We start from the raw sequence: 63,955 nt of genomic DNA, 5'->3' as shown, positions 1-63,955 counted from the left end.
ACCGAATTCTAAATTTTGATTAGACGACGTCATTTTTATACAGAAATGGAACAAACTTTCATAACCAAGTGTGTAAGAGGTCACCCTTGCCAACCCAAAGAGGCTGCTGATGTTATTAACACAAAGCATTTTACGAATTATCACCCGAGAGGAAATGATTGATGAAACTCGCGCCTGGCTTACGGACAATAACGTTAATTCCTAAACTGTGACGCCGCTGTGTAAATCTTCCGTGGCAATAGAATCTACAGAAGATAATTATGTTATAATTGTATAACGTATTTCTAATTAGGTGTGTATACATTGTTTGTAGGCATATAAGTTGAAACATATGAGATTAATGAGAAACGTTTGGCTTGAAAGCGGATGATTTAATAGTTAGTTTGTTCTTTGATAGTAATCATTTGCTATAATTTGTACCAACTTTCATATGGATAATTCTCGAAATAAGGCAAGTATTTATAACAGCTTTACATAGCGAGATTTAAATGAATGTCATGTTTGCGTCAGCAACCTTGTGCATTAACCGGTTGGCTCATGAAATTAGGTTGGGGTGGCCGTGTACAAGTTTAAAGCGAATTACCGGAGCACGAGTGCATTCGTACAAAGATTTAATTTAATATACTTACTTACTTTCTAATTTGTTTGGACTACAGTATGAATTATCTTTTAATTGTAGCAATTGTGTAGCCACTTTGGGATGTTTAATTGTATTACCTACATAGAGTTATTGTCTAAATCTGTAGCCATATGATAATTTTAGGTTTCAACTAATTTTGGATGTATGAATAAACTCTTAATTGCTAACAAATTATTTTTTTGTACGACTAGCGGATAAAAGATATTGAACAAAACAATACAAAAGAGTTGGGTGAGATGGCAAGGAGAATTGAAGAATTTTCTTCGTATAAAGCTACCTTTATTTCATAATTCGAATTATAAGCAGTTATCCTCTGAACAAAGCACCCTCTTCCTCATTCGGTAATATAAAAATAATCGACCCAAATAAGTTCAAGAACTGCCATTATTTTCGTTCCAAATTTCTTTATCAATAGGCGAATACCGTGAAATACGTGACTAACACGGTCCAGAAAATTACATTGAACAAAATGGCCACCGCAATAGAGACTTAATTGAGCACAAACAGAAATAACGAACGCAACGTTTACGTCGCACCACGAATTCTGATGAAGTTACTATTCAGGACGAGTCCATTTCGCAAGTACTACGTAAGGATCGGCCATAACTAAGATAACAGTCGTCACGTGCAACGTTTGGACGTCTCGTGTGACAAATTTACATTCTGGAGGCGAATCCGCGAATATAGTTGGTAGCGCAGGTGCTAGGCCTCGTACGGACAAACATGAAATATAGATTGCTGAGAACGCGACGTGCATGATATATCACGGATCTTTGAAACAATATATTTGTAGACTCACGTTAATCTTCTTAAAATATGCTTTGATTTTAAACTTTTGAAGGAAAGTATTGATATCTGAAATCTATAACAAACATTTTAAGGTTTGGATTGGTCCTTAAAAAATCATAATGTGATCATTATTTTCTCTATTCGTTCATTGAGTCTACGTAGATATTTTTAGGAAAAATCACTTGTTTATACAATAAATAAAATTATTTCATAGGAAAATGAATAATAGCCGTCTTCGAGGCACCAAAAAATTACCCCTATTTACTAATGAATATTATCGTCAATTAAAAGTTTTTCTTTATGTATCATAAAATACCATTAAAACTTTTCGTTTTAACACATCATTAAGTAGCACCATTGAAAGTTTAAGGTACTTTTAAAAGTTAAATATAAAAGTAGACAAAGGTAAGTGAGGATGAAGTGTTTGTTAAGAAATTAAACGTGAAGGTAATTTGCACAAGTAAAGCGGCCCATTAAAGTTTCACTGCGGAATAAGAGGTTTTTAAACACTTATAAATGCAGCTTTAGATGCTCTCCGCTTTATTTTAATTTTGGATTATTTAAATTTCCTCTACATTTCCGCAACTGCACTGCGAGATTATTAGATTATTATGAAAAACATAGATAAAAGAAAGATTTAATAAGCTCTGCGTGGTAACAACATGAAATCTCTCATTAATTAATTAAAGCTACGTAAATGAGCTTTCTGGCTCTTTTTACAGTTTGTATTTTTTATACTCTGAACCTTATGAAATCGACATAAGTATTTTCTTGTTAGGTAACTACTACTTTAAGCTTATTTTCTAGATGGCAAGTCATTATTAATTATTTTTATATAAAATAAAATTATATAGTCCAGATATATATATTGTATTGAACTTTTAAACGGAAAACTTGATAAAATTCTGTATACATACCTTTATGTTCGTACATAGGTATTAATTGCTGTAGAATATCCAATCCAATCCAATCCAATAATATTATAGTTCTGGTCTGGATATTTTATTGTATGTTTTTCAATAGTCTTGTAGAAATTAAATTTAAATACACCCCAACAGATTTAAACCTTTCACATTAAATTAAGGCATCTATTACATAGTTAAAGGTAATGCTCGTATTAAACCAATTTGTGTACCAAAATCTTACCTTTCTGTTACCCCATATCCGTAACGTAGATGTCGTCGAAGTAATAAGCATTAAAACGCCAGCTTACTTTAACGAATTAGTCAAATATTACCATAATTACCTATATCTCCAACAAACATGCATTATTCTTGTATAAACATAGTCTATATAATATAAGTACGTTTATTTTATCCAGATTGATAGTTGTGAAATGCAATTCTTAGAGAGTATACAATATAAGTGTAGTTGGTACCGCATTTTTTATTCATGCTCACAGAATCATTAAGTTCAATACATGCTGAGAAACTAAAAGCATTTGAAGAATATAAAAGGAAAAACTAGCCTAGCAATTCGAGATCGTTAATGTACATACTAAATGTTAGTAGGAAACCGCTTTCTTATCAGCTTTACCGCAAAGCCCGTAAGTGGATCAAAGCGAGTTTCACCGATACGTAGCTGAAACGCTGGATCTCTTGAAATTCTGGATAAAACCACAATTATGGCCAATTATATCCTAATTGACTCTAGTATTTTGTATAAAACTTGCATTTTTACTTCTCAACGATCACTTGAGAGCGTACAGATCATGGAGAGTGTAGCTATAAATGGAAATAAATTGTATTTGAAAGGATCTAAAAATAAAAACACTTCATCGAAAAGTTTAATGTAACAATATAATTTATATACAAATAGCATTATGATATGGCAAGTAGAACTATTAATAATAGCACATGAAATCTATGACTATATCCACGGCTCCGTTTGAGCGCCTCCAGTTCACTCACGTCAGGCGTTTCTTCGAAATCTACTTCATTGTACTGCATCTCTTCAAATTTCCCCGAGAGAGCTGTAAATATTAATTGTGATCTGTTATCTCACGTATATTGAATTTGATTGCAAATTAGAATTAACTGCACGGTCGAATTAATGAACCGAACGGACTGCGACAATCTGATTTAGGTGTGTCAATAAAACTACACGTTGGCCATGTCCTCCCACGCACACAGCTGCCTTTGAGATATTGACAGTTATAACTGAGTTATCCATATTTAGTTAGGAATTATAAATAAATGTTAATAAAATATAAAATTATATAAAGTTTAATTACGCCTACATTATTGGAATAAATTCTAAAAATATCGTGTAGCTATTTCATACTTGACAATTTCGGGTTATATAATATATATATATAATATATATATTTCATAACAAGACAAGTAATTGAATAAAATTAAATATTTCATTTTATAGCTCTGAATAATTTGAGCAATTTTAAAGAATACAATCATAAAGATTTACATTTTTTAGAGAAATTTGGTAAAATCTAAATTGTCGACGATATAAATTCCTTTATAATAATTACTAAACTTTTATTCAATTGTATCCATAATTTACTGAACTCAAAATCAATTTATGAAGGGGGTTCTGTATGTTATTAATTGTTGACACGCAATAGATACGAGTATTATAATCGACCCGCATTTAAATGAGGGTAATATTTACAACTTTCAACAATATTCCTCCGTATTATTGAGAACAATTAATATTTTGAGATGAAAAGTAAAAAAAAAATATCCAATTTTTTAACAAACTTGAATGTTCTGAATAATATAACCTTCTAGGTAAAAGGGAGAAGTTATGCTTCTTGTTAAAAAAAAAGTTTAAGATAAATAATAAATGACACGATTTTATATTTTTATTAAAGAAAATACGTTTTGGCTGATAAACCGTGAAGCCAATGCTACCCACTAGGGGCTAGATATCCCTATCTACAAGGAACAAGCAGTGAAATATTACGTAGCGAGATATGTAAACGAAGTGTTTCATGGATAAATGAACATGGTAACTAGGGCTTTACAGGAATACTATTCAAGCAAATGCCTGTCTGTTACTGCTTGAAGAATCCATTCATTTGCGAGTTTGCAATTCAATGGCATCGCGTTACACGAATTGTCCATTAGATTGATTTAATATTTCATTCAAACTGAATTTATACATTCGATTCTTAATGAAAGTTTAGTTTTGAATGGCTAATGATTTTAAGGAACAACTTTTGATATTTATTTTAGCATCTTTCTCGCGTATTACAGGGTTTTTTAGGTATTGATTTAGATATAAAGAGAGAGCTAAGAGAACTAGTCTCGCTCTGAACTTGAAATTATATATAAAAAGTTGAAAAGAACCTAAAAAATTACAAAGTTTCAGGTTTCTAATTTATCATAATTTTCGTTGTAGTCTAGCTATTTTCATTGTGAGCTGAATGGTGATACATTATTCATATTTTAATTAATCTAAAGGTCACCTTTTGTACAATATTTAATATAATTGTAACATTTAATTTGTATAGTTTATCATAGATTAACAGTTTGAATGTCAAAATGGATAAAGGAATACTTACAGTAAAGTTTTATAGTTCCATCAGTGTCTCCTAAGGAGTTTTTTGATATACAGCTGTACGTCCCAAAAGTACTTCTGCCAACTTTCTTTATTTTTAATTTCATATCCACTTCGTAGCCTCTCTCGACGGCCGTAATCTCAAATCTTTTGTCAGCTAGAATTCGAATAATTCGATTACCAAAACACGATTATTTTTATCAAAAGAAAGTTAGCTAAGATCGCTTTTAGATTTGTATTATTCTAAAATAATTCAAGCAATATTATTTGTGTTCAGTGATTTACTTTTAATGGATGAGAATTTTTTTAAGCATTTTCATATTATCTAATATAAATAATAATATCTTATACAATCCAAAACTGTCTTAATAATATACTTGACATAATAATAATTATTAATACCACATTAATACTAAATAGTTTTCGTTGGAGAGTTTAGCACTAAATAGATTGCCCTATTTTCTTGTTGTCAACACTTTACAATGAAACTTACTCTGTGATATTATTTGATCGTTTATCGTCCAATAGTTTATCGACCTCGGGAAGGCTTCGGAATGACAGTCTAAATACACAGTATCGCCTTCCTTGGCTCCCACTAATTGGTTTTGTATTGTCATTATTGGAGGAACTGCAACAAATCATAACAAGTGATCAGTGCTCAGTTAAAAGCTCTAAGAACGTTTAAAATGTTCGTAAGTAATTGGGAATTTTCGCAGAACTAAAACAGTAACTGAATTTCTTGTCTATTGTATTATTATACGATCGGAGTAACAAAGGCTTCGCAACAAAGGTGGTTAATTCGTGACTCGCTTAATTTTCACTCAAGTTTTCCACTTGTTAATCAATTCAATTTTTGATTTTTATTATCTCACTAATTATCTTTGTAAATTTGAGTCTAGTGGATTCCCAATTATATTGAAATACAGACTTGTTTTCTGGACTGTTGAGGTCACTGTAAAAAACTTATAACTGTAGTTAAATAATGTAATAAGAAGCTGTAGTCATAGTCAATCAATTAATTTAGAAAAAAATAATTATTTCAGCATAGGCTTTATTTTTAAATAGATCTTCTATTGTATAAAAAATAATAAAATCTGGAGAACTAGTCACTAATATTTCACTTTCTAACAACTTTAATATGACACAAACAAAGTTGACATCAACAATGTATATCAAATTTATTCACAAAGATTTTAAAAATACACGTTCAAAATGATTTAAAACACCATAGCAGTTTAAAAATCGTCGAACAATTTATCACTATAAGTTATCGCTAAATGTTGAACTATCGCGTGGTGTACTCACAGTGCACGACAAGCATGACCCGTTTGCTCACGGAGGGCGGGACTCCATTGCTGGCTATGCAGAGATACGCCCCCATATGCAGCCGCGACACTTTGACTAGGTGCAGCACCGCGCCGTTCACCGAAGTGTCTGCGAAATATAGCCGGCGTTAGCCGTTTGTGTGGACTGTTTTACAGCTTTATTCGTTCCTCTATTTGCTCTTTTGTTGCCGATTGTCATAGCGTTCTTTAGTACTTCTTTATCGAGGATAATCTTTTAAAAATATAAGCTTGAATTTCTTTTTCGCCTTCATGGTTTGTTTGTTTTGATATAACATAGTGAGTAGATTATGATGGGAATTTATATTTTTTAAATTATGTAAACATCAGTTTGTTGAATTGATTTTAGGAGACGATATTACGCAATATTGCGGTTAAATTTATAATTAAAGCATTTTAATATAACCTTCAAGGAAAGCTCACTAATTTTGAAGGCTTTGCCGACCTCAATATTATACTGACATCATTCAGACAACGGCAACCTTTATAGCTACAGTTATCTAGAGGCAGGATCTAAGATATGAAATTAGAAAGCAAAAGTCATGAATTTCTTTCACTCGGGGTGTTCAGGAGTTTCATAATGACGTGCGTACCTGCGGTAAACGTAGAACTTAAATAAATCTCAAACTTCGTCTTTATCGCGCAAATTATTTTTATCAGGAATCGCAGTTTTTATTTGTGGTAATAAACTGTAGTATTGTGAGGGCTTGACCTACTCTTGAGCACTTACATTTTGGTAAACGTAGTTAGTAAGTTACAGTATTAATAGACAGATTTCTCTTTTTTCATTGAACAACGATGGGGTATTTTATGGATCGTTATCAGTCAACCTCATCTAGACAAAATATTAACCTCGTAACAAATAAAGCAGTCTTTACAAATTATTTACATTTGCCGAAAAGGAGAATAATATTTATGAAAAATTCAACAACGTCGTGAATGATTTTGCTGGTTCCATTAAATGTTTGATAGAAATTTTCAGCGGATAAAGACAACGTTTCTTTAATTGAAATGTTCCTCACTTTGTGCGTCGCTGAAGTTTGCTGTGGGGAGCAAATCTCCGGCCTCCTTCCGCCACACTACCGTGGGTGTGGGGACGCCATGGGCTGCACATCTTAGCGTTACGTTGGCACCTTCTCTTGCCACCTGGTCACTGCTCGTGGGATAGTCTAGGATGTCTGGTGGAACTGAAAATATAGCATTTTATAATCATCGATGTTTACGAAGTTTACAACACATGTAATGATTTGTGGTCTTTTTAAAAAAGACGATTTTAGTTTTGATAGACACCAGATGATACTCATTAATGGCATATTTTTTTATAATTTTTAGTCGATGCTGAGGAAATCCTAAGGGAGTCGTACTTTATTATAATGACAACATAACGTAATCTAATTTAACAAGTCTTAAAACATTGACATCAGGAGTATTACGGAAAAGCTCTGGAAAATATTTGTTTTGTGTAAGCTCATGTCAAAGAATACAATTAAATATAAAAAAATGTATTCTATCTATACAAGAAAAATGTTTTAATTTCGCCGAAGATGTCTTTTGTTTTTATTTAGATTGGTGTTAAATGATGAAGATTGCTAATATTTCCTGATATGTCATAGATTAGCGCGTAAAAAATATATAATATTAATCTTAGATATTAATAAATATATATAAATTTGCAATTCCAGATAGGTTTGATTATTTCTCGTTTTTGATAATGTTATTTCTTACATGGAATAAAATAAAAGTACGCTGACTGTAGCAAGTTGGGAACGAACACTTGAAATCAATTTTCCGTTTAGTCGGATATGGAAAATCTGTTAGTAGATTTCTTCATTTGCTATGAAAATTGAAATAAGTCTGGCGTTATATCGAGAGCCTGCACTACGGTCTCAAGGGATTAAAAAATAATAATTTTAACGTGTGGAAATGAACTGCGAGTAACGAATGTACACAAAATCGAGTGCGGCTTAACAAAATTTACAGTTGTGTATAAATAGTGCTTTATTAAATCGTACATTGGAGTTTATCATCAAATATTATTTTATATTTTCCGCTTTCGGATTACATAATGTTCAAATTAACGGGGCCTGTTGATGAAGGAGGTTAATTAGTAAAATGTGTAAAAGTTTTAAAAAGCGGTCGATCGTGTTATGTTGTTTATGTTGTTATAAAAAGGGCATAATCGTTTAGAGTTTTTCCTTGAACTCACCAACAACATCTAGATATGCCGTTTGGCTCTTCATAGGGTCTGTGTTGAGCTGACACATGTACCAGCCACGGTCACTCTGTCGTACGTCGTGAATGTGAAGGAACCAGACGCGCCGATCACTGTGGTTGACGGCAATTCGGTGATTCTTGGTGATCACGTGGGTTGCTATTGTCAGGATCGTCTGCGTGTCCACGCGTAGCCACGCCACCTGATATTAACACTTCATTGAATATTTGCGGAAATATTCGGGTGGAACCTGATAAACGGTATGCCATTATGATAAGATGCTCAATGAGCAGTGACACTGGCACGAGTAAAAATATACTCAGAATATACCTTATACATTATATTATAGCGTTTTAATGTTCTCAAATAATAAAAAAATATATAATGTAATAATATAGATACAAGATAATAAAAAATAGATATAAATAACTGTATATATACATTTTTGATATACAAATATAATTCTGTATATTAACATACATCTGTTATGTTAATATCATATTAAAACAGAAGCTTTTCTATTTACCCAAGGTAAACAACATTAGGTAAGAGTTGTTCTATCAAAGACTCGTTTCATAACGTTAATTGTAATATATTGAGAAAACCACTTACCCTGTAGGAACCCAGATCATTGACTACACAGGTAAAGACCGCTTCTCTTCCTAATGATACAGTCAAATTGTTAAGGCTGTCTTCAAAACGAGGTACTTCTGCAACAAAATGTTCTATAAAGAATTTTTTGCTGTCCTTTTTTTCACCATACTTATCAGATTAAATCATAAACATAATGACCATTCTTTCATACAAAATTCCATAGAATTTTGCTCATGTTATTACATTCTATTTTGCTTTGGAGTACAAATTGCGCGAAGTTTTAAAAAGCCAATTTAAAGTTTTGATGCAAATGATTCCAAACGTTCTAGTATTGCAGTGTTGAGAAATATGTAATATAAACCTGGCCTTAACAAACTTACACTGTTGGCAAATTGAATGGTTCGAGTAAACGCGTGCAAACTCATATACGGACTAAATAATATGAAATATTCACATAATGTAACAATTTTTAAACTTTGTACGCACTTAAGTACTAAAGAGCTTTCTTCTAAGTACACTTTATCTTCGTAAAGCTTGTTATAATGTAGAGACTCACTCTGGAGGTGTATATAAGTCGATTAACTATACTTACATAATAACTAAATATCATAAAGTATTTTTTTTTTTTGAACACACTGCTCAGGCATTTGACCGCCATCTCACCTGATGGTAAGTGAAGATGCGGTCTTTCAGGTTAGCATGCCTGATCAGTAAGGTAAAGCCTATTCACTTTGGCCTTGAATAGATCCAAATTGTATCTATCGGGAAACACGGATGGCAGTATTCAAGATTATAAAATTTAAACCTTCTTCCAGGTAAATTATGACATAGTGGAGTAAATAATACACTTTAATTAACATGTTTTTTTTGTTTCTAGCATCGTACATAAAACGATTTCTACTCATTCCGTATAAAAATGTACTACAAGGATCAGGATAATCTATAAATTAGAAGTAGAATCACTTTTTTATAAAAGCATCTACGAGCTGCTTGCCAAAGGTCTCGCTCTCTCTCTCTCTTTGTCTATTAAAGTAAATCGGGCCAAACATGTATTTTAAGAGAGAGTTATAATTTATTATCATTTTAAAGTAAATACAACAAGTCATCGTAGTAATTAAGGTGCGCATATATTGTCTCTATCTATGCTACATACATATTATATGCTATCTCTTAACAACATTTAATTTTTTATCATTAGTTTTTAAGCAGTACGTAAAGTTTTAGGCGGACTTAGCCATTGGTAATTTGGTAACTGTTAGCACAGATAATATAATAATATACTAGCTGTTAGTATACTAAAAAGATAAAACTTTAACGTTCATAAAGATGTACACATAGAATGGAATTAACAAATAACAAAAAGTTGTTGACAAATAAAACAAGGGGCCGATTATAAGCTTAAAACGAAAGAGCAGATTACAGATTTGATTGTGCAAATCTCCAATTAATTTATTTTTTTTGCCTTTTACCCTTTTTTCTCATGAACAATTTCAAAAACGTCGATGATTTATTTAGGATAAGCTTGAGCAAAAAATATTTGTATATTATAGTATTCATTTGTCAAAAGATTCCAATGTTAAAATTTTTAACAATATTTATATTTTTTTATATTTCTTTCTCTATTGCATGAATATCAAGTGAATAATAAACGATATTTTCCAAGTAAACACTCAGTTGATTGGGTCTCAAAATCATAACGCTTCATTATTGGAGCTTACTGCAAATAAGTGTGATTAATAAATTTTATTTACAGTTACAATACACTTAATACGACTGATTAAATTGCTGATTTTATATCCATGCAACACGCGTGCCTAATTGAGCGAGATTGCAATTTGTTGCCTCAATTTATTTTAAAGCAAGCATCGACGTTACCCATGCTCGTGGATTTTATAATTGGTGCTGTATGCTAAGTGCTTTGTGCTATTTGTGTACGAATTGTGAGGGATGAGTGCTCTAATACGACTAACAAGGTAAGAGCAAAGCTTGTATTAACGAAGCCCAAGTTAAGCTTAACTAATAATTAGACCGTTGAAACGCGTCTACAAATATGTTATTCGATAGCGTTCACCCAGCGGCGTGTTATGTTAAAATCTAAATGGTCGGTTTCCATACCTGAGCGTATCATTATGTTGTCTTACAAAATCGATATCATTTTCATGTTGAATGGTAAAATATTATAGTTTTATAAGCGTTCTAAAATAATACAAAATCAATAATGCAAAATCAATAATTGTAAAACCAAGTGTTCATACTAGTTCTCTAAATAAATTTACTTTTAATCGGCTCTAATGTAAACGTATAAAACGAATTTATTTATATCTACTGTACGATTGTAGACATACTAACAAAGAAAATTTTAACAGTTACGTTGTTTATTCAATGAATGCTGTACTGACCTTAATAATTGGTAAACATAAAAGTTTTATAGTAAGTCACATGATTAAACATGAATTAAAAATAAAATGAATTAAAATGTTTCTAAGTTCAGTAAGTGTTCGTAACTGACCTTGAAAAGCTAAACATGACATGCAAAGCTCTCAGAGCTTTAGTTGAAAACTCTTCACAATCTTCAAACATGTCAGGAAATAAGTTTTATTTAATTATGCCACTGAAAATTTTATCTCATAAATGGTATTTAAAAATTTTAATGAACTAGTCGTATGTAGGTCGTTTTTTATAGTAGTATAGAATTCAATTAAATCATTTGAAATATTATCTTATTATTTTTAATAAAAGAATATAATATACTTAATACCTATACTTAATGTCTTTATGAAGATAAACTTGGTAGTTTAGGTCATGATTCCGCTTTCTAGTCAAGTGCTATTTTACATTAACTTCGGTTCTAAAACACGCCAATCTCGTGATGTATACAATATGGATATATGCATATGCAGCTTAAAGTTCTAAAGATAATTGATTCTAGTCAACTACAGTGAATTATTAAACAAATCTAACACTTTCTATATTTAATTAACATAATATTTTAAAATAGAGACGAGATTATCAGTTATGAATATTTTCGATGAAAAGTTCCAATCCATTTAAGTGTAAATAAATATGTAAAGAAGGGGCGTGCATAATATGAAATGGAGATAGAGGAACTGCAGCAAATTTGGAATACCGGTTTGTTTTTTGGGAATAAGTAGAAAATAAAATGGCTTAGCCCAATAAAAAATACATCAAATGGTCAGAAAATTAATAAACTTTAATAATAGAAAGAATAAAACAAATCGAAAACTAAGAACAATATCAAAATATTAATGAAACAAATTAACTCCAAAAGCATCATTTGACTTATGGTGCAGATAATTTGGAATATAGTATTCCAAATTATGATCACCTTTTTTTCTTTGATATTGCTTACACTTTTCCTTCATATCTAAAAAAAATCTTATTTTTACTTATAACAGTTTAACAGTTTTCAGTTCTCTTGATAATCATTTTTATAACAAAATAGCTTACACTAATACAATTATTATGTAATAATCAGTCACAATAATCACAGATCAGTGTTAAATTAGGAACTAAAATTACTATATTTATTAGTCATTAATTCTTGCAGTAATCACATATAATATAAATACCGGATTTCCTTTAGCCAGTATCTTCCAGCAAATTCATCCTTAAAAGCGTTTTGAATATTTTTTATAGCTAATCGATATGCCAACCGACGCAAACGTCCATTCTGGTCAGCCCATAAAATTTATTCTCCATAGTTACTTAATATGTACTCAACCAGCATGTTTTCAATATCTGTACCCAAAACTGGCCTTCGACCAATGGCTTTATTCTTTATAGATTCAATCGAGGAGTCATTATTAAAAAATCGAAAGAGGGTTGACCTGGGAATGTTAAAGTGTTTAGCTGCCTTCAAGTATCTCATTCTCTTTTCTCGAACAGCGATAATCGCCGCGGACACGTTGTCCCACTTCTTTCTCTTGCTGTACTTATGGGATGCAGACATTTCTAAAAAAAAACAAGATTGGATATCTTCTTACAAAAATTTGCACAAAATTTGGAATATTCCAAATTATATTCACTTTCGGTATTCCAAATTAACAACATGACATCCAAACCTAAAATTTCATATCACATTTTTTATTTCAGAAATATTAACTAACAAAATAAAAGTAAAATCATAAACTAAAAAGGTCGCTTAATAGTTTAAATAATAACAATAAAGATTTTACATAATATAATAGTAAATGATTGTCACTGATTGCTTTCTTACCGAAAAAAATTTGAATATTGACGTTTCGCTTCTACGAGGCTGGCAGCCGAAATGTCAAGATGGTGGTCTGTTTTTAGTACTCATTAGATCCGTATGGGATATGACGATAATCTTGAAAGAAGAAAACACAGATGGCGCTTATAATTATTGAGTATCCAAGGTATTCCAATTTACGTGCAGTATTCCAAATTTGCTGCGTTTCCTCTACATTTATACCCTTCTTTAATACGATGGGGTTCTCCATGGGATTGTGGGATGAGTTAAACATGGGTAAGAGCCTCCGGCATACAACTTATCATATGAAACAAGACCAGCAAGGTAAACTAAACATATTTTGAAAAACTTTTTGGAAGATTTTTACTACAACATTTATTGAATTTATTATTATTACCATTAAAATAATCCAAACTATGATGAAAACTTTATTTTCAAGGAGACCACTAGAGAATTAGGAGAGGTATAATTTTATCAATAAAAATAAGAACGGTATTTTTAGTTTATTAATAAAATAGTTTTATAATAAAATTATACTCATCATAAAATAGAATTTGTACTTTTATTGTACGACATTGAATGATATTTGAATTTATGAAAACAGTGAAGTGGAAGGAGATTTTAATTATCTGAGGCTCGAAATAAAAGTAAACAGTGTCTAACAAATGGGTCTACCCAAGCCCAGTTATAAATTTGAAACGATATAGCGGAGAACGGTCGGATGACTGCTTGTTTGCTAATTATTAGTTAAAGAAATGTTTTCGTTTCATTTCAACTTTAAATCAATTGAAAATATCTGTATTAGTTGTATAATGTAGAGTATGGTTCGGTAAATATGGAACAGAGTACGAGTTCGAGCAGTTATGTTTAAACTGCCAAACTCTTTATGAGTCCATCTCACGCAAGATTTCTCGTCCTTCCCAAAATTGTTGTGTTGCTAACACCTCATAATTACCCATTACTACTACTTAATAGTTGTAGAGTTCGTATGAAAACATACTAGCGGTCCGCCCCGGCTTCACCCGTGGTACCTACATATGAAAAATATATGTTGGCCGATTCTCAGACTTACCTAATATACACAGAAAATTTCACGAGAATCGGTCCAGCCGTTTCGGAGGAGTATGGCAACGAAAACTGTGACACGATAATTTTATTTATTCGATATAAATTAAAATACAACAATTATAGAGGATTCTTTTTACCAAATCCCAAGCATGAAAACGTTTATATAAAAACCATAATAAAAATTATTTAGAAATAAAAGTGTTCATTTAAATCTTCAAATACAAATCAGTCTACAGTTCAATTGGTTAAATCTGTATGAAATATCAACATTGAGAAATATTATCATTAGTATTGCAAAAATCGTTACAGGATAATGTCAATATTCCGTGTTAATTAATTTCGTTTGGACGACCTTATTCATGTTTCTTTATTACGAAATAATAATTCGTATTGACTTTGCAAACAAATATATTAACAATTCCTTTGATTTCGATTGTGTTGTACCTGTATGTTAAAATATTTACGTCACTATAAACTGTATGTTTCTGTTTTTAAAAAGGAGGAGGTTATCAATTCGGCCGGTATGTTTTTTTTTATGTATGTACACTGATTACTCCGAGGTTTCTGAACCGATTTACGTGATTCTTTTTTTGTTCGTTGCGAGATGGTGTCGAATTGGTCCCATAAAAATTTTATTCGGATAGACCCAGTACTTAGTTTTTATTTTATGGGCATTTTTGCAAGTGCAAGTTTGAAGTCGGTTGTTTTTAACGCAGTTATCACTTGTTCTTATTATCGTCAAACAATGCACAAATTTATCGCATTTAGTTAAAGAGATTACACTTGATTACATTTTGCAACAGATTTCCAGTTCCTATGTTATGCTGAACACGTACTCTTGAGGCTACACGTCATTCTGAGAATTACACACATTGCACTCAGTTTCTTTTCTATTATTTTTAATAGAGATAAATGGAATGTTTCTATATGAAATTTGTGAAGAGGTTTTATAAAGAACAAATATATTATAAATTTACTTAGATTTCCTTTGATGTTTATTACTGAATCGTGCAGAAATAGTTAAATAGTTTGCATGAATAGATTAAAAAAATAAATAAACATAAATTTATTATTTTTATTATTGATAATTTATATCATTAGACCTCATCTCATATTGATCTGAATAAATATTTTTTTAGGAGGATGTGTGACATCTTCGATATAAATTAATTGTGCTGTAACTTGAACAGTATTATTATCTAAAGCGATATTATAAAAAAGCCGAGCGAAGCCGGCGCAAATGAATAGTCAACGATACAATTATTGTAAATAAAATAAGATTTTGTTTGATCGTGCCGACGAAAAGATTTAATACAATTGAGGATAAGTTTTTTACAAAGTCCGTCACAAAGGAAAGCACGTATAACCTTCGTTTTTCATTTCAGAAACATTAATTCATATCGTGACATTTATTGGACAAGCTGATCTCGAATACACCCAGTGACTATTGTCCTATTTCCCGGACTGGCGTTATTTTGGACAGTTATCCAATTCTCAAATGAAAGTAAATAGAAATTTGAATTGTCTCAATTGAGCTCTAGCGATTTAGCAGTCGGCCTGTCTTGTTTAGATCTGCTGTAAATTGATATATATTCATAACAGAAGGAACGTACAAATTGATCAAGAATAATATAGAGATCGATCATCTTCGTTTTTAAATGTGAACACTCATAATCCCCTTGCATTATGAATTTAGTTTATGCAACTAACACTTTTATTTTTACTAACAATTACTAACACTTTGATTATTTAATCTAATTTTCATTTTTTTTTCAAAACATTGGTTGCTAGGGTTGCTTGGAAGAAATTGCTTGAAGCAATAAAGCCGCCCTTTGCATCAAATGTCCTGTCTGTGTGTGTGAAATTTGTATTTTGTTTTGTGTGCAATTAAGATTATAAATAAATAAATTATTTTATTTAAATACATGTAAGGGGTTACAAGTAAGCGTTTTTATAATAAAAATATCCCGAAAATTAATCTATAAGAGTCTATGAGATAATAAATGTAGAGTTCATTATATTAGTCTGAATAATAAAATATGTACAATTAATTTAATAGCGGCAGAGTAATTTACTTCATAAAATTCTGCGAAAAAAGAACCAAGTACATACTTTCTAAGAGCAGTTTTTATAAAACTTTCTAAGTCAAACTTAGGAGACCATAATTAATTAAAGAAAAAATAATCGATATTTTTTACGCGAAATAAATATAAAAGTAATTATATTAAAGCCTTCTACTTTGAAGTAAGACGCTTAATTATACTTGAAAGGAAAAAGTGAAGAAACTTTCTGTTGCTTTCAATATAATTCTATTGTTCTCGCAAAGTTCTTTAACTGCAAAGAAAGGTAAATTCTGAGCTAATGAAGATATGGGTTAACTGATTTGATAAAATGCAGTTCGTTTTAAGAAATTACTTACGATTTAATGGTTTTATAAAAAATGTTAAAAATTTGAGGAAATCGTTATTTAAAATTGAAGTAGTATCTATTTATTTGCACAAAATACATGATTAAAGTAATTATAATTAGAAAAAAATTATTTACAGCTACATCTAAATTCGATTTGATTTTAAAGATGTTATAGTATGGCAGTATGGCCATAGCATATTTCATAAACACTTTATCTTATACAACAAATAATTACTATACCTAAATATTGAACAATATCGTTATCATCCGCTCATCTATATGTGCATCCCTAACAATTTGAACGTACGAGTATATCGCGTGAACTAACAAGGCTCCTCCACTAGCGAGCCTCGGGGTCACTCTTGGCTATAACTAGCCTCATTTTATCTACGTCCATATATTTGTGTACGTACAATGTACAAACATAATCGTTGTCGGCTTGTATTCTCACACGTACAGTCCTAAGCATTTATTGTGCCTTGGGCAAATTTGCTTGCGGGACGCAATATCCAACAAAGCGGGCCTCGGGGAGCTATATTGTTTTATTTGTCTGCGTAAGTCGATAATGAACGTTTTTCCCTATACAAAGTCAATACTGCAAATACAATATAGCGAGCGCGTAAATATCGAATTTTCTTTTATTAAACCCATGTACAAATGTTATGTATTTTGAATGTGTTAATAATGACAATTCTTGTTTGATGTTTTTGTAGCATTTATGTAGCTTCGCAAAATTAAATATTCTTTACAAAGTGATAAAATTTTGTGCGGTACGCGAGATTTCTATCAGCGCTCTCCCCTAAGTTTCATTGTTTGAAAAATGTCAAAGTTATTAGTAAAGCTTATACGAAATGAAATTACAAAGTAAGCCTTTTGGTCCGGGAGCCAGAAGCAGATTTTATGACCAAGTTCCTCTCAAGCGGTAATTAGTAAAATGCATCAAAGTATAGTATTATGAAGCCTCGTGAACGTCAGCTGGAGCTCGGTTGGGGGGGTGAGCGGTTGTAGCATTCAGCATAGAAGTATATTCATTCATTTCCTCTCAGCTAAAAATTTGTCAAATTGTAGCTAACCCAATATCTCAACGAAAAATAATAATCAGCTGGTTACAGCATGGTGTATTATACGTCAGCTGGTGTCTCGAATATAATGAGACATTAACAAAATCATCGAGGTACGTGGAATTCCATCAACATAAGTCCCCGTAAAAGATAAGTAATAACTTTATTAATTATATATTAACTATTATTTTTTTAATAATTATAGTTAACTAATGTTTTTAGTGGGTTATTTCATATTTGTTACACTTTTAGGTAATTATGTGAATTTGATGATATGATAGTTATTTTTAAATGCAGTTTATAATATTTGTAAAAACATGTTTACCGATGTGGCTGAATGTACGTAGTACCCCGATCATGCGCACAACTAACCACCTCCAAGCGTACCTTTAGATAGGGAGGCGAAGAGGAGAATTTTCTGCAATACTCGAGCGTGGCAGTTTAAGATATGAGAGATACCTTAGACCTAATAGAACAAACTTTTTCACTATTTAGCTCTATATGTAGTGACGCGCGCCTAGGATAGACGATCAGATTAGTAAAAAAAAATCGATAGTCTGAAATACTCGAGCGCGTCAGATTAAGATATTGGGGGTTGATTTTAGTGTTTTAAGACTAAATTTAATTAATCTGACCATAAGTCCTTGACGCCGCCGAGTTATAGGGTCGCAAACTTGTAAAAAAAAAACGTTAACCCGGCATTCTCGAGCGCGATTTTTTTTATTTTAATTTTGAAGAATATAATCTAAAACTTACCAAAAACACAAAATCTGCCGGTTTCCGCATGACCGGAAGTCTGGAGGAGCCATTTCATCTTCCGAAAAACGCGTTGCAGTATATAAGTCGCGAACTTTACTTTTTCAACAAAAAAAGTTTAAATAAGCAAAAAAGGTAATTTTATTTTACAAAAAAAGGTCTCTTTTCATTTTTGTCCAAAGTTTAATTTTTTTTTACTTGAAGCATCATAAAAACTCAAACTCCCGGTTTTTTGAGTATATCTCGAAAACTGAGGGTGGTAAGAAAAATTGATATGAAAAAACGATGATTAAAAAAAAGAAACCCACAAACCTTTTTCGGTCAGATTAAGAGAACCCACCAACATTTTTATCAGATTAAGAAAATATGCTTTCAGGATACCTAGATAAACCTCCCCTATGAAAATCTGACTCAAAAGATAAAATCTATTTCAAAAGGACTTTTTTTTTCTGCATTTTCAAAAATTCATCGTAACTTATCGTCATGCCGTAATCGTCAGTTTTTTTAAGGGGAGCTTTCTTGGGGCCTAATTAACACCCCATCCGAAAATCTGACGCGCTCGAGTAAATTTTTTTTTTTGTGCATTTTTGACGAATTTATATGCCTAGCCCCACCACGCAAACCGGCAGATTAGTATACCGTTGTTATCAGAGGCACTTGGGGCATACGTAGTATGAATATCTGACGCGCTCGAGAATGCCCAAGTAACTGTTTTTTTTTACATTTTTGAAAATCCGTACACGCCAAACCCACCGCTAAAATGGTTTTTACCATAGAAGCTTTTCTTTTCGAAATTATTTTATCTTTCTATTTTGATGAAGTCTCGACGACGCCGTTGAATTACGCCATTTAGCTACCTCGCCTCCCTATCTACTTATTACTGTCTATATTATGCTAGCGTGTGTTGCTTGAATTTTTAAAAATAACGATAATAATTAAAGATACGTCATTTCATCTCAGATGAAAATTTGTGAGCTGATTGTTAATATACTGATGCGATAAATAAAAAAAATCTGCTAGTAATAATTCGAGGAAAACCTAGTCAGTTGATGCATATAAATTGGCAACAGATGCTTCTGTCTAACTCCTATGTAATAACTTTCAAAGTATCAGCTGACGGTTTTTCCACCAAGATACAGCCAGCTGACCTATATATATATATCCACAGTTACATATAAGCTATCATCAGGTAAATTTTTTTTGAGAGGAAATCACGGAAAATAATTTTATTTTTTTCATGTTCGAGACACCAGCTGACGTATAATACACCATGTTGTAACCAGCTGATTATTTTTTTTCGTTGAGATATTGGGTTAGCTACAATTTGACAAATTTTTAGCTGAGAGGAAATGAATGAATGTATTTTTTTTTCCTACGTGCGTGGGAGGCTACAACCGCTCATCCCCCCAACCGAGCGCCAGCTGACGTTCACGAGGCTTTATAATATTATACTCTGATGCGTCTGACGAATTATCTCTTGAGAGGAAATAATTAACCAAATTTGCACCTGGCTCCCTAACCATTTTAATTGACAATAAAATGTCAAGGAAATGGTAATAAATTGTGGTGAATTTAAGCTAGTTCGTTAAAATAGAGTGATGAATGAAATATGACTATGTCATTAGTTTAATACAATTAAAATAAAGAAAGATCGCGTAATAAATATTATTGGGTTGAATTGTGAAAATTATTATGTGGGTATTAAAAAATTATAATATAAAATTATATTATAATTAGTTAATATTATACTTTCATAAAAGATACATAACCAAGAATCAAATCTGCGATTTTAAAAATAACATTAAAATAAACTACGTGTCCAACGAATAAAGATATTTGAGGAAGATGAGCGTGGAGATTGGAAAATATCCACCAGTTGCGATTGCGATCCACAGATAAAATAAATTGGAAGAAAATAAATCCCATGTTATTGGTAATATTTTTCTTGCTTAAGCGACTTTCATCATTGCTAGGGTAGACAATTATTTTAATTTGGTTACATTAGAACTTAAGAAAGAGAAAATATATAGTATATATTTTTGTAAACATTTTAACGGTGTTCATAATTAAAAAATAATTTTGAGTAGGATTAGCGACTACACAGTACACACTGTCTGTTATTGTGGCCCTTAAAGCTTGTTTTATTTTCGGCTTCCCTTGTGAGTGATATTGTTTGTAGGGGCAAGCAACAGGGGGAATATTCGCTCTATAAAATACCTCGTTCCACTAATGGTCTGCGTCATGCTAAAACTGCCCAATGTTCATGGTTTCTTACTAACTTAGAATTAAAAACTCCAACTAAACTACCAAAACTGAACATACTCTCAGCGAAGTGCCGTTGCATCCGGCAAGTTGAAAATATTGGAGCGAAATAAAACGTGCTCTAAGATCGAGTGGAATGGTATTGCGTGAAAAAATGGCAACTTTTTCTGGCCTAAGGAAAAATTGTTATAAAATAATTGCCAGGCACAATAATCCCTTTTTGACTTTGATATTTATGACCAGTCGAACGCAAAGATTTATTGTTTTAAAGAAGGTTCGGTTTTATTCTTAGAATCATTCTCATATCTTACTCTCTAAAAGTTGGTGTATTTTAAGGCTATTGATTTCTGATTTCTTATCCTTTGTAGATTATTCGTTACTATAAGTACAGTTATCTACATATTTGCAAAATTTTATTGCCAAAATTCTGCAGTATCTACTCACTCTTGTTAAGCCTTGACTAAAAATGAAAGACACACCAAATATAATAAATAATATAGACGGAAACTATGCTTCAGTCATTTCATGAAAACGACGTATATTGCAATACCAAGTCGACTATTTCATAACACGGGACGACGCACGGGACCTTTGTTTTATGTTTTTTTTTTATTCGTTTTTTAACACGAAATGTTTTGCATTTAATCATTGTCTATAGTTTCCAAAAATGGCCTTTATTAATACGCAATTAAATTAAATTAATTATTAATTAAAAGGAACTATACGTCGAAACTAGCGCATTTATTTAAAGAACCAAAGAATTTAATTAGGACTTCTGTATACTTGTTTATTTATTTTGCTCCCCTACTACTATCGTGTGGATATTCTTAAAACTTGGGTATAGTTGTTTTGTTTCAAAGAGGATGTAATGCAATCAGCTTAGATCTGTTGGTTTGTAATATTGTGTATGTTTCAGGTCATAGTCAGATAGTCATGCTAAAATAATGTATTCGAAGATTTTCCAGGACCTTTTTTCGTGTAAGATCAAAATTGGTGGAATGCATTGAAAGAAACGAGAACACGATTATTGATATCCAAAGAATGTTTTACAGAGTGGGCTCGTAAATTGTGCATTGAAATATTTGTACTGAAAAACTATTTTTATATACATTTTCTACCATTTCAACCTGGATTTTCTACGTAAATTGCTCTACATCAATGTCAGCGGTTTTAGTTTAAATATGAACCTTAAAGACCGCAAACAGCAGAACCACAGGAAACACTGCGATATATTGTATTGTCGGGTTAAATAAATGTTATATCAACGGTACAATAGTGGAACAAATTATACGATTTCTAATCTAACAATTTCTAAGAACTACGCATTTGTTAGCATTGTCTAATCTCAATTTACGATCAGTATTTAATCGGTGCAATGTATCGTGACTCTGCAATAATGTTTGTCAATAAATATTTTCTATTTACGAACAAGACAATGCTTTCAAGCCATGTCTCGCTTTGAGGTTGATGGTAATAGGTATATTTGAGTATCCAACCGCGGCTTCGCCATGCCGCTCTACCGTGCCAAATTTACTAACTTCAGGCGTCACGCAACCATCTTAATGTAAGAAGTTTATTCCACTTTAAATAGACCTTGTGTAGGCGACCAATAGTAATCCATTAGCTAAAGATAAATTACAATCCGCTCACTACTAGAGAAGATTGAACGTAGGTGTAAACTCAGCATTACAAATTGTTTTGTACAAAGACCATTTCTTGATCTAAATTACAAAATTATACAACAGTTATACAAAATGATTATTCCATCGTTGATAAAAAATAATATCATAAGGAAAAAAATTTAAAACAATAACAATCATCAATTCGTAGGAATGTCATAGTTGTTTATTGGAACGACAAAAAACATATTAATTTTCTTCGTAGGAAAAATTTTGTTTGACGAAACTTCGTTATTTCAATGAAATGTGGAAAGTCTCGGCAACAAATCATCTAACTTTTCAGATAAGAATTGACGCATAGATTATTTTAAAACATAGCGCGAGTATCTAACAAATTTGTGAACGATCGGCGTGATTCGACAACTTTTGACCAAGTTGCTTGTAAGTTTTGGGAAGTTTCCAGCCGTGTTTCCAAACCTTATCGTCCGAGAAGTAACAAGCCGAGATAAATGAAGTTCAGTTGTTCTTAATTTCATGGCTCGTGCGAAGTTGCCCGGACGTGATAGGATGGAGACGCCTTAAAACAGTTATTGCCCAATTATAAGCGCGATGCTGTAATAACGGACACATAATATCAGTACTATCAGTATCAACACATAATGTAATAAAGGTCTGTTCCAATGTGCTATTTATATTTACGTAGTCTATTTTACTGCAACTTTTATTAATTAGTTAAACTATATAGTATAAGTACTAGTTATAGTTTAAGCATTGACAATTTTATACAAACAAGACACTATGAATCCTATACTATAAATTGAAACAGAAATGAAAAGGATTATCTCATATTTAATGTGAAAATACCAAAATATGTATGTTTGATGCAGCTAACGAACGCTAATTAGTGTGTATAAGTTTTCCTGAGTGGCTTTATGAGGTAATAAAGACTGTTGAAACAGACGACACTTATTTGTTGTAACCCGAGGCTTGCGGAAAATTAACATACGCTAATTCTATTTAAGATAAAATTTCGAAACATTATTTTTATATTAATGTTATGAGTTTAAGGGAGGAGGAAAAGGAAGGTAGGTATTTGTTGACGAATACCTATCTTTTTGATGAATTTGTGAATTATAAGATTTTTAATACCTTCAGTATAATTAATATCTATTTTTATTAACGATCTGAATAAAAAAAATTCTATTTCATATACCTAGTATAAATTTGGCAAGAAAAAAGAGCAGTTTTTACATAAATAAATAAAAAATCCGGTGATCTTGGCTAGGTTCTCTTGCAAAATGTATGAACTTTAAAACAAACTTTATTCTGTAAGAGTACATACCATCCACGTAAGTGGCTAAAATATATCGACACGACGTTACAAGCGTTTTCATTTTGTTAGTTTCTTTAGATGGATTTTGGCCACGGTAGATGAGACGGAAGAGATGTTAATTGCAGACTCTATACTAAAAATACACAAGAATGTATTGTATACATATCTATAGAATTTTAGTTATATTTGAATTACATTACCTTTTAATTTAGGTGCAGTATGTAGAGCAATCGTTTAGCTTAATATAAGACTATTATTCGCATTCCTATGAGAGTGTTCTACTGTAGTAGCGGACCTAGCAAGCGAAGTTTGTCGGCAGCTGGCCACAACATGACTCTCCCCGGAAGGTTATTGTAATGAAAATTGTTCAATGTATTCAACAATTGTTGCATACCTACGTAAATCAGTTTTGTAGTTCTTAGACTTGTCCTTATGCTGCGTAATAATGTATGTTTTAATATCGTTTGTATGAATAATTTATTCTTTGATCTGTTTGATTATATTGACTTCTAATTACATTACTTTGAAATGTTTTGTAGTTTTATTTTTAAGACACAATGAATTTGCCCTCGAACCACTAATAAAAGTTTTAGGTACAATATTTCTGAAAATAAAAGATTTGCATATAATTGCACTAACGCTAAAGGTTAACTAATATTTAATGGTTATAAGAAATTTATATTTGTATTACTTAAACTAAAATGTATGTAGTAAGTAGTCCGTGAATATTGCATTACAGATAGCAAGACAAATGGGTTTCCAAACTTTTTCGACTGCGTTCACAAACTAGATGAAACTATTCTTCACTCAAGGAACCAATCAGCTTAACCTGATTAATAGAGAGTATGTTTTTAGTTAGCGGATCTTCTAAATTGGCCGGGTAAGTGAGAGAGACATCGAGGGCTTGACGCCACTAAGCCGGCTTAGATCTTCGGCTTATGCGAAACAACAATCACTTTTGCAGGTTTCGTATGTTTGTTATGATTGATTCTCCGTTAAGATCGTCGTTAGATAAAAGCCCTCACGAAGCGTCTATAGTATTCCTTTGTTAAAACAGATTTTTAGATGATTGTTTGCCGGTACTTTGGCTTGATTGGATCGTCTACTAAAACAGTAAAAAAGTAACTCAAAAAGTTGTTAATTTAACGAGTTTTTTTTTATTATATAAATGTTTTTGGTTTCAAAGGACGAACACAATAAAGGTTATTTTCACAGAGCACTAACAAATTGATATATTACACTAATAACATACCATATTCCCAAAACATATACATTTGTATACAGAACCATATTAGTTTTTATATCTAAATGTAACGTTCGTAAAATATGATATCATAACCTTTTGAACAGCCGGCACGATCAACAAAGACAACAAAAATATAAAGCAAAAATGTACCCTCATTTATTTAGACGCGTCAAGCGTGCGAGTAAATAGGTATGAATATACATTCAGTCACTCGCTTACAAGATTTGCTTTTTAAGTTATCTTCCTTGAGCGATGTAATCAGTCTTGAATTATCGCGCATACATTTGTTTGTAATACAAAGCATGTATGGATTAGGAGCAGAACGCTTTGCGCAAATGAGTTTGCCTTAAATACATTTACTGTTAGCGTACCGTGCAACGTGACGTACGTCGTACCGTGAAATTACGGTTGCTGCAGTCGGCTTGATAACTTAAGTTTGTAGCATTTAGTGCTTCTTTTATCTATTACATGGATAAAGTTGGCGAAAGCGGTACTTTAAGCAAGTTCTTGTTTTTTTTTGTGAGGGTAAGTACTTAGGTTAAAATTAAGATATATAAAGCATTTTCGATCGCTATTCCTAATTAATGGGTAACAAAAACAATGTTTTGATTGTGAGTAAATACAGATTCCATTGTTGTATAAGTAAACACTAGAAGTAATAATAACTGTGGGTCTTTTAATTAATTTGTACCGATATAAGCCTTAAATTCATACAGTTATTATGTTTTGAAATTTTATTATACACAATTATGAGATTCGTACAATATAAGTAGAATACATAAATTAATATAAGTGGATAAAAACAATTATTAAGTATTATGGAGCTTGTTATTTTGTTTCTCTTTGTTTTTATCAAGTTTCCTTTGGAAGAAATAATAAAAAACAACCATCAAGTAAACATTGTATTCAAAGGGCAGAAGGCATACGTGATCTTAATAAATACGTGATAATTCATTTGAATTATCGCAACATTCGCATGTATCTATTCCTGCTTCGCCCGGAATAGATATGTCGTGGTCATATCGTAGATTTGATCATTTCATGATATGAGTGGCCATTTCACGAAATGGTCGCATATCGTGAAATGGCCAATTTAGTTTGGCCACATCATGATGTGGTTTGGGCAGATCAATGATAAGAAATCGTTTCACGATATGGCCAATTAACGCACGGTTTTTTCATGAAATGATCAAAATTATTTGATCATATCGTAAAATAGTTACATTAATCGTTGGTAGAGGCGCTGCAAGCTCTGTGTTTATGTGATAAGATGGCGGCCGCTGGCGAAAATTAAATTATTCGCAGTTAAAAACTTCATAATTCGTTTAAGAACAATATTATGAAGAAAGTCATAGCAAAGAATTTACGACGAAGAGGTACGAGTACTATGGAAAATGTGGATATCTTATATGTATTTAAGAAAAAATGCGACTTAAATAAAATAATTTAAGAAACTACTACTATATTATTATAATTGTTTGTTTTTTAAAAAGCGATCCGCTTCTGGCACTCGCCGGCCGCTGCCGCGGCACGCTCGCTTTGCTCGCTCGGCTCGTGCGTTGTTTATCAAAGTCTAACCTAACCTAACCAAACTGTTTTCTATTGCAAAAACGATTCGCTTCTGGCATTTGCCGGCCGCTGCCGCGGCACTAACTTAAATGACATTAAACAAGTTTTTAGAATATAGTTATTCTGAATTTTTTTAATATTTTATGGACTCTTTATATTTTATACGATCTGGCCAAATGTGGATGACCAAATCGTGAAACGTTGACGATTTAACGATCTGATCGAACTATGTTGGCCATTTCACGATATGCGACCATTTCGTGAAATGGCCAGTCATATCATGAAATGATCAAATCTACGATATGACCACGACAGATACATGCGAATATGCAGAGTCTTAATCAAGAAATCTGTCTAAAAGCTTTTAGGGTTATTTAAGATTTTACGAATTTCTTGCTCACTCTGGTATCTAGAATTTAAATGTCAATTATTCGAGATAGAAGTAACCGTGGTTTCGATATAATAGTATAATTGGCCTTTAAACATGTACCTAATGCCTATATTTATAAAGTTTTTACAACTAAATTACGCTCATTATATGCACATTATACAGGGTTAGTTGTAAAACACCGGCAACCTCGCAGGACAAGATAGCTAACATCATAAGCAACAACATTTGTTCTACGACTTTTGATAATTTGTTAGATTTTATTTTCATACAAAAATAAATATTCATTTAATTTTCAGGTTGAATATTATAAACTCTACGCCTCCCAAAAATTACATTAACAAGAAGCGAACGAGAAGGGCAAGGGGGTGTCGCGTCGTCCATCCGATAATGAATAGAACATACACAAATGAACATAGACAAATATTAGGAGAGTACAATAAAAGTTTAAAAAATCATTTAAAAATAATTAATTGCGTTATGCCAAAAGCCGTAGAACAAATGTTGTTACTTATGATGTTTGCTATCTTGTCCTGCAAGGTTGCTGGTGTTTTACAAGTAACCCTGTATACTATCCATTTTCTTTTGAAGATACATTGGCACTTATTTTGTTTTATATGCAATAAAGAATTCATTAGTAGTGAAAGAGGCAGTTTGCGGGTAATAAAGTAACTCTTCTTACTTATTTATGAATGCATAATAAACATTATTTGGGTTATAAAAATTTACAAAATGTATTTCTGATACGGACATTCTATTATAGCTTTTTCAATTTAGAAATAGAATGACCCGCGAAACGAAACGGCAAACGATTCATTAGGACTACTTCGAATATTATCAAAGGGTATTATTATTATTAATCGTCCTCTGTTTCGGAGTTAATTTTGACTTTATTATAAACATGAATTTAAACTCAAATTAATTTATTGAATTGGTCTGTATAAATGGTAATAATTGCCTACTATTTATTTATTTGACATGCCATTTTTAATATAAATACATAAAATGGGGTAGAAAAAGCAAACAGTCATTAATAGTATAAAATTATTAAAGCTTAATAGTTCACTAAAACAATTGTAATTTATCTTAAAATAGCTGTTTACTATTCACAACTATCCAATGTTCTTTCCATAACACATTTTATCTCAAGTGGGCAATGTATCAAAAGTCATGCAAAAATACGTGCTTAGTGTTCAAGAGTTTCTTCTGTTTTATATCACTTTAACCAAGGTAAACGACAAACTTCGGCCACATATCAAAAGTAGTTTGTTCCACTCCCTACGGCTAAAACTTTAATTTTTTTTACTTGTATTCAGAATCAATCAGTAGATAGACACTTTATTTTACTTTTTGTGTGTCTCCGGATATCAGGGTTTGTCTTTCATGTGTACTTTTATTTTAATCCGGTTTCACAATAATTTATTTACTTCATTCTAGTATTTTACTTGCACTATTGTCTAATTTGATAAAAAAGAGAACCATATATGGCAATAAAAACAATTATTTTTAACCATATCTTACCAACTGTGTCCTTAAAACAAATCACAACATGGAAGACAAGTCCGAAATGTACATAAAACAAAAGTTTTCCCAACAACATCATTAGTTCACATCGCACTAATTGATAATAATTGTTAAAAGTTCACTCTGTCATTATTACTTGTAGGTAAAATCGTAGCGTTGGAAGTTCGTAGCCGGCAGCCTCGTAACCGAGCTACGTGTAGTGCTACGAAGACCGTAGACGCGACTGTGTTCGCGCGTACGGTATACTTAAACTTTCTAAATGGTGCACATGCGCTACCACGGACGGATCTGAATTCCCCAGATACTGAACTAACGTGGCTTAAACTTTGATTTAACTGACGTGAACGTTACGTACAGAACACTTTGAAGTATTTACTACAACCCTTAAAGAGTATAATAAATGTATTTAAGAATTGAAAATTAATGTTTTAGTTACAAATGAGACATTTGCACTATATTTGATTGTTTAAATGAAAACGTGTGTAAATACACGTGTACACGAACATTTCTTAGAATTAAATGTTGAGCTTTATAATTTATATGCCGTTTCACAGACTTAATATTGCGTTGTTTTTTGACGAACGTAAACATGTATTAAATGAAGAACGTAGTAAATAATAAAACAAAATTAGTTTCTATGAATTCTTTAATTCAACAAAATTGAAGACGACAAAAATTGCACAACATTAATGTTGGATACATTTTTCTAATATAAAAACATTATACATGGATACTGAATATTACATTCGATTTCATGTAGGTATGTAAAAAAGCGTTCTGTAATAACATGAATTTTGACGATAAAATTACAGACAATTATTTCGAAAATATGTATGCCTCTTATTATTCACAACATAAATTACGTCTATTGTATTTAGCCACATACATTTCGATACGTATTCCAAAGGTTTCATTATAATATAATACAACAGAAGGAAGGTAACAAAAGCGCCACGCTTTAAAATAATTAAACTTCCTGTAATATATAAATATATTACATCCTCAAAATATACTTCATTGTGTTTGCTTGTAGTTTGTTATGAGTTTGAAGCTACTGGAAGCTTGTTCTGAATTCTGATTGTTTGTGAAGACTGGTCTCGGCAGCTGGCGTTTAACAGAGAAGATGCGGTCAAGCGAAGTATTTTCTCCTGTTTGCTTTAAATTCACTTCTAACTATTATTCATTGAATATTTCCACTTCAATTAAACTTTCGTACAATTTACGAGTTTGTTACTGTTTTTCTGGCGAATTTGAGTGACATTAAATTGGATATCGGATGAAATGTTTTGTTTGTTGATACAGTAGGTATGCTTCTCAAATAAATAAGACTTTTCTTGATCTTGTAAAATTATATTTTAAAGGCATTTAATACTGATTCTTAATGTAGATATAAATCTGCAATTATTTATCTTGTAAAGTCTCTATTGATTTTAATTGATTAGAAACACAAAAAATAAGGAGTAATTTTAAACATTTGAAAACATGAAGATGTAATTCTCTCAGAACAATTTCGTGTTTTGAAATTGTTTCCTTTATTTTTGTCTCAAACAAAAATTAAGCATAGCAAATAAAATTACAAAAACCAGAAGACTTTTATCAAAAGTACATCAGATACATGGAGAAAATGATCTAAAAAATACTACAGCCTAAAGCGGATTTTTTACAAAACAAGCTTCTAGTTTGACTTCCACAAAAAAGATACGGGCTCCGTTTTAATTTGTAAAGAAACATGTTTGTGTTTTCGCAGCTCTTTTGTGTTTCGGTGAAACAAACTACGCCCTTTGTCTCCGAGCGGCCGGCCCTACGGCGGTTTCCCTATCAGCGACTCGTCTAATTCATCTAGCTTGTACATATTAGTTTGCGTAGATAACATTTTAATGCTTCATTTTTGTTTTAAATCATATTTTTTTACAAGGTATGTTTGTTAATGTTATTAGTAGTGAATGTTGTTTTAAAAATTTTGACTATAAAATTATACGTTTCAATTATTTGAATAACAATATTTCTTAGAAAATATTCCAATTGTAAATAATTTTGATGATTCTAAGAATGAAATATTTTTTAATTTGCTTCATAGGTCAATTTAATCAAATAAACATATGATCGATATTTGTTCTAGGAAAAGCAAATGCAAAAATTGTAATCTAGTTCAAAATTCATGACGTAGCTTTCAAACTCAGTTAGATACTGGAATATTCTCGTGGGAAACCTGTTTTCCAAATGAGCCTTTAGCTCTTATGATATTATTACAGTCTGGCAAACTGGAACTAGTCAAATTTCATCTGATATGGAAGCGTTAAGTACTAGTGCATTAGGGAAAGCTTTAATAGCAAACACTAAAAATGATTTTTAAAACATTGATTAGTTATTGACTGGTAGAAATTTATGTTAGTTTTTTTAACAATTATTCTACCTACAGATATGAATGTACAACGACAGTTTACTCGAATAATTATTATTTAAAACACAATAAACGAAGAAAACGAGGAAACGTCTACGAAAGTTGATTGTTTTATAGTTTAAATAAACACTGATTTTACTTCGGTCGAAGATATTTACTTATTTCGTCATGAAATTATTGAATATTAACATTTAAGACGTTGATAAGAGAAATTTATATAAATTTGTATCAATTATATTATGATCTATGAAAAAGAAGATTTGTATTAAAATATCACATTCCGATCTTTCCAGGCTGCCTTAATCCGCTAGTGTATACCAAAAATAGAAATAGGTTTCATTGAAATTCAAAATTATTCAGTGATCAGAGCTTCAGCCTGATTTCCTCTAATTTTCTGTATTTCGATACAATTAGCATTGTTAGAAATTAGCTTGAAATTTGAGCGCTATATTCAACTACAATGTATTTTAATTATTCAATATTCTAATTCAGAAGTTGATAGTAACTAATATAGTATTAAATGCATCAGATTTCCATAACAATAAGCTAGACTTCTATAAAATATATTGTATTTGAACTTCTGGAAAGTCATACTAAAAATAGATATTTATTTTAAAACAGCTCCATGACAATATCCCTTTAATTATACATGTATTTACGAAATAGCGAGCAAAGAAATTTTACGAAACGTGAACAATACTTAAAAGATTTTGAAGGACAAAAAAGAACGTTAGATGTGATATTAAAATTATTAATGTGTAAAAAGAAAAACTCATGAGGTTGTTACTCTTTGTATGAGCCATATTAATCAGGCAGGTACGCGTTTACTTTCATAAAATCGCCGGACATTTTAATTTGTTGAACTCGGTAACAGGAAATTTTTGTGAGATTCTCTTTACCTGTTTTATATCAAAGAAACCAATATTTTTGAATTTATATATGAAACTATAAGTCCATTTTGAACATTATTATTTAATATTCCGTTAACGAAATACTTTTAAATTAATGAAAAATATAGAGAAAATAAGGCATATGATTTGCCTAATTTTTAAAACCATTGCAAATACATTTTAATCCTATACCACATGACATAGATATTAGATAGGTATAATTATGAAGTTTGCTTTCCGGTAATATAATATAATCTCAGATATATCATATCTCAATTTGGATGTGCAACAAACACAATAATTACGTAGGTAAAACAATATGTAACCAAATTACACGGGTTGGTATTAAGGCTTATTAGGTTATTTCGATAAAGGTAGTGACGTCACAGCGGGCTGTAATTGTCGCAGTAAAATGTAATAAGCTGGACGATGACAATTGGACGCAATGTTTTCAGCCACATTCGTTGCCAAATACTTATTTAATTACGTCACTTGGTCTGCGTTATTGTTTTAATATACTCCGGGTTACCAGACAGTACAGCAATCTTCATTAACCACATGTTCATAAACTTACATGCAGATATACGTCTTTTATTACATTACCTATATATTTTTTAATGACGTAAAAAGGTTATACCATTGACCCTACGTGTAATTAATGTTTGAAATACTGTAAATATCTATTTTACTCATACCCGTATTTATAAAGGAACTGTAGAGTAAGCAAAATTCGCTATAATCTAGATTTATATCCTTAGAATCCAGATTAAAGGGTTTGATCCAGATTTACGGTTTAGTGTAAGCTAAATGTGTATATGAAAATATGAATATAGCAATAGTTTGTAAATATTATCTTTTATGTTGGTGTTTTCAGTTGCATAAGTAAACATTATACATGTAACAGACAAATTGTATTGAAGAATAATTACTTAAAGTTACAAAATTGTTTTTAAAAAACATTGATACGAAACATTAAAATTATTGCAATTCTTATCCGTATAATGTATCGAATAACCACAACCAATTCCGCCCTATAAATTGAACTGAATGCAAAATGAATAGCTTATAATAAAAAATAGTTGCTCATTTAATAGTCATCAAAATAAGCAATAGTGAATATCCGGTATTCAATCGATTTTTAATTACGATGCGATATCAAAAATAAACTGAACTATCTCGATCGCCTCTGGACATGGTTTGTTTGCGTTTAATTACTGTGTGTGATCGAAATTCTCGCCTAACTGTGTTACTTGATACTGTTCCGTACAACGTAATGTTTCAATGAATTTAGTGGTGTTCATTAATATGTAATGTTTGCTTTTGAAACAATATTGTTCGACTGTTTATTGACGAGTTTTTTGTTCAATTAATGATGAAGTTGTTTTGAAATTCGTAACTGGGGGTTAGTTAATTTCTCTCGTACAAAAATTTATTATTTCTTTTATTTTTATAAGTTTCAACATTTAATTTGGTGTATAAATTATATGGACATTTTTCTCAAAATGTTATCAATATCTCCCAATCTAAAATTTTTCGTTGTTAAATATTTATTTATTGAATTTCTTTCTTATAGTATCGTAACGCCTTCTTGGAAAAAGTAATAGTCGAATTATTTTCTTTATTCAACGACTGCTTGAAATCTTATTTGTATAGACGAGATATCACTTTCAAATCAAGTAAAAAGGTTACTTGAGTAGTAAAGCAAGTTGATTAGCTCACCCTTCTCTCAGGTAATCCACTATGTTAATATAATTACGACCACAAAAAGGAAGCGAAATGTTTTGTTGTCTAAATAATTTTACATGTAAGAAGCCCTTATTTGTATATTTTATTTGGGAAATATCCTTGGGCTGAATTAAATGGACAGTATGCATCGCATGTTTTTTTTTATTATTATTTACAATTTTTATTATCGTAGAATGTTTTAAAAGATGTCATAAATAGGATTTCCCATATAATCTTTGTATATAAAAAGTACGTGTCACTTTGTTTGTCCGCGATGGACTCCAAAACCACTGAAACGATTTTAAATTAGATTTACAGCCCTTGTGATGTTTGATCTAACTTGAAAGATAGGATAGGTTACATTTCAGTTTATAGTTTATAAAAATTATTATTTGACAGTCACAATAATTATTATATTAGAGACTAGCTTCCGCCCGCGACTCCGTCCGCGCGGATGTCGGTCTTCGCGTGGATGGTTTATTTATCCATTTTGAGTACCTCTGACAATAACATCTTATAAATATCTATTGGACCCAATTCCCAAATACGGCTAGGCCTATAATAATACGCAACGTGTGTTCGCGGTTCTACGGAACAACGTCTATGGATAAAACTGAAAAATTAAGATTATTTTTTTTCTACGTATTTTTCCAGGATAAAAAGTATCCTATTTTACGCCCAGGATAATAAGGTTTAGTTATACCAAGTTTCATCGAAATCGAACCGATAGTTTTCACGTGATGCCTTCACATACAGACAGACAGACAGACAGACAGACAGACAGACAGACAGACAAAATTTTTTTTAATCACATATTTGGGTTTGGTATCGATCCAGTAACACCCCCTGCTATTTATTTTTTCAATATTTTCAATGTACAGAATTGACCCTTCTACAGATTTATTATATGTATAGATAAGATCTCTAAACCATTCTTACATTTGGCAACACCTGTGGTCTGGATTGAGTAAGTATGTAATAGATGGTTCTATTTAATAGTTAATTTTTTACGCGGTTGACTGTTCATATTCGTAACTCAAGTTCGTAACTTAAGACAAAACAACGTCTGTCGGGTCAGCTAGTCTATACATAAAAATGAACATTTGACTATATTATACCCTTTTTAGAATCGCAAACCACATACGTAAATTTTGACCATTTTCAGCATCAGACACAAATTGATTTGGTCTTTCGTTAAAAATTAATTCTGCTACGCACGTGACCGTTTTTAAGATCTAACCCTTGATATCTGATCATACTATTACTTTGATCACCGCTATTCGCTTAACCCTAGCCCAATATCTTGGGTCAAGGGGCCTCGGGGGCTCGCGATATGCCATTCTGTTCATATTCGGTTAAAAACGAGCGCCTGATCCTGTGGCGATAACAGAATTGCTTTCCTTATCTCGCGTCGAAAATGAATTTGCCAACGCCAACTTACGCCAGCCCTGAAACAAATGTGACGTTTAATTTACCCATATTTTTTAATTTGTATTAATAATTACACGACTGTCATAAAGTAACCTGGGTTTTAATTAAAATTTCTCATCTCCTCGAATAACAAAACGGTGGGATGATTGTACCTATTAAAAGCTTTTATTTAATACAATGCTTTGTTAGCTACTATTATTTTTGTTGTATCGTTATCCTTGTTGAATAATAAAATGAGGAAAGTAAATGTTTATGTCGCAAACTAGATTCTTCTTTATCGAGTAAATTACAATGATTTATCTAAACTGTATGTAATCTGTTTTTGCTATTGGAATCAGTATTTTTAGGTCATCAGTATTTTGCGAAATGAATGATTCGCTACTCTGTATCATATTCATTAATCGTAGTATACTACTGAGTATATTTCCTAAGAAAAAAAGGGGTTATTAAAAATTAAAAACAAAACATCAAGGAAGTCTACAATAAAGTTTAATGTGAAATTGCCCTACATACATAACACGTTTATTTAAGAGAATATAATCCAGGGCTCACGCGAAACGTTTGCACATTATATTACGCGGGTGCAACTTCCGAGCAATTCGCGTCTCGTCTCGCGGCGGAAACGCTGAGGCAAATCGCTCTCTCATTACACACTCCGACGCAAGTTAATAGTGCGTAAAGACAGCTATTTGAAAGCTCACCTTCACCTCGATACTACGTTTTATTTCTCTGTCGAGTGCGGATGCGTTTTAAAAAGCCCGTAAACGTGGAGACAGGCTTTAGAACCGGGAATTTATAATATGTTAAAAGACCTTCTGTAAAAGATGTTCATGATTTTCATATGATATTGAATTTAGTTATAACTTTATTTATTTGTGGTTAATGTTTTTGCTTGATAAGTTGCGATGCATTACGTAGGTACTTATATTTTGACTGAAAATATTCATTTGTAATTTCAAGTAACAATTACATAATAACGAAAATTAGTAAGTATTTGATTAATAGCAGAAGTTAATCATTATAGATAGTAGATAGCATAATCTTTCACATGATAAATAAATGGAAAACTTACACACCAGACGTGCGATTAATATTGCAAATTCTATCAATATTTGGGGTACGAAATTTATTTCGAAACGTTATTCACTACTTAGTTGGAAAGCCGGTCAAGCGATCGTTTCAATAAATACTTATCAGATAAACAGTTGTGCCTTCGGGGATTTCGGGGTGAAAAGTTCCAATACTCGCTATTGATAAGGGTTTAAATTTAATATTAAACTATTGAAATTAATAACAAGAAACTGTTTCTTATTGAAGTTCGCATTGTGCCGATTGGAGTTCTATCGCCGTCGGCTAACTAACGTCCGAAATTAAAGCAATTGGCTTTCAACTAGAAAACGTCGCAATCTCGGACGTGCGTGCCCGAATTATATTGGATCGCGTAAATTTGTCGCACATAGGTACAAATGAGTTGATCCCTTGGGGGCCACGAGCCAACAAACCGAGGTTTTTAGCTTTCATTAAAAAGAGCGTTTTTACGCTCCTGATACAGAGTGTTTGCAATATCGAGTACGTTGTTTACTTTTAAACTGATTGAATATTTACTGCCTTTTACGAAGCCATCCATTTTTACTATGTACGTGGTGGCTTTTTTAATTGTGTGTGCTTATAAATTTTTATGGAAAATGATTTCTTTATTCCATGTTATTAAATGTACTTTATATTCTATGTTAATTAATAATTACGTCCAATATCACATCCCTTTATTAACATAATTTTTTTTTTACTATATTGGATGTCAACGAACGCGACGTGACAATAGCGTGGTGTAAAATGGAGAATTATTATTATTACATTAAAATCGTTTATCGAATAGTGGTTACGTATGACGTGCAACTAAATGGCGGCAATAAATCCCGGCGTGACATGTCCTGTCGGGTTGGATGTCGCGTGTCCGTTACACGAGTTATCTACTTATACATGTACCGCTTCACGCATTGCTGAGCCGACTGTTCAAGTGTCCATCATTGTAATGTTAATAATAAGAATTAGCTTTGTAATTAGTGCATATTGTGTTCACCAATTTAAGAAATTACACCGTGAATGTATTTCATTCTATTTTATTGTGTCCATGTGTTAATTTCAAGTTGTGAAGAAAATAATTAAAAAAATATATGCATTCATTTTGCATTTTGATTACTGTAACCTAGATGGTAATTTGAAGACAATTTATAGAAAGGATGTTACTTGAATGATTATAAAAGGATCTCGATACAGAAGATACCGTAATAATAGTGTGGATTGACATAGAAGCCATTTTGTAATGCTCGTCTTTCCCGAAAGTCTATAGAATCCAATATCTACCGGCACGTTGTCCGTTGTGGGCTAAGTATATACTTTAGCCTAAATAGGTTCGAGCTTTATAAAGTTTTAATGTCACGAAGTTCCCGGTAAAAACGTGTACGGATTTCTTTGGAATTATGTAGGTACATATTATAGTTTTACAAGTAGCACGTGCTTACACAAAAAAAGCTTAAATTTTTGAAGCTGTTTCCGTTTTTTGTACATATTTTTTATTTTACTGAAAACAACTATAGTTATTTTATTGGACACGAATTAAACTAAATGCAGCAAACTAAATCCTTTCTATAATAGGAGAGAGAACAAAACTATAAATAGATACAAAAAACTAACAACCTACGAATAATAATAATAATTAGCGCCGATGCCTTCGAAAAGCTTTTGTAGATAAGGTACAGGGGGAAGAAGATAAAAACGATTGTTTATTTAATATTTTCACGCAAAGAAACTAGGTCAAACTTTTAAACAATTATAATAAATACATAACACAAATTTAAAAGCTCTTTCCCGAAATACAACTAATATAATAATCGATGAATATTCATGTCATATTCGGTCTATTTCCTTGAAATTACGTTGAAATGATTGAGCTGAAACAATTTCAGCTTAGTTTATTTTTAAAGTTAATTAAACAGATAGCACCAGCATTCGAGATACAAGTCAGAATTGTTTGTAACCTAGTTTGCGAGTTACCAAGCTTTTATAAACTTTTGTTTACGTTCAGCAAAAAGGATATCCGTAGATAAACCAAATTTCAAGGGAGGAGAAACTGGAAAAATATTGTTTTTTGGAAACGTGGTGGTTTTGAGAACATCTTGCGTATAATTCGTATTTTCATTAAAAATATTGCGAGTCTTATTGGGTATCATAGATCGTTTTAGTGTTAAAACTGTTTAGAAGTATTTCTTGATAAAGTAATTGACTAATTGCATCTTTAATTATTCATCTATTATTAATTAATCCAAATATGATAGTTCAAAAAGCTCATTACGTGATTTTTGTTAAAACGTCTTTTAAATATTTCTTCATCACTTTTCTTTTGTCGTTTTATATTAAGTTAACATAGCATTGAGACACAACGATAATTAATATCCTCTCTCAAAACCTGTAAAACATCTCTATGTCAGTATGAAATTATATGCATTAAACAAGAAGCTTATAACTAATACACGCATTAAATAATACTTTACAAGAGAAGAAAGTAAACGAAAAATAAACTGAAAAGCGCTTTAAAGTTCAGTATAAATTAAATGTAAAATCAAATGACGTTTGTGCTTTCGGAGGCATAGAGATAATATGTACTACGTACTAGAGTGGCTATTCCAAACAAAAATATTCAGCGCGCGGCCGATGTGGTGGGGTACGTGTGGAACGAGCGGGCCGTGGCTTCAAGTTCAAAGATTAAGCAATGCGCGCAGATGTGACACATTGTGCAATCTGTTTACTCGGTACTTTCTGGTGGTACTGATACTAGGGAATTAATAAAAAGAGGATTTTATATTAAACTATGTATTTTAATTTCCTTTTAATAATATCAATTTAGTAAGCTAATTTAGTAAGCAATGACAAAAAGAAAAATGATGGTCAGAACGCTGATACCGGATACCTTAAGATACTATAACGTTTTATATTAGAGTATCTTAACATAAAATATTATAGTATCTTCACCGTGGGTGACGCGCTTTAGTCCATTTGACAAGGATATTGGGTAAGATACCTATTGGAATAATTTTATTATTATGTATGTACTTATTAAATCTGTAAATAAAAAAAATTTAGTCGCGAATATAGAAATTGGGTCGCATTTTTTTAATCCGCGAATAGTGAAAACGCGAATAAAGGAAGCGCGATTAAGGAACTTTTACTGTATTAGTTTCTGTGAATGTTGTGTTTATTTGTAATTGTTGTGCATAATAATTTATAAATCCTATTGGAACGACAGCTGTCTTTTTTTAATAAATAACAATAGGTAAATAAATAAATATTACTTAATATAACTTACCGTTTTACTTTGCGTAGTCGGGTAAAAGTATAAATATTAAGGTACTACACCACGGTAATCTTTCCTAGTAGGTATATATTGTATATTCATAGTTAAAAAATCCAGTTACATTTTTTTAACAGACTCATCGATAGTGTCACGTCTGTGCTGTTAGTCGATGAAAAATGGCGCGAAACGCAGAACGCGTGGTGATTTTTCGCAAAATGATAACAATATTAGTAAAATGCATGACTCACTCATAATAAGGAAACTTACTGGTGAAAAGTCACTCCTCGGGCTTTGTTTGTATTATAGGAACTGTTAAAACAATATCTTAGCACACACGAAGGCATTTTGAACAGAGCAATAACACGTGTTGACGCGGCAAGCGTCCGGCACAGACTAATGAGACTTGTGACTTTTGCCTCTAGCTCGTGTTGGAGAGAGTGTAGTAGCGATGGCCTCTCTAGTACGTAGTACATAATATTATCTCTATGTTCGGAGGTGAGTCAGCATAGTTTGCAAGGAACGCCGGTTTTATTTAACAAAGACGGAGTTTTCTAAAATTTAGTACCTATAGAAAATTGACGTTCCTTCTAGAATAATAGTTTTTCAATATAAGTATGTGCGGTATGAATAAAGTGTAATTATTATTATAAATGCTAAGCCAGGAAAATTCGAATATGATGAACGTCGGTGTTGCATTGATTGGACATAACCAGCATAAATTCATTTCTCGTTGTCAGTTATCGCTAACGTGTATATCCAATATCCATTGAACGGTTTACGCATAAAGCAGCGCTTAAATCGCATTATAATAGGCTTCACATCAATAATGCGATGGTCTGTAAACAAAGAATTTACAATCAATTTATGTTCTGAAATCTGATTTAAAAGTTTCCTGGAAAATTTCTAAACGTAATGTTTTCTATTGGCAATTACCAAATAAGCATTTAATCCTATTAGCGGATTTAAAAGGCGATTTATTCTCTAAATCATGAAAGATCTCCTGTAATATCTGATCACCTTGACTACGTTTGCTGTAAAGAAAAAAATTGGAATGAATAATAAAAATTGTTTTCTACCTCTTTATTTTTTAAATGTATGAGAGATAAAACTTTTTATATTATAATTTCATAATATGAATTGATGAGCAGCTAGAAAAATAGATATGATATGAAAATTTATAGTCTAGCTGCAGACGTCGTCTGTGTTTATGCATGATTAGATACACTGTAAATGTTAATGAACATGTTTGTTTGTCATGGATGACTTTAAGTTATCCTTTTTGATTTTCATCATACATTTAAATTATAATTTCAATTGAACCTTTCTAATTCAGTTAGCAGAAAAAGAAAATAGGTTTTTCTAGCAATTTTGATAAATAATTCGTGAACACGATCCCGAGAAGGATTTTATTCTTAAATATAAAACATAACACTAATTAACCCATCAGAACGCCTGTTTACTGTTTGACAGCGACCGCAGTGACCGCCACCCATTTCATTGACCGCTTAATTACGTGTCTCAAAAACGCAATGACGGTACAAATTGCACAAAATATTCATGGCACGGCATTTGGTCTATCATTGATGGAACATAGTCAATAAAACCGAAAAAAAATTATACATTATGATATAATACTAGAAAAATTTTTTAATTAAATGTAATTAAAAATTGTTTCTAGTAAAACCAAGGCAATTACTACATTTAAACACAGTTTTATTATGATTGGTTGTCTTTTTTAAATTATTTGTAAACATCTTAATTAAGCCTATTCTAGTACTGAATAGCTTATAATACCGTAGTTCAAGAACCTTGTTCTCAGTCCGTACGATAAATATTCACGGCTTGTACCTTTAATATTAACCGAATGCTGTCTTCAATTTCTGGCTATATGCAGACTACATTAGCTTATTAAAAGCAGCTTGCTATCTCAGATTTGTTAGTTAATTCTGTTGAAAGCCGATGAGAGGAAATCAGTCATTCACATCACTGTCATACAGCCGACATGAACATTTTGTCAGTACGGCAAATTCCAACCTAATAATGTCGATAAACATACTGGTTACGTCACTTACGTTGCTGGGCTATGAAGCATAATTGATTCATTACATAACTGGATTTAGCTTAACAACAAATTATGGAAATTACACAAGCGGTTTTGTAAAATAACCGCCAAAAGACACTGCGTTTTGACACAATAAAACTGAGACAAAGAATATTGAAGCGATTATTAAAGTTTAAATGCAAAAACTTGCATCATTTACACCTGAGTTGGAAATTATTCAAATATATTCATGAGCAGCGCGAGGAGGTAATCGTCTAGGAACTGCATGAATAAACAGGAAGCGGCGAACAAATCACCGGGACCACTGACTTGCGATATACTGCACTTGAGATTCCCATGTAATCTGTTTCGTAGCCATAGACACGTGTCTAAACACTCCAATAAAAACTTACATTAATGATATTTTTTCTTTAAATAATTCACTCCCTAATATCCTTAGTTCTACTAATCCTAAGTAATATTTTAAATGCAAAGTGCAGTGTGTTTGTTTTTCTTTCAGGACGCAACGCAATGATTTATACTTAATATGATTTTTAAGGATTTTTTATGTGACATAGGGCTTTTTTCATAAATAAATTAATGATTTACTTGTATAACTCAAGCTTTCTACTGTCATGTTTTCTACGCTCTGGAAGGACATTCATTGTTGAATATTTCGGTCATTTGTATAAAGTAAGTTTTAGATGCAGCGATTATTGAAGAGTCTACTCAGGTACATAAAATTAACAATTAAACTTTTTTAAATGCTGAAATTAAGCTATATAATGTCAAATATGAAGTAGATTTTGAGCTAAAGTTAAAGTATGTAGAATATTACATACCTAATACTTTGAACTAACTTCTGTGATATACAAGGCACCTCATAAACATTACATAAATGCAAATTTAGGGTACGAAGATGACAAATAACTTAAATGATAATCAGCTTAACTGCGTACCTAAACATCTATGATATTATGTAGCTACGAAATAATGGATCAGATTTTGGTTTGAAATCTCGTTGACACGGGACAGTTAATACAACACTGATGAGGGAGGACTGTACATAACTATACTACAAATAAATTTGTTACGGTGTATTCATTAGTATAAATAATGAAGGGTAGATATGGCCTTAGATAGAGCGCGATTCCCTAGAAGGTATATGTGCACTCGTTTAGTTGTTGTAGTTGTTTTAAAATAACTTGAAGAACGTGTTCATGATAATTATCTAAGGTATGCATATGAAATATTTCATTGTATTTTATTTTAGATTCAATCGCCTATTTATGAAAACATTCCAATGTTAAACACAATATATTCAAAAATAACTCATACAAATGCTATTTTATTTAAAAACATGAACAGTAAATTTCATTTGATAAAGTTCAAATTCTAAAGAGGTAAGGGACATCTCAATTTATATAAACAGAAAAATATATAAAAATTCCCTACGTAGGTATATTATAAAGAGCGCGTTTGGGACATTGTAACTTGTGGGGGGTAAACAATGGATCTAGTTACATAATCGATTTTAAAATAATTTTACGGCGTTATTTCAGTGTCAATTGCCATATTATTATCATATTATTTTCTTTTTATCTCGGATTATTAGGTATACTAATCTCCCCCCAACGGTCCAGGCCTTGTCGCGGCGGAGGGGCTCAGTAGCTCAGAGTTATGGCCCTCTGAGTGAAGCGAAATTGGACCAGCGAGGGGCTGAACGGCTGGTCTAGAGTCGGGGAGATTCGACCGGCCCGACGGCCAGGGCTAGGTGTGGCCCAGCGGCCGCTGTGTGCGGCGTGGGATGGCGACCAGAGGTCGTGGCTTGGCGGACCCCGTGCCCACTAGGCAAAGGTGGCGCTGAACGGCAGTCGGGGTTGCGAGGCCTCGACTGACCCGACGGCAGAGGTCCTGTTTGTGGACCAGAGAGGAGCCGGCTCTTATGCGGCGGTGGATGGCGGCCAGAGGTCGCGGCGCGACGGGCTCGCTGGTTTAGCAAGCCACGCCGTGCAGCGGAGGGCGGGATCCCGACGCGTCATTGTGATGACGCGCGGAGACTCCTGCAGAGAGGTGTGGGGCGGCGGCCGCTGTAAAACGGCCGTCTGCCAACTCGTAATCCGGTCCGTGGGGCCGGACCGAGGGCCGCCACCTCTGGTGAGGTGGGGGCTGCGAGGTAATCTCTATAAAAGTGCGCCGGAGAGTCCCCCGACGTGAATTTCACACATCGGAGGACCTTCCGGCGTGAACCCTCCGGCCGGACGGTGTTGGGGTCGGGGGTTTGGGGGAACGTGGATAATGGAGCGGGGAAAGATCCATTGTCTGCGCGTTGGTGGCGTAAGCCTTCGTTCCAGCAGCCGCCAGCGAGGGGGGTTCTAGTGGTGGGCCTGGAAACGGGCATCTGCTGGGCGGGACACGCGGTAGAGTCGTAACCGTTCCCGCAGTTCCGTCCAAAGCAGCGCGATGGAACAGAGTGGGGTTTTAGTCGGTAAAAATCCGACATAACCACGGCTCCATCCCCGGGAGCCGGGGTATCTAAGAAGATTTCCCCACTATAAAAAAAAAAAAAAGGTATACTAATCTAATATGTATGCGTTTGAAATGAAATAAATGTATCAAATACTTGCGTGATTTATATTTTATGGACCTATGTTTCAAGCCAAACAAGTTATAAAATAAACCAAATTAAACATAATATTGATAGCAATCTACATTACTACCCCTCTACTACAATTTTAACCTTCTCAACTAGTGCAGAGCAATGGGTTAACATAGAAAATATAGATTTCACTTATTCAATTATGTATCGTAATATTGTCTCTCAAAATAAGTCTTGTATTGCTTAAGATAAAAGTATATATTTTAAAAGGATTCTTTAATAATACAAGACAGACGATTAATCCGATAGCGATGTAGATTCAACACTAAAATAACAACAACAACATCAAACGTTACTAATTTCGAACTAAATTTACATAAATCGATAGTATCTAGTCATGTAATATCATTCCATTACGGTTTATACGTGAGCTATGATAGTTCACACGACACATTTCCCTTTATTGATAAAACGAATAAGATTGACGTTAATGGTAATATTACGTAGATAATACTATTTGGTAACATGGGCGTTGAATGTTTCTGTATGGTTGACTTAGATATTTATCATAAAGAAAAGTATACATCACCAATATGGGAAATTTATAAATAATATGATACACGTTATAGTATTGATACAAAGTATTAATCATCACAAAGGATGTAATGACATATTCAATTGCTATCCATAAAGTAAAATGAATGGAACAAAATTCAGTTTCGTATTTATGGTATTTAAACTGTCCATCTGTCTCTTTAACGTAAAAACTGAAATTGTATCCTAAAATATACGACTTCGCTTTCTAGGTTTTCTGATTAAATGCAATGGCTACTTTCCGGAATAGGGCATTTAATAAAAAAGACTCAATAAAAATTTAACTATAAATATGAATTTGAGCTTATTCGCATTCATTCTTAATTTATAAAAGTATTATGAAACTTTTTTGAAAATTACTTAAAGATTGCCGTTGGAAGCCGATTATTCCTTCAACATCGTTATTTTCACGACACTTTTAACCCTTTCACGAAATCTATAATGTTTCAAAATTTCGTAACAACAGTAATTTATAGTCCTAAATGCGCTATGATATAAAACAATGTTATATTTTTGGCTAAGTCTGAGGCTGTTACTTACGCTTACTAACGTCTTTGTGCTCCAAGAAAGCAGAAAATATTTGCAATTTTAAGATATTTATGATTCGCTTTACAGTCTTTTATAAAAATGCACATTGTTCCTTTGAATTTTAAGTTGGAAAGTTTGGTAAAGTAATGGAAATGTAGATTGAATGTGTGACTATGATATTATTTAAAAAGTTTTCAATCACATTGGAATAATACAATAATGTTTCATTCAAATCGAAACTGACTATAATTGACTTTACACATAGAGTTGGGTAATAGTGGTTATTTATTAAAACATTCATACTGTATGTAAAATGGGCATTGTAAAATAGGTAGTGTTATGAAATAAGTAATAATCTTTTCGAAAGAGTACCAAAATTTTATAAACTCGATAACCTAATTTATATATAGAATCGTAGACTTGACACGCGCAGTTACAAAGTAGGCTTTTAAATCGGTTTGCGTATTTTAATAGAATATTCTTTTAAGAACTTTTATTGAATTTTAAACATTTCAATCAATGTTTCAGCCATAGGACGACCACAGCTGGGCAAGAGCGTCCCAAAAAGACTTCCAGAACGGCCGATCATCAGCAGCTTACGTCTAGCGGCTTCGCGCACCCTGGTCGTGAAGATTTTTTTCAATTTTTTTTAAATATTACTTATACTGACGTCATTCACATGATTTACATCCAATAAACATACGAAAGTTTTTATCCGTATAAATTTGAATAAATTTTAAGTAAAGCGAGCATGATGTATCCTGCCTTCACAATAATTTGTATAACGTTTGTATTTTCACAAATAAAATTATGTCATATTTTTATTGGTTTCATTTTAGTCAGAGTTAAGTATTCAATGGTGTTAAATGGCGGCCCACCGCAATGAACATTATTAAAATTTGCTTACAGTAGCAAAACGAGCGGCAGTCGAAAAGAAGCCGACATTGCGAAATTAACCGATTTCGTTTTACACTTCTTAGCTTTTTTCTGTAAAATACATTTAATTTTTCGTGAAAAATTTTGCGGTTTCTTTAAGAGTTGGGATTTGTAAAGCCGAGGATTTACTTACCTTATAATTACAATGTATTTAACTGAGATGTTTATTTTATAATAATGGCAATATTTATTTGATGCTAAAATTAGTAAAATGAAGAGATCATTTTAAAATTCAAAGATCTTTAATTTTCTTGTAAAATATATTACAAGCAAAGTAAATAAGTTACCTATCAATAACTCATGACCGGAGTAATTAGTTTACTAAGTAAATATATGTCTTTATGTGATACAAATATATGTTTGAAATTTCCGTCACATTTCCTGAGAACCAATGGAGTTCACCCGCATGGAAAATAAGGTTTTGATATATTATTATCAATATGAATAAAACACAAATGAATTTACACATGGTTTATATTCTATTGTGAATAAGCCAGGACTTTTGATACCTTCCATTGAGGAGGACATTTCAAAGTTAATAAACGGATCTGGTAACCTTTTGAATACAATTTGATGCAAATGAAGCAAAGGGATCGCGTGACACTTGATTTTATTTTAGATCTATGGAACCAATTCTATGGCCAGTTGTTAAATAAATATACGCTATGAATTCTGAAGCTCGGTTAAAAATGGAAAGCTCAACCATTCGTAATTGAAAAAAGTTTCTCAGAAATATTTAAGTAAATTTTTACTACGAAGAAACTTAATAACTGTCATAAAAAAATGAGTGCATCCATAATACCACTAAAGAAATATATTTACAAGTTAATAAATACATAGTAGTTTACTATTTCACAGTTGTCAGTGTACTTATAAATAATACATCATCCGAATGTGTAGAAATATGTATAGTTAATTGGATTGCGGTTTTGAATTAATATTATAGGTGTCATCTGACGAAATTAATGTAATTTTAATTGATTTAAAGCTCGGTTTTACGCAGTAAGCAAGTTCTGTTTGTATAATTTTTTTTAATCTTTTTTTATTTGGGTGTTTGTATATTTATTTTACTTAATCTTAAATTTTATTTAATTCGTTTCTTATTTTATCAGACTCAACCTATCAAAAAGATATAACAATATGTCTTTATCTTGATTCCCAAATAGCGATGAATACATGTTTCAATACAGACAAAATAAAGTAAATTGAATATAGAAAGCTGGTTTAACTTATTTAGACGCAATAATAAAGCAAACAGAGTGAATGAAGTTGGTGTTATTTAAATTAGATTTCCCAGTACTCAGCTCATCAAATATGAAAGGAGAGTTCATAGATTAGTCTGAAACGCTCGTAGCGTTTCTTCGATTTCTTTCATTCAACCGCAAATTCCAATAACACCGTTTCGAATATAGCCTCCGCTGCAAATATTGTTCCTTCTGCACTCGCGCCCGTAGTAAATGGTTTTTTGACTAAATTGACTTTCCTCTACGAACGATATTATTAGCTTTGCTTTATAGAGCGAGGAAGAACTATTCACTTTGGATGACTTGTTTCTATTAGGGAAGAGATGATTGCTTAGTACATTTTTAGTTATTTACTTTCAATTTTCTGGCGATATAAGTATTTTGTATTTGAAGTAAGCAATCGTATTTAAATTTAATGTAGTCAATAATTATTTCTATTATCTTTTCCGTGAACCTTTTTTTCATTATTTTAAATTCGTTGTTATAGGTCACATTATAATCCATTTCAATACACGAATTCTTTGAAAAATTACAGAAATTCTAACGTTGTAAAAGTTCCCCAAATAATCCTTACCATTAAGGGCGAAAAACTCGAAAGTAAATTTCCTTAATAGAAAAGAAACTATTAGCACGCCAAAGACCGTAATTCTTGAAATCAACTATCGAGCAAGAAAGCGCTATTAAAAGTCTGTTCATCAATTTTATAGACCCTAAATTTCAGTCGACAGGAAACTGCCGCAGATCATGCAACAATAAAACTGGCTAGTTTGTGACACTATGACAAAGCTTTGGGAAAATGCCCATCGGGTATTAGTAATTCTTGGACGTTTTTCATATAAATAAAAATATCACGCCAAAAATTTAAGCTCGGATTGCGATGACCCAAATCCAATTCTGTGGAACCTGCCATATAAACATTTACAGGAATTAATGAAAAGACCTTTTAGATTTTTTAATTATTTAATGTGCAGTACAATGGGAATACCTAGGACTTTTTAAGGGAAATAATGAAATAGTTATCAAGGCGGCATAAACTGAAAATCGAATAATGCAAAATGCATTTTTAGTTTCTCTTGCTGTTTTGAGATTGAAAACTAAAATCAGAGGGATTAAGGCCACCGGCTTCTACGTTTTCAGGCGTTTAATCGTATTAACATTTTGTAATAATATTGTACTTTATGATATGAAAATAATTTAATAGAGGTGAATTTTTATGATACTGCATAAAAGGTAAGTTTATAAATAACATCATCCAAGGTTTGAAAATTTGTAGTTGGGAATGTTACCATATTTATGAGTAAGTTGGGATACAAAGACCCTAACCCTTTATCTTTCTATTTAGAAAACCTTGCACCTGGTTTCTCCCTCAAAGTTGGCAACAAATCCGTTATTAATTAAAGTGGATGCTTGTATGTATCTATTAGGTGAGGTACGAGTAGAAAGTTCACTTTTATTGAAGAGTTAGAAACAAAAAGTTATTTAGAAGTGAAAGGATTAAAAACGGAATGTTATAAGTGTAAGTGTATTTTATAAAACATTCTGAATGAGAATTATAATAATTTAACTACATTCTCTTTCTGCCTTTTTCAAAACAAATCCTATTATTTCTTAATTTCGCCGTAGCAGTTAAACGTTGGCGTAAATGAGTTTGCAAAATTTTGAACAATGAAACTTCGAAATCTTAAACAAAACATTCACCTTGTTGATCCATTCTTATGTTAATTCGGTCGCAGTGTCACGCGACCTTCTGTCCACACCCCGATAAAATGCAAATTGGAGCTTTCTATTGGTTGACCTGGAAGCACTTCCTCATTAAATCTCGTCTTGAAGTTACCAGACAACCATTGGCGCTATGTACACTCTAATTTTTACGTTTATATCCAAATTTCTGGAATGTTCTAGTAAATTATTGTAAAAGTGGGGCTTAGGGAAAAATAAAGAGCAAAAATTACCTGCATATTTATTTATTTTACAGGCTCAAGATTTCAAATAGATATATTCCCGTGCGTATTTATCACACAAAATGTTCCACTGGCGACGTTATAATATATCTTTATGGCAACATTTGTCACACGAGGTGGGGTTTATTGCGAAAATGTTTGATAATATTTCTTTACTCACCTGCATATTGTTTGTTTCCCATTGTTTTTATTTCAATTGCTCGACCTTTATCACTAATTCTTAGCGATAGAATATTGAATGTTATTTTATGTTTGTTTTTTCAATTTATTTTTGTTTCTAGGCATCATTCGAAGTTTGCACAATAGTTTCACGAACATTTGATTCAGACATTATTGTCTATTTAAAATTATTAAGGAACTGTGAGGGACTGTATTTTTTATTAGAAAATTCTTACCTACCTAAAATGTTATAATTATGTTAATGCAAACAGACAATATTGTATATGATTAATTTAATTCCCAGATTTGATTATTTTAAATTTCCAACTTACATTTAAGAGCCAAGCAGTTTCAAACACACTCTTTCCATTCAAACTAGTTCGTGAGTTTACGTTCCCTTTCTCAGTTTATCCGAAGTTTCCAAGTTGATTACAATCTCATCATATAATTTCTATGAATTACTTAATGTTTGCTTAAATCCCTCACGCATATAACGTGTAGACATGTCACGGAGCAACAAAGCGCGTTTCTGTAAGCGTCAGTTATCGTGAAGCGGAATATTATTATATTCGTATACAATACCAACGACATTCATCACGCGGCATTCAAGAATTGTGCAGACAAATATTCTCTATAAATATTATTGTCGGGTAAAAATGTTTGTTTTAATGGGCAAAAGTTTAGAGGTCATTATAATAAGCCTCGCGTCATTCTCTCGCCGCAAACTGGGGCTTTTTACTGCAATAAACTTTTAGACAAGCCATTTGTGGTCGGAAAGTGTTTTTTCCAATTAATCACGAGCCTCCGTTGCTCTTGTTTACAATTTTAGAGTTTTAATAACTCCTTTAGTGCCTATACAGCTTGTAAGTTGGAACGTTTATTATTGTGTTCTTTTTATTGTTCAGGGAATGTCTTAAGTCATACCATTATAGCAGGGGAGACCATGGGAGAGAGATCTTCACTACTCCGATAACCAGCTGAGACGTATTTTTTATGAAATATAATTTATAAACAAATATGCCCAAGATCATTTACACATATTTATATCATAAAAGAGAAAGTAACAAATATTTAATGTAAGATTAATTCCATAAGGCACTGATTTCTGTTCCCTTCAAAGTTTATCTAACGGTACGTTAATTTTGTAAAGTCAAAGCCTGTCATTTCAACTACACTGCACTTCAAAGCTAGTCAAGTTTTAAGTTTAAACTGAAAACAATATCATACACCCTATTAAGATGAACTCCCTAATTTGTTATTTCAACTATGCTGTAATATAGTTTCATAATATGTACCATAATATAAGAGAATGTTGTTATCTTCACTAAAATCCAAATATTATTATCTTCTTATATATAAAAATGAATCTCAAAATGTGTTGGTAAGCGCATAACTCGAGAACGGCTGAACCGATTTCGATAATTCTTTTTTTATTATATTCCTTACAGTACGAGGATGATTCTTATGTAGAGAAAACGTAAACATGTACCACGGGCGAAGCCGGGGCGGACCGCTAGTATCTTTATAAAATTAGTGTAGAAAGGTAAAGTTTGTGAGAGAGGTTTTGTAGGAGTATCTCTTGATCTATGGGACTTACTGGTTTTGAAAATTATTTTATCATTTGAAAGCTTTATTTCATCAGAGGCTAATTTTTTGACCGGGTCGACCTTGGCTCAGCAGCGGGTATACTTATAAAATACTAGGTTTCTGCCCGCGGCTTCGCCCGCGCAGTCAAAGAAAAACCCGCATAGTTCCCGTTCCTGTGGGATTTCCGGGATTGCGTCATTTTCCCGGGATAAAAAGTTGCCTAGGTATGTCCTTTCTCGGGCATCAAAATATCTCCATACCAAATTTCATGAAAATTGGTTCAGTAGTTTAGGCGTGATTGAGTAACAGACAGACAGACAGAGTTACTTTCGCATTTATAATATTAGTATGGATTGAATTTGCAATATTCCGTTCTTTCAGAGATAAACAAAAAGTTTTCGATATTCCTCCCAAACAGTTTTAACTATATTATAAAACTCTCTTTAATATAGGTATTTCATTGTTCTACTTTCATGGATTTAATTTCCAAATTCTCCTTCTTCTAAATTTCACCGCACTGAGAATAGTTTAAAGGTGCCGTATGTTCACTGTGAGTTCAATCGGCTGAGAGGCTATGATAACCTTGATGCAAGCAATTCATGACGAAGCATTTTCATTTCATAGATTTTAATATGAAATCTCCAACTTTACTCATTGTGTGAAATTCAATATTAGTGGTTAATAATCATAATAAATTAAATCAAATCGAAATAATATATATGTAAGTATTAAACAAATAAAGAGTGCAGTCAGCTCTTCATGCTCATTTGACTATTATTTAGTATTTAATAACAACATAAATATCTATTAAAACGAAAATTGGCACACTCCGTATCCATTATTTTGGTTCATAAATTTTGAAAATATTTGCAATGATTAATTAATGTTTAAATCGAAACTGGGTTTAATTAAATAACAGTTATAGGTCTAATTTTGTATGAAATATGAACGCGTGAATATTTTAATGTGCTCTATTAATTTTTTGGCACGAATCAATATAGGAAATTAATTGATTTATGCTGTAAGCATAGGTACCTATTAGACATCTGGAGTTTAAATTAGGCGAATAATAATTAACCGTTAATTGAACTTGATAATAAAATAGGTTTTCGACTAACATATTAAAAAAATGTAATATAAACCGTGATGAGGAAATATTTATATTTGTATAAAGAACTTTTTGTTGTTAAAAATTTCAGTGTAATATATCTGTATTGGATTTAAAAAATAAATCTAACTGAGAATCTCCTTGTGAACTAACTAACGTTCATAAAAACATACGAGGTTCTTTTTAAGTATCCATAATGTAAAATCTATATGTTTACTATATTACTCATCAATCTTACCGACTATCGCGATCGATGAAGAGAAAAATAAATTAATATTAAATTGTAAATTGAAAATCGGAAATTTTTTGAAGTTATTAACTACCCTATCATTTATTGACTCTTTACTTTATAATGTTTATTTTCCTACATTTCAGACTGGACTTTAGGATTGAATAAACTTTTTATACAAAGCAGTTTTGATTGTAAGTATAAATAAGAATTAAACAAATATTTACATCCGATAGAAAATCATCGTACCTTATGTTAAAGTTGTCCGAATTCAGGGAACTAAATCGAATAAACCTGATTAGGTCATTGCTTTAGGGGAGTGGACACAGGGTCATCTCGCAAGACGCAATTTTCGTGGTCGTAGATTGAATGCAAAATTGGATGTGATCCGCTTGTTTTTACTGTATGAACCCGGCTTATACTTACGGTTTTATTTCCAGGATACGTTCCTCGCAATGATTGAATGTGACAATAGTGATTGTAACTGACACTTCGAATGCCTTTTTATGTCCCGCTATCTCAGGAGGCAGATTTATTGTTTTTACTATTTATATTCATTGTGGATACATGAAGTGGTTTATCTTTTTTGATTTTATATGTACTGATATTGTAATTAAGGATTAAAAATATTGTACATAACTTTATATGAATATAGTTTAACAGAACTTTTTATGCTTCCACAGATCTGACTAGAGACACTGAAGCTACAGCGTATATTATGTAATTTATATTTAACGTACATATTTCATAAGCGTTGTATAAAATAGAAAAATACAAAGCGTTGATTACCAAATTATTTTCGAATAGAGTTTTGAAAGGGATAATTTGGAATGCAATACATGTTATTAGGTTAATAATGTTATAATATCACGCCACGCGTGGAAATACCACTACGCTTCGTAGGGTGCGATGCTTCGTTGGCGATCTTATGAAAATTGACTCGACGAAAATCTAATTCAGTTCGAGTACGTGACTTCACTTTAAACAGACGAGATGAATTAACAAACCAATACAATAGAGATGTAATAGGATGAGATTTAACTTTATTTATTTTAAAATTACAGTTGTGAATGATTAATTATACAGATACGTATTTTAATGGATACTTAAAAAACTTTGTTACATTTAAGCTCATCATTAATTTTATTAGTTTAATGTATCCTTGACTGTAGTCTTCAATAAAATTTATTTTTTACGTTATGAATAATTAAGTTGGTTTTAATTTATTGAAAACTAGCTTACTTAGTTGCCGTTTCACTGATTAGCCACACAGCTAATTGGCATTGTGGCTTTTATAAGCTTTATAACATTATTGTTATTAATTATAATTGATGATTAATTATCATCAATATTTTATGCATATTATAATTATTAATTATGTTTAGGTAGGTAGTTTAAACTGGGTTTGAATATTGGATGTACAATGTACATTCAGATTGTATAATTTTTTTGCAAATTGTTTCGTAATACCATTGAACTCCCACAAATTTTAGACAAATACCTATAAGCGAGAACATCCCATGATGAAATAATAAAAAGCTTGATATATGTACTGACACGCGGTGGACATTAGAATAGATGTTTTAATTCATTCTTGCAATATGGTTTACATTGGAATTGTAGTTATGTAAACATAATATGAGGGATTAAAACAAGAAAGGCACTCAAATTGGCCCATTCACGACTCACAGATAAACATTTAAATTTTTCGCAGTGCAAAGGCAAATTCCACAGATGTAGAGTTCACAAAAGAGCGGGGGCTATTCAAAGGCACGTCGCACGTCGCTTCGCAGTCACCCGGAGCGCCCGGGCCCCCACCCCCCATCAATTGGCTAGCTCAATATGACTGACCCTTATTCTGTCACGCCATTCAAAACTACTCGTCTCGAATATTCAGTGTAATCATATCCTCTAGTGCCCGGACTGGCTATGATATCGGATAAAGGAGATTTATTGAATGGAGTTTTTCGCAATTGTTACAAGGAATGCCGGCGAGTGAGCGGCTTAGTTGGGCGTTGAAGCGATTTTCGGCGTTGTAATAATATTATGCCGAAATACAGAGTGCTACTTTTATAATATTATATTGGTTTATTTACGAAATGAAGACGTCGAATATTTGGTACAAGATGAATTATGTATTTTGTTTATTATTTGACAATTTCGTTTATCAAACAGTGGTGTATAATTCTTTTCTCTGTTGCTTGCGGCTAATATTTGCTCAGTTGATTTTTCTGCGAATACAAGTAGGTACCGTCGGGTTGAACACACAATCTCCGTTCGAGAGATCCGCCTCGCTCCACACTCCGCAGCCTACGCAAGGCAAAGTTAATATAAAATTGTGACGTAAATACTACTTTACTTTTTCAACATTGAAATTTACGTTTTGAATACACATATAATTTTTTCATATTTCAAGCGTCCCAATACAGCGCACTCAATCGCTTTCCAAAATGGCTCAGTTAGAATTTTTTCATCCGAAAATTCCTGTTATATTTCCTCAATTTTTGTGGGAGTTAAACTTGGCGTTTTTCATTACATCACCATGACATATAGCCTTCATAAGTTTTCTTATAAGAGCACGATGTACGTAATTAGACGCTCGTAAGATTTATGTAGCGGCACTTACTAAAAAAATTAGATTTTTTTGGCACAGTATGTGTGCCTTTTGAAAGCCGTCTCAAATTAATGCTGCCTTTTTACGAAGAGGTTTAAGAATTATGTATGCAAATTTTCATCGTAATAAATTTGTCATATGAGAATGTCAGTTTATAGGTTTGTAGGCAAAAAATTACTAATCTTTAATCATTCATTGTTAATTGAGATTTATTTATATATTTACTAGCTTACCACCCGCGGCTTCGCCCGCTTTCTCTAAAACGATTTGAGATTTAAACTATTATATCTCTCAAGTTGGATCGAACTGCACATGGTGTGCGAATTTATTATAATCGGTTAAGTTTTTAGGAGTCCATTGAGGACAAACATTGTGACACGAGATTTATATATAATATTAAGATTGTTATAAAGATGCGTCAAGTTTAAAGTAACGCTGTAATAGAGTTTACAATAGCAATAGTATATATAGTACCTACCTATCATATAAAACAGCATAACCAAGGGATTATGAAGTAAAGCAAATAACTCACAAATTATGACGGAAGAATGTTTAACAACGATGAAATGCCAAACACACGTTTGCTTAATTAGCATCGAAGTGATATCGCAAAAGGGACTTCCGATGGGCAGAACCATTCATCATTCGCAATGTTTTAATCAGCGGCGAGGTTGTCGTTTTACTAAAGAAAATACAGACATGTTTATTTGGAGTATTGCGAGGCAACATGTATCACAGAAACGTCAGCTGAAGGTTAATTGTCTACGTGCGTTTTCAGCGGAATACGTCACGTTCAAGCGTTATTCCCCCGTGTGCCTGCTCTGTACCTAACCCTTCAAATTAAGTGTGTTGATCTAACTTGTCAATTATTTGGCTTGTACATAATATGGATTTGATTTAAAACTTTTAATGCGGTACTTGTATTTACTTGTACCTATCAGCAAGCTTTTTATATTAATTTGTCATAAATAATTATTATAACTATCAGGCTCGAAATAAAAGTATGAGAAGTGGAGATAGCCCATGGTAATAAATCCTTAACAATTTTTATGGGTCGTTATATGCCTGGTACATTTTAGTCGCTTGCCCGGTCAGCCTGTTTGCAATTTATCGCTCTCCTTATTTTCTTTTTTAAAGTGTCTAATGTATCCGACACTACAGACAGACACTTTCAACTCCTTTTTTTGTAAATGCTAAAAGAGTAAGCTCCTTTTATATCAATGCAATTACATTCCAGGTTATTGTGTTACACGTTGATTTTTATTGAGTTGTGAAAAATTTTAAAACTCTCCAATATCCTTCCGATATATTTTATGAAGTCAATATCAGTAAACTAAAAGAAAGAGGGGTAGTATACGAATTCCAAGGGTCAAAGTACCCGATCGTGTTAGAAAACCAATCTCGATGATTAGCCTTAGAGAGGCCGAACGTGTGCACGGACCGCACAAAAACGACTACGAACTTTCATTTACTACTGCCTCTACCCCGTCCAGATTTCGAATTGACCTCAAATTGGATTTTTTAAACCTTTTTTTTATTAGTGGTATTTGAAATTTCCTGAATTTTTAACGTATTTTTCGAAGCAACGTCTATTAACTCCGGTTTTAAAGTGAGCGAAAAATTCAATTTTCTAAGTTACATTGTATTATTTAAATATACGAGCGATTTAGTCGTTGATATAGTTAAGTAGTGTTTACAGTATGAAATTAGTATGTTGTAGTGCGGATCCATTATTCGGAGATTTACAGATTACGATGTGAATTATGCAAAGCGTTTGATTTACGTTATGTTATCGGTGAAGTGCTTTATAGGAAATAGCGTAAATTGATGTTTGTAATTATAACTTGTCTTACATAATATATTAATGTAGACATTATCTAAGATCTAATGCTCTAAATCTATCAATTAATATAAATAAGTTTAGTAAATAAGCAAACTTCAAATGCTAAATGATTACACAAATCAAAACATCAAAAGTATGTGATACAGAGGTACGAAATATGTACGAATTTATTTAAGAATCGAATATAATTAGCTAATCGAAAAGGTAGAATTGTTATTGTACCTCATATTATGTTTGATGATGTAAACCAGGTTTGTTATTTGTTAGTAATAAAAAAGGTATAGGTTTGATATGTTTTTTTAAGAAAACACAATACGGTACTTTAATGGATTTATTCAGCAAGCTTACGTATTTTAATACATTTAATTAATTGTCGTTCGTCTTTATATTGTCGTTGGACCGAAGTATACAATAAGATGTAAAGGTGGGAACAGTTTACTATGTCCCACTCTGTCTGCACCTTTTACTTAATCTAATACAAAAATCCTTTGTTATATTATCCTCGTATAACGAAGGTTTGTTGTCGTTGAAGACTTAACTTGATGGATATTTTCTGGAAATTTTCCGAGGTTTTTGTCTTCTTCTTCGATAAACTTCTTGATATTGGGTATCAATTATGTTGCAGTGATATCGACGTACGCGACGTTCCTGCAATGAGTCCTGCAATGGATATTAAAACAAAAGTTCGATCGAGAGCTTTCTCTCTTGCTTACCCTAGACCCCTGACCCGCTAATCCTTTCTGTTCAATTAAAGATATCATTTTTAAATTTCAAATACATAAAAAAATACACAAACAATTCAATTTTACCATCAAGCACCATTTATTTAACTTGTATTATCTATATGTATTGAGAACTAGATATTTTAAAATTATTTGACGATATCGTGAACTAGAAACCTAATTAGGTCCACCACTAGAAACCACAAACATCTAATACGTATTTAATATACATATTTCGTTCACATAAAATAAATATGAAATTGTACTATCGTCGTACCATGCGAAAGTTGCTCGCTGAAAATTTCAAGTGGCTACTTAACGAGGCAAGGAAGTGATTTCGTATTGAAATATAATTGCACCCCGGCATCTACTTGCACCACAACCTGTTATTATGGAAAATAGTTTGCAAACTGGAATCGCAGGTCAGCGTTCTTTGTTTCGTAAGCTGTTTCGATTGACGCATAAACGTACATTTAAATTCTAGACTGCATTTTTACCTTGCAAGCGCTCTATTGAGAATTGTTCTTTTGTACTCGTATTCTTAGCTGCGCGCTAATGAAAATTTTTTGTTGTTCGTTTATATCGTTTTCGTATCGTATTTGTGTACCTATAGGTATCGTTTAGTGTTTGTGTATCTGTGAAATTGATTAACGAGAATGACCTACGTTTGTAAAAAGGAAAAAATAGCTCCATTTCTTCATTATTTAATTGTGAATAGTTGACATGTAAAACTTTTATACCTATTTAATAAACCTACCTACCTATGTCCTATAGTATTTTATACTCTTTCTAATGAAATTTTTTAAAGGCTAAACGTCTTAGGTATTTTTCTAAGGTCTCCATCCCTCCCACAGGGTTACTAGTTTAAAAAACCTCCGGCACAATGTAACGTAGTTCCACTTTTGGGAAAATTGATTGAACAAATCTCTTATTTAGTGGAAACAACAATTATCATTCTAAGTGTGCTACATAATCAGGAGGATTTAACGAAAAAATTGGATTACAGAAAAGGATGATGTATCTATCGTGACGAATTTCTTCGACGTCTGGCTCATTACTCCTACATATCGGACAATATATAAGTATGATAAATATAATATAGATGTACTTACTAAAAACATACAAGCTTACTACAACAAGACTGTGCCAGTGTGCCATATAGTAATTTTCTGGGTCAAGCTCTTACCCTTTAAAAACAAATTTTCTATTACAACACTTCATAAAAATACATAACTAGCTTTCCGCCCGCGGCTTCGCCCGCGTTTCAAAGAAAAACCCGCATAGTTCCTGTTCCCGTGGGATTTCCTCTATATGTGTGCTAAATTTCATTGTAATCGGTTCAGTAGTATTTGCGTAAAATACTCACACATCCTCACAAACTTTCGTATTTATAATATTAGTAGGAAGGATTATGCAATTCAGGATCATGACTGCTGCATTTAGTACATTTATACGATTACATGATTCACTATATTGAAATAGCATAAGCATGATAAATGTGGTTGATATTCGCATATTTTATTCGGTATTAACTATTCATTTGAATACGAATATAGCATTTAAAAAAAAACTCTTACATTACCTATGAATTATAAATGTATTGAACGTTTTCTTGCGAAGAAACTCGGTCTCCACGTAGTAGATCCATCAATCAAGTTATGTCTTGACAGAAGTGTCCATTTATGGGAATGTCTCCAAAACTCTCCCGGGGGATAACGGACATTACCCACTTTCCCTAACTTCTCTAACTTATACGCTCCTTATCACAAAGAAGCTTGGCTCGTGATAAGTGGATATTAGTGTCATATATAAAATTAACTTGACTAATACGTTCCGCCTTTTGTTTGAAGCCTTGTTATGAAAGTTTAAAAATAACACAATTCATATCTTTCTTATTTATTGTAAAACATTGCGAACATAAAGTACGAACGAGTGCATACAAATTTCAAAATATTCCACATTTATTATTCTATCATTATTGCCTACTTATCCAAAGATAAATAAAATTCTTATAAAATAAAATACCATAAACTTATACGCGCTCCCAATAATAAAACGTTTCCGGGACGTATCAAAACAATATTGAGCTATTCCGTTTCAGTTGTGAAAATAAGGGAGCCAATAAAATTTTCTCCTACAACGGTCGTTCAGTGGATCGGCTATCTGCATTTTACACTGGGCTCTATGATCGCCTGTGCACTTTATTTCTTTACTTTGTATCCGATATAGCTATCAGTCGCCTTACATTGTTTATTCAACAGATCCGGCGCGATAGACGCGTTAAATATATCGAGACATTGTTGCGCGAAGTAAATTTTATAGTAGCCAACGAATAAACTATTTATGCCCGTTAAATATTCATATTCCTTCTTTTTCAATCGACTGCTTAACTCTAAGTTGAGAGAATTCATGCGGTAATTCAGCGTTTCCGTTTATAGTTTCGCGTTCTACTTTTGAAGTGTAGCCTGAGAACTTTTCGACGTGTTTTACCCGAGTTAACGTATAAAACAAAATCGTATGCGGTGTGTGGCGGCGAAACGCAAACACGATCGAAACTTGGACGAGGAGTGATGTAATGAACAACAATCTACCTCTGGAAGGCCCTGTGTAATTTAAAGAACAAACAAGCCACGTAACTGAGCTCACGAGTGCAACAAACAACGCTCCGATGTAACTAACTCGTGTCCTTTATAAATACAACAATATCTTATTGTCTCTTGTATTCACAAAATACATGTACATGTATTTTTGTATATTTAACAGAAATAAAGTAGACACTGCATCAGGATTTCTGCATCTTTCTTGTGAAATCATGTAGTTAGTAGTATGTCTAGTCGTACTAATAAAACTTGAATAAAATATTTTTGTAACACTGACTTATTTCAATACATCAGCGTCAGGTAAAACTTCAATATGTGTTAGGAAAGGAATTTAGGCTGAAACATCGAAAATTAACAACAAGCAAATAGATTATTCCGTATAGAATTATATTATACCTACACACGTATTTGAGCGAAAGGGTTTTAAAGCATCCCCGTGTAGCGAAACACGGAGTTACTACTGAAATGAAGTTGCGGTCAAAAACTCGGAATATAATATAGTACGCTAGTAACTACGATAATACTGTAATCCTCGTTTTAGTTTAGTTTCGTGTTAGTTCAGATATGGCGGTGGAATCCTGTACTTATTCCACACGGAGTTTCACACAACCGTCATTCCCCAAATCCTCCGTGTGAAATCCAAATGTTTGAACAGTGAAGTAACCATTTCTATCTTTTCCTTCCGCAATAATTTCTCTGGCCACAAATGGCAAAAATAGAACCCCTTAAATCGAAGGAAAAGTCTGTTGGTATATGAAATTCGTAGGCTCAAAAAAGCAATAGCTTCGCAGATGAGTTCGGCTCAAGTGGAGCGTTATCAAGCTCAGTTAATCCTGTCTCTATATTATTGAATAAATTTTCCGTTTAGACTTACTTTTGCCATTTTATACCGAATTAATGTATTGGAAGAATTCTGAGCGTTCCGATGTTCTTGACAATGTATTTGTTCTTATTCAGATGTGAAAAAAGCTTCAACAAATCTTACATGTTCATTGGACTGATATTTTATTAAATTAAATTCCGCAATATCTTCGAAATAACTATTTTGGAAATTATCAAAAAATATATGTTAGAACACACTTATTAGTGAGGTCACAAATTTTAAAAATCATTGAACTTTCTTATGATATTTCATTAAATTTATTCGATTTGTTTAATATTAATTAATCCTTTGTAGTTCTCCTTGTAACAAATTTGAAGCCTACTTGTCTGCCTCAGGCGCCATAACATTTCGAACTGTGATCTTAATTTACTGATTTTGTGAGCTATAATTTAAAATAATATCAAATCGCTGACCCTATTTAAACATTCGATTTTAAAATAAAATATAATTATATTTGCCAGCGTTAAAATATCGATTCCATCACAAATGTATCCATTAAATAAAGCTTAAATATAAAAATAGTAATTATAGATATTATCTGCCTGTAAACTGTAAAGGCAGATTCAGATAACTGAACTGAAACACTAAAGAGATCTTCTTTTGTGTGTGTGCATTGTTATTTAAATACACGGTAATTTGAAATCAATAATTTTAAACCAGTGATTCTTGAAAATAATTAAATATCATACTTATTCCTGCTACAGTAATTTACAATAAAAATTATTATGTAACACTATGTTTGGCATAAACATGGCGATATCATATAGATATTTTCCGGAAATAATTGTTTATATCCATGCCGAAAACGAATCCGTTCACACAAATTTAGAATTTAATATTCAGACATCTTTGACGTCATTTGCGCTCAAACGGCCTGAGCACAAAGCCATCACGGGCTATTACGATCTGCTTAAGTGAAAAGTGGTAAAGTAATATCTGTGGCATAAAGTTATGCATTGTGGAACCCAGGTGCTTGTGTCAGTAATAGATAAAAGCTATGTCTTGCCAACTTCTTGAAAAACTTTCGCGATTGTACAGAATAGTAGCTGAACATTCTAGCGTCAATATGACCATTGCTTAGAGTTTTTATATTGCTCTTTACTTTGTTGGGGAAAGTATGAAACGTTATATTTCCGCAAGAAAATTTCTATAAAGCATCGCCTCTTAGTTTAAAAATGATAACATTTTTTTTTAACTAAAAACCAGTTCGTGAGGACAGTTGTATAATTTTCTGGTTACAATTGCAATCAATGTAAACATTATTAACTGTCTACTACAGCTACAGTATATGAAAACAGCAATTTCTAGAGGTATATTCAAATTGGCGCAATTATCAACACACGGCGAGAATAATAAGCATTACGGTACAAGTGCGCATCAGAGCGATCGCGTTACGCCCCAGTTCCATCTGCCGCAGAATCATCAAATGGGCGTTATATAAAAATTGTATTTTGCAAGTTTGTATATTTTAAGCGAACACAGGTGTTGTTAACAGGCGTCGTTGAACGGAAATTGCCGTCGGTCTAGTAGAGAACTTGGCGCGAGCTCCGACCGCGCCGCCCACATTGGCCTCCTGTTAATTGTCGGTGTTTGCTGGTCGACACAGAAACAATTAGCCGCGCACCTACTTACGGCGTTGATCGATGAAAAACCCATCTAACTAGACTTGCTATCACTTGGAGGGTAAACGCACTGCACAAAATCGGCACGTTGCAAGCTAGTTTGCGGTTAATCTGGTTGGGATTGGAATTTTGACATGTATGTAGGAATACTGGATTCTGTAATTTTAGCATATTGCAAGCCAAACTTTACGTCAAACTTGCAGAGGACTCTTGTTTTAATGTATTGTTTCTACCACATGCTTCTAATCTATATATTATATATAAAACTCAAAGGTGACTGATATAGTGATCTATCAACGCACAGTCCAAACCACTGGACGTATCGGGCTGAAATTTGGCATGCAGGTAGATGTCATAACGTAGGCGTCCCCTAAGAAAGGATTTCCCGATATTCTTACGGGAACGGGGAAAACGGGGATGCACGTACAAAGTCGTGGGCGGAAGCTAGTCTTATATAAAATATGAAAGATTTATCTATATATACAAAACTCAAAGGTGACTGATATAATGGTCTATCAACGCACAGTCCAAACCACTGGACGTATCGGGCTGAAATTTGGCCTGCAGGTAGATGTCATAACGTAGGCGTCCCCTAAGAAAGGATTTCCCGATATTCTTACGGGAACGGGGAAAAACGGGGATGCACGTACAAAGTCGTGGGCGGAAGCTAATCTTATATAAAACTAGCTTCCGCCCGCGACTCCGTCCGCGCGGAAAAATTAAGATTTATTTTTTTCTACGTATTTTTCCGGGATAAAAAGTATTCCTATTTTATGCCCAGGATAATAAGGTATAATTAATTATACCAAGTTTCATCGAAATCGAACCGTTAGTTTTCGCGTGATGCCTGAACATACAGACAGACAGACAGACAGACAGACAAAAATTTTTTTAATCACATATTTGGGTTTGGTATCGATCCAGTAACACCCCCTGCTATTTATTTTTTCAATATTTTCAATGTACAGAATTGACCCTTCTACAGATTTATTATATGTATAGATATGAAAGATTCAACTAAATAAATACAGTCTATCGTTTTAACTTTCTTTCAATCCTTAGCTATGACAAGAAATCATAATGATTGTATTGACAGAAATAGAAGCAAATATCTAAAGTGTAACGATATAAAATTTTCCTAAGTAAACCTCTGTCTATTAGAACAAAGGCTCGCTCAAACAAATTGATAGTAACGCAAATGGATGCCAACCTAGTCTTACTGTTAATAAACTTAAGTCAAGAAAACGGTATGACGCTGCATTAACAAACAAAGGACCTTGAAACTAACCTTCCCCTTTATCTTTTGTTATTAAACAAAGCGCTT

The 63,955-nt window shown here is 32.3% G+C and overlaps 1 protein-coding gene across 2 annotated transcripts; it reads right to left on the bottom strand.

The window, feature by feature from the left end:
* Nucleotides 1-3,208: 3,208 nt before the first annotated feature.
* Nucleotides 3,209-28,771, bottom strand: LOC123695146 (lachesin-like). Of its 2 annotated transcripts, none has more exons than XM_045640886.1 (8): nt 28,561-28,771; nt 9,116-9,228; nt 8,498-8,705; nt 7,314-7,478; nt 6,254-6,382; nt 5,442-5,576; nt 4,953-5,105; nt 3,209-3,401 (listed from the first exon to the last, which is right to left on the bottom strand). In XM_045640886.1, exons 1-8 carry the CDS (start codon nt 28,640-28,642, stop codon nt 3,250-3,252), a joined length of 1,137 nt encoding a protein of 378 aa, XP_045496842.1. In that variant the 5' UTR covers nt 28,643-28,771; the 3' UTR covers nt 3,209-3,249. The 2 variants fall into 2 exon arrangements, with proteins under 2 accessions (XP_045496842.1, XP_045496843.1); XM_045640887.1 differs by having other exon boundaries at nt 9,116-9,213.
* Between the last annotated feature and the right edge of the window lie 35,184 nt (nt 28,772-63,955).

The sequence above is a fragment of the Colias croceus genome, chromosome 10, assembly GCF_905220415.1.
Source record: "Colias croceus chromosome 10, ilColCroc2.1".
NCBI lineage: Eukaryota > Metazoa > Arthropoda > Insecta > Lepidoptera > Pieridae > Colias > Colias croceus.
This window is presented reverse-complemented; position numbering and strand designations above follow the sequence as displayed.

Coding starts and splice junctions, on each gene's coding strand:
- LOC123695146 (XM_045640886.1), bottom strand. CDS start 28,642: ATGATGTTGTTGGGAAAACTTTTGTTTTATGTACATTTCGGACTTGTC. Junction 7,479..8,497: donor GGCATATCTAGATGTTGTTG/GTGAGTTCAAGG, acceptor CTATATTTTCAG/TTCCACCAGACATCCTAGAC. Junction 6,383..7,313: donor AAACTTCAGCGACGCACAAA/GTGAGGAACATT, acceptor TATATTTCGCAG/ACACTTCGGTGAACGGCGCG.